Source organism: Lygodium microphyllum, chromosome 22 (assembly GCF_053477565.2).
Source record: "Lygodium microphyllum isolate KBCC chromosome 22, Lygodium_microphyllum_v1.1.10, whole genome shotgun sequence".
NCBI classification, from domain to species: Eukaryota; Viridiplantae; Streptophyta; class Polypodiopsida; order Schizaeales; family Lygodiaceae; genus Lygodium; species Lygodium microphyllum.
In genome coordinates, this window is record NC_141156.1 from 70,543,899 (window position 1) to 70,615,987 (window position 72,089).

Here is a 72,089-nt window from a genome sequence, read left to right on the forward strand (position 1 = left end):
GTCTACAGATGGGCCAGTTGTATACACTTGGCAAATAACATGAGTAGTATACACTTGGCAAATAACCCAGTCTATCATGCTAGAACAAAGCACATTGAGGTGCACTATCACTATGTGCGAGAGAGGGTTTTACTAGGTCTTATTGATCTAGTTTATGTCAGCACAGAGGATCAGGTAGCTGACATATTCATGAAGGCATTGGGCGCAGAGAAGCTGCGCAAGTTCAGAGACCTGCTTGGTGTGCAGGAATTGGGATTGAGCTCGAGGGGGAGTGTTGAGATATCGAGCTCCACTCGTGATACGCGAGGGTGACCGTTGTGTATTTATGTCATCGACTTGTCAGTTGCAGACGCGGTTGGTACACCGCCCATGAATAATAGCTACATGATAGCTATCCTTATCTACTCTAGTTCGTGGCTCAGTTAGTATGCCACCTTAGTTAGTTGAGTTTGGTTTGAGACCCATATCTAGGGTTCTTCTATTTCTTTGTACTTGAGTTCTTTTGGCTTACACAACTAAGAAGAGGAAAACAGTTTTCAGCCTCCACCCTTGTGTGTCTTCCCCCATTGTGCAAGCAAGAAAGCTTCAAGTGAGACTCCTTCCTTCTCTCCCACAATCTTGACAGTTATGAGGTTCCGATGATCTTCTCTAACCCTTTGTCAACCTTCTATAGAGCCTCGGTCTCTGCTTGGTACTTATTCTGTATCTACTCTAGTACTGTACTGTACTGTTCTGTAGATCTTTTGTAAGTGTTCTGTAGAAAGTATATGTGATTTTGGGAAATTTTTCTAACTTTTGGAAAGGATTAATCTAAGTTCAAAAGAGCTAAAATAAATGGAAGAAGCAGCTGCTGAAGATTGAAGAGAAGACTGAGTGACAGTGACAATAGTGAGCTATGAAGAGACACTGTAGTGGCTCTGGTACCTCTTCACATCAAACATACCTCTTGGGAGGTGCATCCACAACCTAAGAAGGATTATTTAGAGTTATTATGAGAGTATTGTAGTGAGGAGATGATGTACTATTGAGAGAGAGAGAAAGAGAGAGAGAGAGAGAGCAAAAGATAGTCAATTCTATCAAAACAGTGTAACTATATATGAGAGATTGAGAGAGAAAACTATGAAGACATTGAAGATGAATACTATGTGATTGATTTCCATTCAAAAATGGTGTATTCTTTTTTTTTTAATTGTTCTATTGATGGATTCTATGAAGATGTTGAAGATTATGGTTGATTCTATCAAATCCGTGGGAGATACCTACTATGATGTTGCATGAAGATTTGCTATTTTCTTTTTTTTTTATCATCAAAAGAATGAAATAAAAGCTTGTTGATGTTACAAGATAGATTTTCTCGAAGTAGAATCCCCTTTTCCTTGGTGTTCCTCTTGGGGCTCCATGTTTTTGGTGCGTAGCTGGGGAACTTGCCATCAACAAGCATCAGAAGAGGCTGAAAATGAAGGAAATGGCATTGTCAGGAAAAGGAGAATTCAATGGATGTTTGCAAAGTTTCTTCCTCCAATGAAGAGTTAGAGATTCTCATTATCAAAGCAACTTTCCACAAGAAGTTTATCCGAAAATGGCGAAAACATATCACCATTATGATGCATGCTCTATGTGGTGGGCTATTTCCTCTTCCTATTGAAGTAGCAGAAACTTGTATCTTGGTGGCAAATTTTTTGGAAACAAACTGAAGAGAAGAAATAGAGAAATGATAATCCATGGAATATTTGACATTCATTGAGAAGTTTCCAGACATCATCAAAGTGGGAGATCGTTAAGAAGCTTCAGGAGTCGTGGTCTGTGGAGGTTCATGAAAACAAGAAAAAAAAAAGTTGAAATTTGTTAGTGGATGCTCAATAGCAAGATATATGGGATGCTTGATGCACTGATAATCTTCTATTTTTCCAATTAGCAATCCACTAAAAGTTAGTAGACAGAGTGTTTTTCACAACATACACTGTTGAAACCCTCGGAAGCTGGCATTATTATAATGACACAACAACGATCCTAAGAAGAATGAGTTTTAATACTTTCAGAACGGAATATCTTCCCTCTGTAGTGGTTTCAAAGCTGAATTCAAAGATGTTGAAAAGAAGGAAGTAGAAGAGATGTTGGCCAGAGAATCCCCCAGAGATTGAAGCCCTCTCTACTACTATCCTGTTGAGGACAGACCATCTTGTTGGAGCCAACCCCCTGATGAATGACACAATCAAGAGGCAAGCGTTAGAACAAGTCCAGAGGTACGTGAGAAGGGAGAAGGCAAAAATCAAAGCTAAGAACGAGCTAGCAGAGCAGAAGCTTCTTTTGATGTCCTAAAAGCGCTCTTTACAGAAGTTCCCATGGTAACTCAAGGTCCCCTTCCAAGTCAAATTCGTCCTGGAAATATTGAATGTAGTCCCATTGCCAATTTTTAAGGGAGAGTACAATGAAGACCATAATCTTCATGTAGCAGAATTTATGGTAGCATGTGTGGCTAACAATGCCAAAACCCTTGAGCATTGGTTAGTAATATTCCCTGCCACTTTCAAGGGTGCGGCATTTCAGTGGTATGAGAGACAAGCAGCAGGAACATTTGGCACATAAGATGACTTGAAGTTGGTCTTCCTCACTAAATTCAGGTGTGAAGGTTTTGAAGAGCCGATGCGAGAGGAGTTCATGAACCTAAGTCAGTCCTCTAGAGAAAGAGTAGAAGCTTATGTTTCTCGAATGGAATCCATCCTGAAGAGATGGACTAACCATCATTTGGACGAAGGCATTCAGAAAGGAGTGTTTCTTAGTGGCCTACAACCAAAAGTTCGCAAGTTTGTGGAATTGAGAAGACCAGTCAATCTACAAGCTGTAGTGGAAGGTGCAAGATTGTATGACGAAGTTGAAGCAAGGCTGCCAATGACTCCAGGAAGAGGAGTCTTACCTCCTCGCATGCCAGGAATGGTATACCCACCAAATGCAGTCCTAAGGACAGTTCCCTACCCCTATCGCCAGATGCAAACAGTGCCACAGTATAATGCACCTAATCCACTGTGGTCACCATAGATGACAGTGCCTCAAATGATTGTTCAACCACAACAACAGTGGCCTCAAACAGTTCCTCCAATGGCGACTCAACAATAGTGGAATCCTACCAACAACTTGAATCAATAATCCCAAGTCTCAGTAGGAGATCTAAATCAAAACCAGAACAAAGGACCTTTTGGGTCAACCCAACCAATGTATGCAGTAATTATAGAAGCTTCCCAAAACCCAACTACAAGTACTTTAGGAGGTAAAAATCTGAAGGGCTACTTATCCAATTCAGTTGCAAGTATAAAGAAAGAGCTTATGGATGTGATTACAGAGCAGCTACAGATGCTGAAGGTGAATAGCACCAATATATCCACCCCTATAGGAGCTAGAAGAGATGTGATGTGCTCTAATACATGGTGTGGAAAGTGTCATCAAGTGGGACATTTAGCCACTGAATGTACCCAAAAACCAACCATTCCTAGAGCCTTTTGTTCCTACTGTTTACGAAAGAGCCATACAGAGGATATTTTCTCTCTGAAAGAGATGCATGAATGAAGATAGAAGGATGAAAATGCACGATTCAGCTAGAATCCAAAATGACAACACAGGATATTGGACCAAAGCCTAGGGAATTTGATCCTAATTTCAGTTCAAGGAGGGTTCTCTCTCAAAGTTACAGAGGTCGACAGTCTGGCGGTAGTCAGAGATCGGAGGTGGAATGTTATAGGTGTGGAGAAAAGGGTCATATCTCCCCAAATTGTCCAAACCCTAGACGATCTGTGGATTACAAGCCCTTATGCAGCCGACGCAAAGGAGAAGGCGACACTGCAAAGGACTGTCGAAGTCCAGCCCCTGTAAAGGCCAATGGCACTAATAGCCAACAGAAGGTACAAGAGCTTGCCTCCAATTTGGTAGAGTTGGAAGTTGCCGTTGTTACGCCCACCAAGAAGAAGGAACTAGTTGTTTAGAACAAAAATAAATCTCCTGCCAAGACTGTGAAGTTCAACCTACAACCAACAGAGGGACAGAGCAGTACAGAACAGAACAGTGCAGTACAAAGCACTGTAGTGCTACAGAAAGTCATAGAGACAGTCCCAAAAACAAGACCAGAGGTGTAGGAGATAGATAAGACAAAAGCACTTCTAGAAACAGAGGAAGTGCCGATACTACCATTACTAGAAGAAAAAGAAAAGATGAAGATGGGTGTAGCCCCATTCCCCAACCGGCTGTAGCCCCATTCCCCAACCGGTTGGAGAAGCCTGTGGATCCTATCAAAGATTATGACTTGGTCAAAGACCTAGACACTTTTAAACCAAATCTAACATTTTGACAGTTACTGATACTATCTCCCAGCTGTCGAAAGAAATTCAAAAGCATCTTCACAAGAAGACGTGGACTAAGGATCGCTCGTTCAACAACAACCAAGACCAATAAGGCCCGAGAGCCTGTAAAGGCAGTCAATGTGGCTAACGCCTTCCTAGATCCTCGAACCCCAAAGATTAGTGTGTGGATAGAAGAATGATTTATTCCAGATGCATTGATTGATGGAGGCTCATCAGTAAACATAATGATAGATGTGACAATGAAGGATTTAGGGTTGCAAGGAATTCAACCTACACAGTGGCTTATCAGATTGGTAGACCAAAGCAGAATCAAGCCATTGGGCATCCTCCCATACATCAAAACAACCCTTGCAGGAAGAAACTATTGGCTGGCATATTTGGTGGTCAAACCAAATTCTTATGGGACCTCATACCCTCTGCCGTTGGGAGAACCTTGGCTTTTTGAAGCAAGAGCCAGAACGGACTAGCTCAAAGGAATCCTAACCCTAGGCAGAGGACCCAACAAAGTGGTGTTAAAGTTGTATGGATTGCAAAAAGGCAATGGATCCACATCCATTGAGATCATAACTGACTCCTCCAATGAGGTAACAGATGGTACATCAGGAGATGAAGAGGCTATCAAACAGATCTTTCCTAAGAAAACTGAGGCACAGTCCGTACCAGTGGACACTGTAAGCCAACTACCAAGGGAAGTAAAATCCTTGTCCATGGGAGAATACCTCTTGCCTCAACTAGAATTAACTTCTGAAATCACCTCTGACAGTGAAATAGAAGCATGGATATACTATTCTCCCTGTTACATGACGATCGCAGAGACATAACAGAGATAGAAGAGATACAGAGTAGTAATAGATACTGAGACAAAGTATATGCAGAATAGAGATAGAGTAGATACAAAGACATTAACAAACACAAAGCTAGAGACAGAGGCAGAAGCAAAGTCAGAGGCAGTGACAGAAGCAGAAGCAAATGTAGGGGAAAAAGTTATGTTCTTCTCCTACAAAGCCTCTACAGAAGAAAAGGCAGAGCCTCCAAAGGAAGAGGATGGGAATGAGGAGGAAGAAAATGAAACAGGCTATGAAAGTACAGCTGAAGAATTTTCTATGATAGAGGATGATCTTACTGGTATCCCTACAGAGATCTCAGAGACTGAAGATCTCGGGGTGTTGGATGGAATGACCATGGTTGCATTTGGGTTGATCAATGGACCACAAAGTATGTAGAATCTGTATAAGCAATGGATTAAAGGCATAAAAATTAAGTTCACCAGTGGCTCTTGTCGCCCTAAATGTTCAGTCCTTCCAGAGAAAAGATGATGATGATGCTCCTTGTCAACAAAAGCCAAAGCCCTCAGAGCCACGGCCTCTAGAAGGTCCATGCTATATGACATTCTTGGACGCATCCTTTGAAGATGAATACCTAAGTCCAGAAGAAATCACCCCTCACACAGAAGCAAACAATGCTCTGATACCCTTCCAACAACCTCAATAGACAAATGAGTCATCTGTTCAGAAGGAGGACAGTGGTTCTAGTGGAACATTAGACACACTGAACGTCACCTGAAAGTGGGTCTCAATCTTCCAGAAGAAGAACTAGTGGTTCTACGAGATCTACTCAAAGAGAACTTAGATGTGTTTTCTTGGTCGTACAAAGACCTAAAGGGGATTGATCCCACAGTATGCTAGCATCACATTGACCTAGAGCCTGATGCCAAACTTGTAAGGCAAAGACAAAGGCATATGAATCCTAATTATTATGCTATGGTGAAGGCTGAATTATTGAAACTTTTTAAAGCAGAGTTCATTTATCACGTGGCTAACAGTGAATGGGTTTCGCCCATTGTGGTAGTACCCAAGAAGAATGGGAAATTTTGAATATGAGTGGACTTTCGAAAGCTCAATTCGAAGACGAAGAAGGATCATTTCCTTATCCCTTTTACAAACTAACTGTTGGACACAGTGGTGGCAGGCCATGAGCTCTATTCCCTCTTGGATGGATTCAGCGGATATAACCAAGATGCGTATAGAGTGATGCCATTTGGGCTCTGTAATGCTCCTGCCACCTTCCAATGAGTAATGATGGCTGCCTTCCAGAATCATCTACATGATTTCATTGAGGTATATCTTGATGACTTTTGTGTCTATAGTGTGATCCGTGAGCACTAGGGACACCTAGAGCAATGTTTTGACATATGCCGAGAGTATGGAATTTCTCTCAACCCTGACAAATGTGTCTTTGGCGTCTCATCAGGAGTTCTTTTGGGCCATATTGTCTCGGCACAAGGGATTGCAACAAACCCGGTGAAGATTGAAAAGATTGCCGCCTTAATAGCACCAACAAACCTCAAGCAATTGAGAGGATTTCTTGGTCATGTGGGCGACTACAGAAGATTTATTTCACATTTTGCAACCAAGGCAGCCCCTTTGTACAAGCTCCTAAGGAAAGATGCGGATTTTCTTTGGACTGATGCTGTGAAGAGGCCTTTATTACCCTAAAACAGTGCCTTATCCAAGCACCTATCTTGCAACCTCTTGACTAGATGAAGGAGTTCCATGTGCAAACAGATGCATCAGTTGAAGGGCTAGGTGATGTCCTATGTCAAAAGGGCCCTTCTAAATTAGATCAACCCATTTATTATGCAAGCCGGGAGGTCACTGATAGGGAACGAAACTACACAGTGACAGAGCTTGAATGCTTGGCAATGGTGTTTGCACTAGAAAAGTTTCGACACTATCTATTGTCAACGCATTTCAAGTTCTACGTAGATCATGAAGCCATGTCCTTCTTGATGAACAAAGTAGATGTTAAAGAACGACTGATGAGATGGTTGCTCCTATTCCAGGAGTTTGATTTTGAAGTGATCACTAAGCCTGGTCGTTCCCATGTTCTAGTTGATGATCTGCAAGAGATGTGATGCTTGTCAGTGAATGGGGAAACCGGCCAAAACAAGTGCCATGCCACTACAACCCATTCTTCTCCTAAAGCCGTTCGAGAAGTGGGAAATTGATTTTGTGGGTCCCATTGATCCACCCACCAGATGGAAGCAGAAAAGATACATCCTAGTATATACGAATTATGTCACAAAGTGGTGTGAAGCTAAAGCTATGAAGCGGGACGATGGTAACAGCGTAGCCTTGTTCATGTACAAGAATATTATCACCCATTTTGGTAGTCCCCTTGAGCTCGTAAGTGACAGAGGTACTCATTTCCTTAACAAAATCATGGAGGAGTTGACAGAGCTATATAAGATCCGCCATCGCAAATCCACTCCTTATTACCCCAAAGCCAACGGCCAAGTTGAAGTCACCAATCGCATCCTCTCCTCAATTCTGACAAGAATTGTGATTTTTCCATGCAAACCCACCCTACGTTTACTAAGAATCACATCCAACCTTACAACTATGTTCGTCCCTTCGAACTTCCCATTTTTCCTTTTTACCAACCCCTGTTCCGACAGACGGTTCTTGAGTTATTACTTTTTGAAGTAATTCCCGTAAATTGGACGGTTTTCCATGTGAACACGTCTTTATTGCTTCGGAACCCTGATCTGATGTGCCAACCCTACCCTACCCATTCCTTCTGACATTTTTTATTTTTACACCCTATCATTCTGGTGCACGATTGGTCCGATATTATTTTTTGCGGGTTTTCGGGCCCTTTTCGTGCCTATTTTTCACATTTTTCCATGAGAATATGCCCTATTTGCACCAGAATTCTAGTTTAATTTGAAAGCCGTGTCTTGCCAGCCTTTTCCCACTTTTTTCTTTTTCTTTCCCCCTCTTTCGACTGCTGGATTTTTAGTTATTAATTTTTTCATTTTTCGTGCTTTTTCCATGTGAACCCCTCCTAATTCCCCCCAAACTTAGTTTTGATGTACCTGCCCTATGAATCCCTTTCTTCCGGACATTTGTCATTTTTACTGTCCTCTATTTCGGTGTAGGGATCCTTTCCTATTAATTTTCGAGTCCATTTTCGGGTTTGTTTTTGGGGTTTTTTCCATGTGAACGCATCCTATTTTGTTCACAACTGTGTTTTGCCATGATATGGTTGTTGGACACATTATTCTGCACATTTTTCCTTCTTTCTAAACTTTGTTCCGGTTCCGCAGATTTTTCGTTATCAATACACGTAAGTGTTTTCAAGCTTGTTTCTTATGTTTTTCCCATGTGAATACCCTGAAATGCTTCCATAAATGGCTAAAGTATTATTTGAAGCCAAAATCCTAAATTTAATACTTTACCTAATGAAAATTCATTTTAAATTCCAAAAATTAGCTTAAAAATCATGGATAAATTCAAATACATTATTGAAACTTGTTAGATTACTGAAATTCCACCCTTACACTTCACAACATATTCATGTGTCCTATATCTTGTTTTAATCATTTTATAAAAAAAACGAAGAGAAAAAAGAAAAAAAACCAAACACGATACGCAATACAAACACACCTAAAATACAGCTTTAAAAGAAAAAAAACAAAATAACACAAAAACACTAAGGTGCTTTATTTTTTCTAGTCAGTGGTGTTTGTTTTTTTGACTGGATTCCTTGCATTTGGATACTACTCAATGCACATTGCCTTCAGTTTATTGCATACATATCCCTACCATGTATTTATTTTTTTGAGCTTTATTCATTTTCATTATCCCTTAACCACAATTAATTGCTAAAATGAACTATATTCATCCACTTTTTCACGCGCACTTGCACTAAACACACAGTTCCTAATAACTTAAAAATCAACCAGTTGTTCACTTTGCACGTGCTACGTGCGCTTAAGAGGCACCTTAATCTTTAATAAAAATGAACCAGTCATCACAAAAAAAAACACCCGCTGGCGAAAAAGCGCTCCACATCACTATTATATTTTAATTAATGAATTTGCATTTAGAGACCCCAATCTAGGAATCACAGTCTGGGTTTTGTTTAAGCACCACTTTACTCTAATAAATTTTAATTAAAATTTTAAAAAGGAATCGCCTTTTTCTTATTAAGCTTTATAACCTAATAAAATTTCACCCACTGTTAATAATTTTTTTAAAATGAACCCTTTATTAAAACCATTTTTCCTCACTGCATTTTTTTTCTCCATTTTAATAAACACCCTTTGTGGGATGGGCACATAAAGTCCTCTCAGCTGAAACTGTTGGTCAAAGTTATGGTTAGGTCCTGATTAGATTTTTATGGTATTATGGTTTGCTTATGTGCTATGATTACGGGTACGGTTTGAAGTTTTTCTTTCTTTTTTTGCATGATATTGGGTCATGGGTGCCTATTTGTTGCATCGCATGAAGTTTTCGATCGCATATGTGTACATGTCATGCTAAATTGTTTCTAGGATGTGGGTTGTTTGGGGTGGTAAATTGGTTAGCTATGTTTTTATGTGTGCTTCTTTTGATTGATTTCTTTTTTATAACTATTTTGGTTGTTTTGTAGACATTATTTGTGATTGTCTGTGTTGTGGTGTGTGTGTTTTCCATCTCAATGGCGCCTCACGCTCCTCCTCCTATCCAGTATGTCCCGCTGTGATCAATAGGGATTATTCTTCCCTAATAGCTTTTGAGCCTATAGCTAAAGCAGGACTTGCAACTTTCGTGGTTGCTTCACTCCCATTGATTCCAAATGATCTATCCCTGTGTGATGAGTTTCTTGCATCATACAGTAAGAAGTCAGGCTTGTTTCATGGTACTTCCATGGTATTGATACCCCAAGGGTTATGGAAGGCTTTGTCTCTTCCCTACAAAGGAGAACCCTTTGTCACAGCCAGAGAATTATTCTCCAATGATGAGACTATCAAGCTATTACAGAAGCAGACTAAAGAGATTCTGGATGTCAAGAAAGTGATAAACACTTTAGGAGTATCTTTTTCCATGATCACTGATCCTCTTTGGAAGTTAGTCTGCCAGTTTCTCCAAGACAGGTTTATGCCTGCCAAGACACCATCTCATTATTTGTCCAAAGAACTCTTCACATCTTCCAAGATGGTGTTAAAAGGGGTGGCCATTGATTGGAGTACTTACCTGCTTACGAGGATGGACCAACATTTTGTCAAAGCGACTAGAGGAAATGTCACAAATGTCACTTATGGTTCCTACCTATATGCTTTCTTGACATACTCAAGCCTTAAGAAGGGTATGCTTCCACCTCCTCCATCTGATCAGTACCTCTCCCTCCACCTTCAGAAGAGTCAAATCCTATTGACATAGAGGATCTTGATTTCCCTCCTCAATTGGTCATTCAGCGGAAGCGCTTGAGGCGTGTGGCAGATAAAACTCCCTCAGTACTTCCTTCAGTCAAAATTCCTACTACTTCTGGTAGTGACCTCCTTGCCTACCTTACATGTAACAATTTATTCAGGGCGCATAGAGAGGGTTCTTTGGAAATATCAGTCCCTTCACTTAACAGTTTAGTGTTAGGAGATGCTATTCCATTCCTTTTTAATGACATCTAGAGTTCAATTGAACTTTCAGTTTGACAGCTTGTGTTCAACAGCTGTATGCTTCTTTCTATGAAGAACTGATGCAGTCCAAAGACGAGTTGCATAAGGCAACCACAGAGTTAGCCTCTGCTAAAGACACTTGCAGATCTGTTTAAGCAGATGGAGTAGCAAACCCAAATGATTGAGACCCAGAGAAGAAATATTTTCTTTGAAGTTTCAGTTAACAGAAGCTTAGTGAGAGGTCATTAGAGTCTCAAAGGAGAAAGAGAGAATGCCCAAAGAAGCTCAAGAGTTTCAGAATCTTTTGGATGCAAAATTGTCAGCTTTACAGACTGCTTATAATACAGTGGAATCACAAGCTTCCCTGATTAAGCAGTTGCAAGACTAACTGTCACAGTCACGATCCGTTCCTCCAAGCCCCAATGTTCCTATGATTCCTTCTATCTCTAAGCAGGACCTGGCAGTTCTCCAGAGACAAGCCACATTGTGTTCGTTGTTTCAAGATGAAGTGGAAAGATTGCAGTCCAGGATGAATTTGTTATGGTCTACATTTGAGCACTTTCAGGAGTATGTTCATCCGGACCATTCTTTCTTTGTCCAATATCAGTTGCAGAAGTTAGCTTTCAATGATGGATCTTGTCTTCCAAAGGATGGTTGGAGTGGGGCTTGGTCTTCTGAGTTGCTGACAGAAGTAGTCCATATGGTGTTTGAAGATTCTGTGATGACGAATACCATGTTGTTGTCTTACATGTATCTACGAGGTGATCTATTGATTTCAGATGATGTAGATTTGGCCTGGTATGTGGGGGATGTGGTTTTGCAAGCTGTTTTGTATGTCAACTATTTGGAGTTGAGGATAGATGACATGTTTTAGTGTTATTTTTCAAAAGTGGCTACTTGACCTGACAATTCATGGCATTCAATGATTGATTTTGTGGTCCTCAATCAATGTCAAAATACAACTTATACTTATGTGCAGAGCACTAACCAACTGAGGGTGGATCTCCTAGCTCATCTTTCCATGAACCATCCATTTGATTCATCCTTTTTTTATGCCTATCAGAGACGATTTGTTTTAGGTCCCTCTATTCCTAGCCTATTATACTACCATCAAATGACCCATCGCTATGATACTTATTTTTCCCTTTATCAATCTAACTCAGCAGCTATCTTACCGCTCCTTTTCCAACCTCAGGGTTTTCCTCAAATTCCTATATTTACCTATTGTTCTTTCATCGAAGATAGAGTTTTTCCCCCTTGTCCACCATGCCCTTCTCCATCTATCCATATACTTTCTATTTTTCCTGTTTATCAATTGACACCTTTCCTAACTGATTCACTTAAATTTTCAGCCACTCCTTCTTTAGCCTATTCCTCCTTTTATGATTTTTCCTACCCATCTCTTCATCCTCTTTTACTTATTCCACTTCCATCTCCTGCCACTTCTATTTCTCAACCCCCTCAGTTGGTTAGTGAGTACAAAGGATTTGATCAACTGATTCCGAGAAGAAGAGGATGGAGCTCGACTCATTCTCTTATGGGACCACAGATTAACTGGCCATTAATTCCAAGGGATTGGACTACTGCTAGTTAAGGATACCAGAATTACCTTCATTTTGCTCACCAATATTCACAATCTCTAGATCCTTTAGTGAGATTGACAGCTCATTTTGCTTGGTATCTAGCATACATAAATAGGCATTCCCATAATGATCAAGAGGCCATTCCAAACTTTGTATGAATGTCAATGTGAACATTGATCCCCAACAGTTGGATGTCCTCTATTTTCATGCCCTATGTCTACCTAGCAGATACCTTGTTTTGCTAGAAAGGATGTGCTGCCTGCAGTTCTTTCAAAATCCTCCCAAGACATTTGTGGATAAGTCCTTCTCCATGGATCGGTTTCGAAACCACCAAGCCTTCAAAAGGGATCACCTTCATTGATGCCTTTGCAATGTATTTTAAATGATTCTTAATTATATATATCTCTCTTTTTGGATGTGTCGTTCAGATGGTTGTGTTAGTGTTTGTCTGTATTGTAATAATTTGTATGTGACGAGTTCATGCTGGTTGAATAATTTTTTCGAGAGCTCTTTTCAAACTATTGATGGTGGATGGCAAGCCTATGGTGAAAAGCTGAAGAAGAACCTCTTATATCCTTTACAAATTTGTTATGACTTTTAATTTATTATCAGATGAGTTAATGAATAATGAAGTTTTCCTTTAGTAGTATTTTTTCTAGAGATACAGGTGATAAGTTGGGGTCATGGTTTGGAGAGATTATTGAAGATCCTACAGAAGATCAAAATTGAGCTCTTTAGTGAACTTATATTTTTCTTTTCCTTAGGTCGCGAGGACTCTTCCTTTCTAAGTATGGGGATATGTTGAGAGTGGAAAAAGACTGAATTTTTGATAGATTTTTGTTGTTTTTGAGGTCTGAATGATTGATTTTTTATGGATTTAGAGTGATGTATGGTTGATAATGGAAATGTTTGAGATTTTTTTGGATGATATTGATTATGTTTTGGAATTTCATGATGATTTTTAGTAGAGATATGAAGCTCTGTGATGTTCTGATAGGTTCTGTTGAGGTTCTGATTGGTTATGTATACCTTCTGTATAGCTTCTATTTTGTTCTGATTTTCTTCTGTATGAAGCATGGATTGATGATTGATGAATATTAAAATATTTTGGAAGCTTATTGAATAGTTTTTGATAGTTTGGAATGGTTTTAGTATGAGTTATGAGGTTCTCATGACCTTCTATAACCCTCTGTAAACCTTCTGTAGAGCCTCTGTCTCTACTCTGTAACTATTCTATATCTGCTCTAATACTGTACTATACTGTTCTGTAGATCTTCTGTAAGTGTTCTGTAGAAAGTATGTGTGATTTTGGGAAAATTTTCTAACTTTTGGAAAGGATGAATCTAAGTTCAAAAGAGCTAAAATAAATGGAAGAAGCAGCCTGCTAAAGATTAAAGATAAGACTGAGTGACAGTGACAGTATTGAGCTATGAATAGACACTGTAGTGGCTCTGGTACCTCTTCACATCAAACATACCTCTTGGGAGGTGCATCCACGATCTAAGAAGGATTATTGAGAGTTATTATGAGAGTATTGTAGTGAGGAGATGATGTACTATTGAGAGAGAGAGAGAGAGAGAGAGAGAGCAAAAGATAATCAATTCTATCAAAATAGTGTAACTATATATGAGAGATTGAGAGAGAAAACTATGAAGACATTGAAGATGAATACTATGTGATTGATTTCCATTCAAAAATGGTGTATTCTTTTGTGTTCATTGTTCTATTGATGGATTCTATGAAGATGTTGAAGATTATGGTTGATTCTATCAAATCCATGGGAGATACCTACTATGATGTTGCATGAAGATTTGCTATTTTCTTTGTTTTGGTCATCAAAAGAATGAAATAAAAGCTTGTTGATATTACAAGATAGATTTTCTTGCAGTAGAATCCCCTTTTACTTGGTGTTCCTCTTGGGGCTCCAACTCAACAAGAGTTGTCTTTTAGAATCCAACATATCAATGTTGGGACTAAAGCACTCATACCTATGTCACCTCTCTATTAACTACACTTATAGACCCACACACCTATACACTACAAGTGGCAAACACCCATCATTGTCACTTCATTATTTATTCTTTTAGTGTGACTAATGAATAAGGGAAGTTCAGTCACACATTGTGAGTGTTGGAGTTCATTCCCACATATTGAGTCTCTCTCTTGCTCCTCTGGCTCCATCCTCCATATGTTGAACCTCTATTGATTTTGCTTTTTTGTGCTTCTATTTAGGCTTCTCCCTTCAACTATCAAAGCTAAGATCAAGAAGCTTCACCCCAACCTAGATTTGAAAGCTCTACCACTTCATTCATTGTAGCCATTGATTCAAAAGATATGAATCAGCTTTATGGAGCCTCCCTCTTTTTTACACTTGGTCTAGCTTGCCCAAGGCCACTTTTCAAAGGATTGATTCAGCACTAATAAGTCCTCTAGTGTGGCTAATAATAGCAATAAGCTAATCAACATGGACAATCCAATTTGTACTTGGCATTGACAAGACAACGTCTCAATCAATTACATCAATTCCATTGGTTTTTTGGTGACTCAAAGGGATTTCTTGTCTCCCTCCGTGACATTAGGAATCACCATTAAGCATTGGTTTTGAGCTCATATGATTTAGCCAGTCACTATATAAACATGGCAATATACTATAACAAAATAGGGATAGCCATTGAATCACTATGAGAGGTTTATTGTTTATCATATGCTTATGCTTTATTGCTAGGATCATTGGCGGTTGCTTGGCCCATGTCTTGAGATTCTCTTGGCTTGAGTGAGCTACCATAGCTCAGATTATGTAGCATATTTACTAACATAAATAGTTTTGGATAGCAAATTATTTGACTATAAAAGTCTAGGCCTATTGCCATTTGATGATATTCGAGTACTCTACATTTGGATATACTAATACTACTTGGCACTACTTTATATGCTTGGATATGCTCTTCAAAGCTTTTGAGCTTTGACTTTGAGCTTGATAACATTCATATTGGTAGTGGATACTTGACATAGTGCTCCTATGCTTATAGACTTGAGGAATTACTACATGTATTGCTCTTGAATGTATAGACTTGGTGTATCTTAGCTTCCAAATGTTTATTTATTTCATGTGTTGAGCTTGCACTTACTCAATTGGAATTTAGATTTGTTCTAATGGGAGCTACCTGTTACTTGAATAATTGCAAAGAGACTTGGATTTACCCCTTTGAGCTTGAGCTTCTTTCATGGAGACAGTGGGACTCATTGAGTTATGTATATGCTCTTGTGATGCTTCTTGGATGCAATTACTCTTCAGTGGGGGCTGATTTGATTGATGCTTTGGACCTAGCATCTATTTCTATTAGAGTGATGTCATGAGGATGTCATTGATGTAGACACATGGATGGCATGATTTAGAACTACTAGGAGGCATAGATATGACAAGTTTTTGTATTGAAATTATATATTAATCTATTAAGACACAAGGGTGTAAAGCTCAAAAGCTTTGATGCAGAGGATCAGGATGAATTGGATGAATTATCTAAATCTACAATTGTTTTTTCACTCTCAAAGTAGGTATTCTACAATGTTGTATCTAAAGGGCAGACTTCTCAAGGAAGTTACTATATTATATCCTCTACATCACATGCGTTCATCAAGGACTATTTATAAATATCCTTATTTGTGATTTTTTTGAAAAAAATATAACACTTTTCTATTTAATCTCTAAATAGCCCCTTGATATTATATTCTTTTATATGTAAAAAATACATAAAACATGTATTTTAAAAATACCTTATTTTGAACCCATGTGATGCACACATATATTCATGAGTAACATACCCGCCAAGGTAGACTACATGGCACTTATGGGAGAAAATTAGTGATGTCTCTAATAAGTAGAGCCTTGCCTCTCAAATGTATTAACCAAAGTAACTCATGGAACTTTTCATGAAAAAAGGGACTTCCATGTTTTCCCATCTAAATGAGTTTCATTCTATTTTTAGCCACTTGTCTTTACACAAGATTGACTTTAAGGAGCATCTTTCACCATTGTTCTTAGTGGTAACATTGTTTGCATCATGGGACACATTCCATACTAGTACATATGCAAATATGCCTATTGCACATGGGCTAAAATGACAAGATGTAGATGGTAATAAAGAATTTAACAGAAAAAATGTTGATGCTTCCCTAGCTCTCATGCTTTGATAGCTAGAGGCAATAATAATGCTAAGAGTGGTAATGATTGCATGGGAGAGACTTTTAGAAGTCTTGTTCTTAGTCACATGGATAGTCTCGTAGTAAGTCCCATAGTTGTAAGTCTACATTGAATTGTCATTATTATGGACAGCTAGGTCATATATTTGGCCAAAATGCCAATAAAATGCATAACGACAAAGAACAAGGAAAATGAAAAGGAAAAAGTGCAAAAAAATAATGATGATTGTAGCATTGTCCTCAATAACTCAAGCTTTAAGATTGAAGAGGTTAATGCAATGAACAAAGATTCAGATATGATGATTACATACTTGTAGCTTTTTCTCTTGATATTTCATAGTTAGCTTTTGCATTGTTTGCTTATGCTTACTATTGTTGATTGATTCAGGGGCTTCATTTCATGTTACCTCTCATGGAGAGTGGTTCCACGTCTATTGTAATGTGACAATATCTATCAAATTGGGTAATTTCTTGGCATTAGATATTATTGGTATTGGAAATATACAGCTATAGTTTACGTCAGCTATCTTTAATTCGCATGATGTATGCCATTTACACTTTCAACTATCTTTACTTTGCATGATGTATGCCATTTTTCGGCTTTGACCAAAATCCCTACTCTTTGTTGGACAGTTTGATTATGCAAATTACTTTGTATCTATTGGTGATTCCTTATGGAAGAATAGCCGTGGGAATCTTGTCCTTGCACAAGGTGCCAAGTTTGACAGTCTTTATTCTCTTACTTGTATTTCGGTCTATTGATCATGTTTTGGTAGTGGTTGTAGTACCACGAAATGAAAATGCTTACCTATTTGTAGTATCTTCCATGCCTTGACTATAAGTGACTTGATTCTTGTGAAGATTGTCTTTATAGTAGGTAGATACAAAGTTTACATAAAAAGTTTGGCTGTATGTGCATGCACGAGCCTCTAGCGCTTATTTATTTTGATGTTTTTGGACCTATGCCCTATTAGTTATTAGGTGGTGCAAAGTATTCATTAGTTTCATTGATGATTGCTCACATAGGGTTTTTGTATACCTCGGGTAATTTACTTGTGAATATATGTGTACATTACATAGGTTGAAAATAAGGTATTTTAAAATACTATTTTTTAATATTTTTTAACATACAAAAGGGTGTAATATAAAGAAGTTATTTATAGATAGAATAGAAAATAAATATATTTTATTCAAGAATAACTCAATGATAAGGATATTTATAAATAGGCCTTGAACATATGTGATGTAGAGGATATACATATACTAACTTCCTCAAGGTGTATATCCCATAGAGTGAAATTTGAAAGTATTGGATATGTTTTAGTGTTTGCTTGCTCTTATTGAGAACAAGTTTAGGTGTAGGCTGAAATGCTTATGATCTAACAATGGAGATGAATATGTATCTAAATCCCTTGAGTAATTTTATGATGAGTAGGCCATTAAGTATCAATTGAACATCCCATACATCCCACCCCAAAATGGTATGTCTATGCGCATAAACATGACCGTTGAGAAGAGAGTCTATAATATATTTAGCCAAGCAAGCTGATTATAATATTTTTGGACCGAGGAAATTACTACTATTGTACATTTGATTAGTAGATCCTTATGTCATGCTAGTGACAATCAAGTTGCTGAGGAGATATGGTCTAAGAAACCTCCATCATATCTCATTTTTGTATCTTTGGTTATTATTCCGGAAAATAAATTCCTAATGATGCTAACTAATGAGTCCAAATTCCTAGTGAAAAACTCCGCCCTCAGGTTCGTAGTGTCATAGACTTGGAGTGCTCTTTGTGAACATTTAGAATGGGATTATTGAAGTGCCAAGTGTTGGTTGAAGTTTGTTTTTTTTCAAGTTTGGAGCTAGAATTTGCTGGTAGTAGCTGTCGAATATTGTGGTACATGCACGATTATGAGTTAATAACGTCAAAGGTACATCTCTTCAATATTTGTGGCCTAAAAATGGTACGGAAATGGGTACGAGACAATTTGAAGCAAGGATACATGTCAAATATGCTATGCATGAAATTTTGGGGCAGAATATTCACCCTTCATAAGATGGTTTGTGGCACCTAGGAGACTTCAAATGCAATTTGTTTTCTTAGGCACCTTGTCATCCATTATTGAAAAGAAATAAATCATGTTTGGCATTGGATGGGACAATCTATTTATTTGATAATAGAGATGGTGTTCAAAGGCAGAAGATTTTACTCCTTTTTGTTCAAAAGTGATTGATAAGATATTTGGCATGGGAGACGGTCAAGATCAGTTACTGATGCTTAACAACTCTTATCGTTCAATTTTTTTTAAAAAAAGCAGAACCTTTTTCCAGAACAGCATGGAATGTCGGTTCATGCATGCGGATGCTTATGTGAATGATTATCCTCATCAACGTTATGGTCATCTTCTTCATGATCAGCACGTGCATATTGTTCTTGAGTTGCTGCTATGGAAGTAATCAAGCGAAAAGAAAGAATTCATTGAGACATCAGAAGATGGGAGGATTGTTGTTATGTGTGCCAGTTTTAGCATTAAGAAAGAAGGTTTGGAGACATCTGATCAAGATCGGGTGGACTACAAAGCAATTATTGAGTAAGGCAAAGCTTGATAATTCTGAATGTTCAGCGATTCCTCCTAAAGAATTCGCAATGTGCCACTTGACCTCACACACTAAAATGCAAGGAAACATGGCAGTGCAATTCGCCTTGCTATTGTCCCGACTGACGCAAACGACAAGCAGGATGGTGACGGCGTATTGGAGCATAGCAGTGCAATTCGCCTTGCTATTGTGCTGAGTGACGCAGACGACAAGCAGGATAATGACGGCGTATTGGAGCAGAGTTGACGCAGAGGATTCAGCGGCACTATTGATGGAGAGCCATGGTGGCAGCATAGGCATAAGTGTTGGCTTCCATTGATGTTGGGAAGACATCGATGATTGTGTTTGATCAAGTTGACAGGTTAGACAGTACACAATATGACTGGATAATGATGAGGCAAACGGCCATAGAAGACACGCAACGCGGTGCAGTCCGTTGACCCTGGGAAGGTGGCGTTCTAAACGCTATGTGGCAGCGCGGATGCTTGAAAGCCTTAAAGCGTAAAGGCTATTCATTTTAAAAGCCTTCGAGGCTTTAATTTGTGACAAGCGTTTTAGACTTTTAGTCTTGAACTAAAAGCAACGCTTTTTTAAAAAAACTTTAGGCTTGTGTTTTTTGGGAAAGTAAAAACTTGTGAGAGAAAAACTATAAAAGGAAGGGACTAGAAGAGCCTTGCCTTGTCCTCCTTAAAGATCTTCCTGTCAAGCTCTATAGGAGAGTGGCTTGAGGTTGAGCATTAAGCTCCTCGCCCTCCTTGAAGCTTTCGCATCAAGTTCTAGGAGAGAGGCTCTTAAGTTCGAGCTTTAAGCTCCTGTCCCTCTTCAAAGTACTCATTATCAAATTCTATGAGAGTGGCTTGAGTTCGAGCTTTGAGCTTCTCGCCTTCCTTGAAGATCATCATCAAGTTCCTCACCCTCCTTGAAGTTCTCTCCATGAATCACACAATCCACATTCTTCTCTTCTCTCTTAGATTGAGATTACGACCTTGACTTATGATTGGCTAGTGATCTTTGCTTGCTTAAAAGAGACATGGCAAATTTCTCTACAACGACGTCATTGTCTTTGCTACCCGACATCATATCAATAAACAATTTGTCATCACAAGATCCGTCTCAAATTCTTCATGTGACTTTTGATCATATTCTTTAACTCCCCTTGACCAAGAGTTTTCTTTAAACATGTATCTTGAATCAAAGAGTATGTTTTCTCATTCGTCTTGTATCTAAACTCCTTCTTCCAGATAATTATTTTGTGTTGAGTACTCTTCAACATTCTTTGCTCCCATCTCACAAAGTGTCCCTACGGCGAGTGACTTTCACAAACACCCGCGCGTATTTCATGTACAACACTATTAGATCTACTTTGGCACACTCAGATAATTTGGTTTCTTGTAGACGAGGTCGACGCTCCAGAGTAGGCCTGGATAGAGGGAGTGGTTTGGGGAGTGCTATGAAAATGTAGATGCTGTGAGCCCGCAGTCGGCTCTAGATAAGGGTGCTACTCCTCGATCTTGTATATGTTCTAGAGAGGGTGGCTCAAGTGGGTGTTATGGAGGCACCGATGTAGTGTCTCTGTCGCATTATTCTGGTAGAGGCATGTCACATGTAGGATTTGTCATACCTGTGGAGACATCTATTCTAGTGACTCCAGCTTTAGCTCATCCGTCCGTATAGGTGGCACCCCTAAGGATGCTACTCTGAGAGATACTACCCCCATGGGTACACCATATGTACACGGGTCTCTTGGTTATGCCCATGAGCGTGGTCGTAGGTGGAAGAGGACACATCTTAGACATATCCCAGAGGTGTATGGATACCTTGTAGATGATAGGATAGGAGCTATGATCATAAATGATGAGGGGAGGAAGTGATGTCTCGCATGAGAGAGTTGTGCCAACAAGTTTTTCAACACGTCTTGGACAATTTGAAAAGCATACCCGAGGGGAGATGGGACTATATAGTGACATCCTTGCATGAGGAGTTTTTCGGTACCTACTATGGTAGAGAGCTTTTCCACTGGGTGGATGATGGAGTGTATGCATGCACACATGTCACATAGACGATCGGATGCATGCAAGGCACTCAAACGTGGCGCCTCAAGGACCAAGTGGCTAGGGATAGATGATTGGTAGAGACTTAGGGAGGAGGCTATAGATTGTCTAGGACATGGCGTGACAGCAATGGAAGGTAGCGAGGGCACCATTGAAGGCATGAGTCATGCATCATTTGGTGAGTGGCGGTCACAGGACTTATCTGGAGGACTTTGTATGTTTTTCTTTTGTTCTTCTTGCTCTCTTATTCGTAATATCACTTGTATTGATAATCGTGTTTCTAACAGTTGTATTGCAGCACTCAATTACAAACCGCAATCTCACCAGCCTGGAGACTCGATATGCAGAGAGACACGATCTCACTACACTGATCGATAGACTATATGCACAACGCGATGGCCTAGTAAGTCAATCGTATTTCTTGTCGGTAGTTACAATTTTTAAAAAAATGCATTATATATGGTGGAATGATGTGTAATTGTTCATTTTGCAAAGTCCGTTCGATGCTCCTTGTCGGGACAAGCTTTTGGATGGCGAGGATCTATAGCTCATGCTTGGATTTGTGGAGCATACACTCTCTTCTTTTTTGGTCCTATGATCTCTGCATGCATCTTTCATGTACTATGTACTCATCATCCTTTGCATCTTGCCATAATTCTATGAGTTTTCATCAGTGATCTTGTACTTATTCTATGTATCACTCTTGTGGGTTTAAGTACATTTCATGCTCATCTTGACATCCATTGCGTATGTAACATGTAATTCATTTGTAAAATATTACAATGCACATGACTGCCCCGCCACTTTTTTTTCTCTATAACCATCGATATTAGTGTCGCAAATTTATTGCACGCATCATTGCTACATGCGTCGCAAAACCGACAAAAATAGCAATGCATATAGCAATAATTTTGTAGAGACACTAATACCGACGTATTTAGCGATGACAGGGGTAAATTTTTTAATGAACATTTGCGTCGCTTTGAATGTCACTATGAGGCATGTAGCTTGTAGTGACTAGAACATTTTGTTTTTATTAGATAGATGATCAGCATGGGATGAGATTATGTCTTTCCTCATCCTATTATACTTTATGTACATTTGTACATTGTCATTATTTTCTTTTTCTCTCCTAAGTAGAGTCACATTTGCCTTTAGTGGGAGATTATTGGGAGTAAAGACACTTATGCCTATACCATCTGTGTCTTCCCTACACTTGCAATATGCACACACCTATACACTACAATTGCCAAGTGCTCATCGCTTTTATTTCATTCTTTATTCTTTCAGTGACTAATGAATAAGTCTCACACATTGTGATTGTTGGAGTTTCCACATCTTATGTCTCTCTCTCTCTTGCTCTCTTTCTCCATCCTCCATAGCTTACACCTCTCTTGCTTCCACTTGCTTGTGCTTCTACTAAAGCTTTTTTCTTTAATCAATAGCACTTGGTTCTCAAAGAAAACTCATATGCTTATATTTCTTTGCCAAGGAGGGGGATTTTTAAGAGAAAATGTAATATATTTAAGTAAACCTCTATAATAAGAAAACTTAAAAGAGCTCTCTTTATTTTGTAGAAATACATACATAGACTCACAATCCATAATGTTTGTTTGTAACTACTCCCACCAGCTAGGAAGCTTATTGTGTTTAATAAGGATGGAGTGCTTCTACATTGGAATCTAAGGTAAAAGGGGTTATTATTAGTCAAGCCCTTGGAAGTAGGAAAATTTTTGAAAAAATACATGCATGTTTGATATTTCCATATGGAGTTTAATGAAGGAGAAGAATTTGAGCAAGCTACTCCAAGTCATAAGAAGTGATTATATAAAGCAAACAATGTGAGTATCATAGTTTGTATTTTGATATAGTTAAGGACATGCAAGACAATTCCTATAACTCAATCTTCAGGAAGGAGTGATTAAAGGAACACTTTCTAAGTGGTTTTAATGATATTCAATGTGGCTATAGTTTAGCCCTACAATGACACTATTTATGAATCAAGCATAGAGAAGATATAAAGCAACCCACCTAGCTCGATTATGTGTCCATCTAAAGTTGAGAAAAAACCCATGGATACTATCCTCTTGGAACATATGCTTCTCCATTTGAGTGAGTTAGTAAGTTTTCTTGGGTGAATCCAAGAGTTTGTTAAAGAACATCCATTTAATCCTCCAACAATGAAGTTAGATTGATATTTGATGCTTTCAATAAATATGTTCATTACTTTATGCAAGAAGAGTTCTCTAACTTGCAAAGCATAGTGGATTTGACATATTCTTATGTAATAATGTAGTATAATGTGAAAAATATTAGTACATTAAAGTATACACAAAAATTTTGATTACTGAAGTTTGGAGCATAAAATAATACATTCTTTAAAGGAATATTTGATGTATATAATGAAGCAATAAGGAGCTAGATTTTACAAAGATTTTAAAGAAATTGCAAGGTTCTATCATAAACCAATGCATAACTTCAATCCATAAAAAGTCTAATAAGATGAGAAAGAGCGAGAGAGAAAAGTGTATGTGCATGTGCATGTGATTTCTCTCATACCTATACAATTAAAGTACTAGTACATCAGTATGTTATGGAATATGAGCAAAAAAGTAAACTTATTAGTAAATAGAGCAAAGAACTACTCATGTGCTACTGGAGGGAGAGATAAAATGAGATTTCGAATCCTCAACATGAGAGAGAGAAAGTGTGTGTGTGTGGGATTTTAAACCCTTGATATGGAGGGGATATGTGTGTGTGTGTGTGTGTGTGAAACACGCAAACCTTATTACTAGATTAAAGTAGCAAATACTAATGCATTATTGGAGAGAGAGAGAGAGAGAGAGAGAGAGAGAGAGAGGTGTTTGTTATTTTTTAACTATCACTACAAGAGAATGGGAAAATATTTACACCCTTCTCCAATGTAAAATAGCCATATCACTATTTGCATTTATAATAGTAGATTAACGATGCTATCTGTGTCACAAACAGCAACTGCATTTTGAGATAAAAACCATAAAAAATCCAAGTGCAGCATTTTTACAAACTATTTGCGAAAGAGAGAGAAAGAGGGCTCAAAGCTCAGAGAGAGAGAGAGAGTATGTGCACTCATCACCACCTTTGCCACTACTAATGCCATGTATGAAGAAGAAGGAGAGGGGTGCAAAGGAGAAGGAAGGAAAGCCATGAAGGTGAGGATGGAGAGAGGTATGAAGGGTTTCATCTTCAAGAATTTGAGCTCAGTACATTGCCTCTCCTTTCTTTTTTTCTGTGTTTTTTTGTTTTCTTTTATTTTTGTGTGGAGAGATGCATTGAGAGAGAGAGATAGAGGAAGGGAACGAGAGAAATAGAGAGAAGAAGGGAGGGAGAGGAGGGGCGTCATGAAAAATAGAGAGAGGGAATGAGAGAAAGAGAAAGAGGAGAAGGGAAACAAAAAGGGAGAGAGAGGGGAGGGAGAGAGATACTAAACTTTAAGATAGAGATTTGTTGCAAAATAGTCCATTGATGATAATAATATAGTCCATTGTAAAAAATAACAATGAACTAAAAATATTTTCTTATGAATGTATGACAATTTACAAGGGATTGCTATACAAGTGAGCATGTTTGGTATTTAAGAGCAAAGGTCATGAAGTACATAATGGTCAATCATATGCAATCAACAAGAATGGACAATAGTGGGGGCTTGGATATTGAAGGACAAGAGATAGATGTAATTGTAGCATGTGAAGCTATGCCTTCAACACCCAAGGCAACCAAAGCATCAAAGAAAGGCAAAATGACTACTAGAAAGGATGTCCTTTCTCCTAAGAAAAGTTCTCATTAAAAGAAGTAGCTTTGCCTCATTGTTTGTAAGCCCTTGTGTGTATAAGTTGTGGAGATGAGTGTCAAAAATTTACCACAAAATTTATACATGTATTTTACATTGATAATAAAGAGATATTTTCTTCAATATCCTTGTATTTTATATTTTTCTCTCTACTCAACACTATATTAGAGAATTCGGGAATCTCCCAAGTTCCACTCTCAAATTAGAAACAAATATTTGATGTAAGAAGCTAGGAAGAATGTTTCGTGTAGAAATAATAATATTACCATGTCACACTGACATAGGTATAAAAGGGAGAGACATTTAATTTTTCACGTATTTTGAAACATTAATACATTTCTCTCTTTCCTCGTCACCTTGCTCACTATTTCTATGGCTTCTTCTCTCTTTCTATCTTGCGCTCTCATTTTCTAGTCTTTTTCTCTCCTTGTCACTCTCTTGTACACTCCTCTCTCTTCTGTAATCTTCTCTCTCCTCTTTCTCTTTCTCCACTCCTCTCCTTGATAAGTGGTATCAGAGCATTGGTATTTGATCCATTTTTCTCCTCCTTTTCTTCATAATCAGTCCAATTTTTTATCATAAAAACCCTTTCGTACAACTACTACAACTACAAGACATGGACAGTGACTAGCAGTGATTTGCAAGATATCTATACTTGAAAGAATACTAAATCTGGAGATCTTTGAAGATGGAAGGGATAATTATGGCAATGGATGGAAAAAATAGCAAATCATCATCAAATTTTCATGCAAATTTTGGAGGTATTCAGTAAAATAGGGTAATTGGACTTGGAGAAGACTAAAATCTCAGTTACTTTTAGGAGAAAGAGTCTTCTTCTTCCTACAAGCCTTCTTTAGCTTCCATGGTGGATTTTCTTCAAGATCTCTCTTCTTAGGTGCACAACGACCATCAACCATTTTCTCTCTCTTGATTCTTATCACCCTATGGATCTCATAGATAACCATTGTTGTTGAGGATCTAGTCCACATGGGCAGTAGCCATTCTGCACAATTTGTACTGATTCTCTAGCATTTGACCTCACCATTTCAAGCCACGTGCCTTACTCCAGATGGTTGCACCTTCTTCAACAAGGAATTTTAGTAACTTCTTGACTATAATGCCCCTCATTCAAGCTCATTTTTTCATTATTTGCTTTCCACAAACCCTAATGGTGTAGGTTATGAACAACCATGAAAGGTTCAACTCAAGCTTCAATTTTTCATCAATTTCTTGAATATTCTTCATCATTCCAACCCTCTTGACTTATTTCACTAAAGATTCCTTAAGACATTGCAAGTCTTGGGCAAGATTGGCCAAGGATTGAAGTTCAAGAGCTTCTATGGAGTCAAAATTTGGGGGAAACAAATTTAATGCTTCAATCTTAAGCTTCTGAAGCTTCAAGATTTCTTTCAAGCATTAAATACACAAGGATTGAAGATTATTTTAGCAACATTGGGTAACCAGAGGCTTTTGAAGCTTCAAGATTTCTTTCAAGCATTAAATACACAAGGATTGAAGATTATTTTAGCAACATTGGGCAACCAGAGGCTTTTGAAGCTTCAAGATTTCTTTCAAGCATTAAATACACAAGGATTGAAGATTATTTTAGCAACATTGGGCAACCAGAGGCTTCATCACGCACTTAGGGATCATTCAAGTCTTCATTAAACAAACAAAACGTATTTCTCTTCAATTCTTTATCTCTCTCATTCATCCAATTGTTGAGCTTCATCCAATTGATTGAGAGATTAAAGAATTGTAAAATTCCCATCAAACTTCAATCACTTATTGCTTAAATCAATCCAATCATGGAATGCATTTTTTACTTAATGCATATTAAATCCAATTAGTGAATTAGAAACTTTTGACTGAATTTTTAGCATTACATTCAATCCAATTGATTAAATCCCCATTGATTGATGGGATGGCTTACTCTAATCCATTGATTTGCTTGTGATTGTTCATTCATGGAAAAGTATGTCATAATCCATTGTAAAAGGGCAAGTCAGTAGTAAGTCGTTGCATGGTAAGACCCTCTTTCCATTCATTTTACCAAATTTCAATTCTCTTACATTTCATGTAAAGAGATGAATGAAAAATTTAAGTAATGCATATCATGTTGATTGATTAAAGTAGCATTACAGTACCATGTTGATATTTCTATCAAGGAAAAAGGTGGATGTTAGGGGAGATAGCGAGATAATAGAGATTTGACCCTCCCCTTACTATTAAAGATCTCGAAGGGGTGCAACCAACAAACCCCGGGGGGAACTTTGCCCACCTCTCGCTGATTCAGAACCTATGTAGAGAGTCTGTCCTGCCATTTTATCCTCACACAAATACGAGTGGAGAATTGAAGATTGAAATATCTTTACTACCTAGCTCTTCTTCATGGTTGTAAGTTCTTTTCTAAGTGTTGAAATCCCTATTACAACAGTTGTACATGTAGTAATAGTAGCTACATACTCATTCCTTGCTATCATAAAGTCATTTTCAACACTTATCACATCGTCCTCTTCATCTTCCATTAGCTCCTCTTCATCTTCAAATATTGCTCGTGAAAGCATGTCAGACACCACAGGGTTTTCTCTACCTCTCAGGGAAGCTACTATATGTATATTATCTACATCACATACGTTCAAGGCCTATTTATAAATATCGTTACCTGTGAATTTTTCTTGAATAAAATATAATCATTTTCTATTTAATCTGTAAATAATACCTTTATATTATATCCATTTGTATGTAAAAATTATATAAAAACAATATTTTAAAAACACCTTATTTTGAGCCCACGTGATGCACACATATATTCATGAGTAATTTACCTGAGCTCTACCTACAATATGCGAAAAATCAGGGTTAAGTGACTTTATATATGCAATCCACCATACTATCATGCCCAATAGAGGTAGGCAATCAATCTCTACCACTACATGAGCTCCCATAAAATACTATTTGTTACACTTAAGGGCTGTCACTACACCCCAAAGCTCTCTTTTGACTTGAGAATACCGTCATTGTCATTCATTGAGGACCTTTGCTCCAAATTGAATGGCATACCTATTCCCATCAACATCATCCTCACCCACTCCCCAACCAATGCCAATTGGGCTTGTATCCATGGTGAGAATAATAGACTACCCATTCTCATAAATTTCTCTCTTTAGTGTTGGGGCTAAAATTAATAAGCCCTTTAACTTCTGAATTGCCTTCGTATGTTGTTCACCCCACCAAAACTTTTTCCCTTTTCTCAAGAGCTGATATAAACTTTCAACCACATGAGAAAAATGCAGAATCCATATCAAGTAAAAGACACATGTACCCAAAAATCTTCTCACCTTGGATACATTCGAAAATGTCTCTTGCATCCTACTTATGGCATCAATCTTTACTGGTGAGGGATTTCTCCCATATGGTCCACACATGTGCCCAAAAACTAATACTTCCTCCACGTTTGTAGTACTCTAAATATTTTGATCTTTTTTTGTAATTACTCTAGATTTTATTATCTTTTTGGTACAAAGCTATAAAAAGATTGATTTAAGTGCTAGAGAAAAAGTCTCTCATCCCTTTTGATTTACTTGCAACAACGCAATATAGACAACTTGTGATAAGGTCTTGATTTGAATGGTTTGAACATAATAAGAAAATTTATTCTATAAATTACCATAAACAAGTTTCATAGTTTTACTTTATATTGTTGATTATAGTGTTCTCATCAGGATGATAGTCACTCTTTGTTTGAGAAGGGATTTCTTCTCTTGTATCTCAACAAAATTAACGTATGTAAAGTCTCCAACCCCCACCTACGAACGCACCTACGATGGGCCTACAGTATGTAAAGTTAAATATGCTATGCATGGGGATGAGGGAGTAGCTATCCTATGTCAAAGTGTTTCATGTCCCGTGGTATTGTACCGGACCTCGCCACCTTTTTTTCTTTGTGTGCATCTTTAACAAAACCTCTCTCTCTCTCTTTCTCTACTACTACTACCACTACTGCTACTCCTACTCCTACTCCTACTCCTACTCCTACTCCTACTCCTACTCCTACTCCTCCTACTCCTCCTCCTACTACTACTGCTACTGCTACTGCTACTGCTACTGCTACTGCTACTGCTACTGCTACTGCTACTGCTACTGCTACTGCTACTGCTACTGCTACTGCTCCTGCTCCTGCTACTGCTACTGCTCCTGCTACTGCTCCTGCTACTGCTACTGCTACTGCTACTGCTACTGCTACTGCCACTGCTACTGCCACTACCACTACCACTACTACTACCACTACTACTACTACTACTCTTTCTCCTACTTCTACTCCTACTCCTACTCCTACTCTTACTACTACTACTACTACTACTAATAGTACTATGCTACTGCTACTGCTACTGCTACTGCTACTGCTATTGCTACTGCTACTGCTACTGCTACTGCTACTGCTACTGCTACTGCTACTGCTACTGCTACTGCTACTGCTACTGCTACTGCTACTGCTACTGCTACTGCTACTACCGGACCTCTTTCTCCTACTCCTACTCTTTCTCCTACATCTTTAACAAAACCTCTATCTCTCTCTTTCTCTACTACTACTACCACTACTATTACTAGTACTCGCCTTCCCAAAGTGTCAAATAAACCCAAGATACACCCTAAACAAAACCTCTCTCTCTCTCTCTCTACTACTACTACTCTCTACCACTACTACCACTACTACTAATAGTACTCGGCTACTCAGCTACTGCTACTCCTACTCCTACTCCTACTCCTACTCCTACTCCTACTCCTCCTCCTACTACTACTACTACTACTACTACTACTGCTACTCCTACTGCTACTGCTACTGCTACTGCTACTGCTACTGCTACTGCTACTGCTACTGCTACTGCTACTGCTACTGCTACTGCTACTGCTACTGCTACTGCTACTGCTACTGCTACTGCTACTGCTACTGCTACTGCTCCTGCTCCTGCTACTGCTCCTGCTCCTGCTCCTGCTACTGCTACTGCTACTGCTACTGCTACTGCTACTGCTACTGCTACTGCTACTGCCACTGCTACTGCCACTACCACTACTACTACCACTACTACTACTACTACTCTTTCTCCTACTTCTACTCCTACTCCTACTCCTACTCCTACTACTACTACTACTAATAGTACTATACTACTGCTACTGCTACTGCTACTGCTACTGCTACTGCTACTGCTACTGCTATTGCTACTGCTACTGCTACTGCTACTGCTACTGCTACTGCTACTGCTACTGCTACTGCTACTGCTACTGCTATTGCTACTGCTACTGCTACTGCTACTGCTACTGCTACTGCTACTGCTACTGCTACTGCTACTGCTACTGCTACTGCTACTGCTACTGCTACTGCTACTGCTACTACTACTACTACTACTACTAATAGTACTCGGCTTCTCAAATACACCAAAGGTGCATCTTTAACAAAACCTCTCTCTCTCTCTCTCTCTCTCTCTCTCTCTCTCTCTCTCTCTCTCTGTGTACTACTACCACCACCACCACTGCTATTACCACCACCACTACTACTACCACCACTATTACTACTACTAATATTACTACTACTACAAATAAGAAAACAAGAAGTTAAAGAGCAATATCTTACCCTCTCTTTGTTTTTTATCCATTCATTCTCCTCCCTCCCTCCCTCCCTCCCTCTCTCTTTCTCTCTTTCTTTATTATGTTTCATGTTTATTCCCTTTGTCTCTCGTTCCTTCTTTCTTTTTCTCTCTTCCTCTCCCTCTCTCATTTCCTTTGACAAAATCTCTCTCTCTCTCTCTCTCTCTCTCTACTACTACTACTACTACTACTACTACTACTACTACTACTACTACTACTACTACTACTACTACTACTACTACTACTACTACTGCTGCTGTTGCTGCTGCTGCTGCTGTTGCTGCTGCTGCTGCTACTGCTACTACTATTGCTGCTCCTGCTGTTGCTGCTCCTGCTCCTGCTCCTGCTCCTGCTACTATTGCTGCTGCTGCTGCTGCTGCTCTTGCTACTGCTACTGCTACTACTACTACCACTACCACTACTACCAAGAAAACTACTACCACTACCACTACCACTACCACTACCACTACTGCTGCAGTTGCTGCTGCTACTGCTACTCCTACTCCTACTGCTACTGCTACTGCTACTGTACCACTACCACTACCACTACTAGTACTACTACTACAACAAACAAGAAACAAAGAAATTAAAGAACTACTACTACTACAAATAAGAAAAGAAAAAATTAAAAAACAATATTTTACTCTCTCTTTGTTTTTTATCCATTCATTCTCCTCTCTTTCTCCCTCCCTCCCTCTTTCTTTATTAGGTTTCATATTTTTTCCCTCTCTCTCTCGTTTCTTCTTTCTTTTTCTCTCTTCCTCTCCCTCTCTCATTTTCTCTCTTTCTCTCTCAGTACACATCATTTTTAACAAAAACAAAAAAAGAAGAAGGAGAAAACAAAAACAAACCAGGAGGGAACAATGCACTCACCACAAAGACTCGAGGATGGATTTGGCGGCTCCTCTTCATGACGGCGGCTCCTCTTCACCCTCCGTTGTCGAAGGGTTTGTGAAAACAAAGTCGCGTCTTCAGAAGACCTTGATAAATTTCAGGAATAGGTAGAAGAACATTTGGTTCGATTTGAAAGAATGGAAGTTAGCTCTTCTATTCAGTTTGAAAGTATAGACTTTTCTTTTACTTCCTTACGCTCCCTTTAGCTTTGTCATCATGCTGGACTTGTCATAATATTTCTTCGTTCTTCTACTGAAACATTTTGTTCTTGAACTACATCCGCTATCTTCATCAGCACAACTGCAGAAAACAGAAGTATTGTACCCTTCGTTACTTCTCTTCTTCAACGCCTCCAAGTCTTTGACTTGAGCGTAGATTCTTTTGATGATTTTTTTATGGTAAAGGATTGTCCTTCGCTTATGGCATTAGATCACATCAGCTAGGCGTAGTAACTGGAGCATAGTTCGATGTACTAGAGCGAGGCACTGTGTTTCAGAATGTCGTGATAGTACGATGATGCTACTCGGAGAGATGATGAGACGTGTGGCTGTCAAAGAGTAGGCTATCGCCCTCTCGCAGAAGCCAGAAATGAGTCTTAAGCTGGAGGAGAGCAACCTCTTCAGTACCGACGGCTTGTCTTCTCCTTGTTCGTTGACGTTTCTTCTCATGGCCTCCTTCGTCGAAGCACAAAATCAGTCAACCACTTCATCTTCCTCATGTTAGGGGGGAGCTTTATCTTCGTTCCCTTCTCTGTCGTGGAATTCGCTTGCAAAATGTCATCTTCTTCATAGTTGTGACATCGCCTCCGGCTTTTGGTTTCCTTGGCGCATGATTCGCTGCAGGTCCGTCGGGTCCGATGTCTAAGAAGCTTTAAAATCTTCCCCTCTTTCACGCCTTATGACTCCTTTCATGTGAAACTTCATCGATTGTCATGGGCTTCTAGGGCATGTCAACCTTCGACGCGTACAGGGCGGCCTCTAAAGCAGCGATGGACTCGTGTAGTGTCCCCTCTTTGATTAACACAGGCACTTGCCACCCTCTCCAGGCTTACTAGTCTTGAAGCAATCTCTTACAATTACCCTTCTGAGTCATACCTTGAATTTGATATGCTGCTGCTCCTCATCATGAATTCGATATGCTACCGCTGTCCAGCAGCATGGATCCTCCAGACATTCTCTGATTCTTCCCTTTTCTTCGTTTTTTTTGTCTCTTCCCGTCAGTCGGCTACGTCGTCTTCAGTCTCCTGAGCATCTTTGTCTGATTCAGCATCGTTGTCTTAGAATCGTCTTCCGCCCCCTTCACATGTGACAACCCATCAACAAACAAATGACTAGTATGTCATAACACTGGCCATTTGAAATAGGGCTGCTTTCCCTGACTTTTCAATCAAATCAAGTGAAGCAGTTAGGGGCTGCAAGAGCACCTCCTGTGTCGACAACGGACCTTTCTCATTCTGCCGTCCAGCTCTACTCAACTATTTCTCTAACTCTTCTGTTGTACTCTCGGCGATTCTCACTGTACATTTTAGCAGCTTCAGAGTTTGCTGGTGAGTTGGGATTTGGATCACATAACAAAGACTGAATAGACGTCAGAATTGCAGCCACATCATAGATAGGACTCCACTCCATCCCAAGGAGTATCATCAGGCCCCCAAAAATGACTGCGTTCCACAGCATCTATTTTCTTTCCTCCTTCATCTATTTTCCCTCTCTCTCCAATTCATCCCGCACTCTCCTCCCCTGTTTCTGCCTGTTCGTCCCGCCCAAAATGCCTCCTTTTAAAAATAGCTCAAAAGCTTTTTCTTTCCAGCCTGATCCACATCTTCTTTATCCCCTTGTTCTAAAGACTCTATCCTTGGCAATTCTTTTGCAGTTCCGTTACAACTAGTAGAGACAGTGTTACCAACTATATGTTTACCATCCTCTGCAACCTTTTGATTCTTTCCACACGCATTCTTCTTTTCTTTCTTTTCAGCTAGACCATTACCTAAAGCAGGATAACTCACACGTGCATCAGCTTGCTTGCCTTCAGTATTTGCCACTAATTCTCCTGAGGTAAACCTCAAATAACACTAGGTTCAGCATCAGTTACTTTGGTTCCTGATTGACCATAAAAAATCTGAATTTCCCCTTCCTTTGGGCTAAGATCTGCAGGTAATCTTTCCACACCTTTATTTGCATGTTTCTTCTTCCTTTTGGGTAGTTGCATCTCGGGTTACCAGTCTACCAAAATTACTTATTCTTCTTCGTCTTCGGCATAGAATGAAAGATCAAACATAACAACTAAGTATGTACAAAGTATTAAATCACACACATGACTTTTGGGTGGTTTGCACACCTCGAATGCGCAGCAATACGACATCCACCCCCTCTAATCCTGCGCATCCTCCGGATGGGCCAACTACCCATGATCATTATCATCAAGATCCACAAACAAATCAATCTCTTCGTTATGCATTTCCGGTAGATCAACAAGATATCCAGCCATATCATCTGTCTCTTCCATTGGAGTTTCTTGTCGTTGCTCTTCTCTCGAAAATTCTTCCAATGCATAATCCTCATCATCTCTTTTCTTGAAAATCTTGATTCTTTTTCCAGCAATAGGCACTCTAAGCACTGTTCCATCCAATTCTGTCAACTCATATGTTGCATTATCAAAGACATGTCTGATTGTGTATGGCCCAAACCATCTTTTCACCATCTTTCGAAGTGCAGTATGCTGATTTTCAAGGCTGCTATCAAAGACCAATACCTAATCTCCCTCTTCTATTGCTCTAGGCCGCAAGCGATGCCTGCTATCAAACCTGTCCTTGTTCCTTAGTCTAGCAACTTTCAACCTGTCAATAGCTAGCTGAATATCCTCAGGTCTCCTCTCCAACTGTCGAATCCGAAGAGCTAAGAGCTCCTCTCTCGTCAAATCCTCCTGCCAAGGTAAAACTGACCAAGTCAAAGCACAAGTCTCAATCGGCATAACAGGTTTCTGACCATACATCAACTCTGCAGGCATATATCCTGTGGTAACACTATGGGTCGTACGATCAGCCCACAAAGCAAATGGTAGAAGTCTCGGCCATTCTCCAATCCGTCCTCTGCATGCTTTGGCTAATGCTTTCACTATTGGCGGATGCCCTCTTTCACTCTTTCCATTTCCCTCTGGATTGTATGCTGTGGTTAGAGCCAATTTGATTCCTAGCTGAGAGAAAAACTCCCTAGCTTCATCTGCATCCAATTCACCACGATCCGCAGTGATTTTACCCACACAACCATACCTGCAAAAAATTTCCTCCAATAAGAACTTACACACTGCACTAGTGGTCTTCGTTCTCAAAGATCTGCCCTCAACATGATTAGTAAGATCCTCTCTAGCCAAAACAATGTATCTCATCTGCCATAGACCCATAGGCATGGTAACCAAATCAACTACCCACTTATAATGAATGCATACCGGATAGGTCGGATGAAGCTCATCTCTATGACGCACTACTGAATACATCTGGCAGTCTCTGCAAGTCTCAATAAAGTGAGAAACATCTCTGTACATGCCTTTCCACCAATATTTCTCCCTGATTTTCTCATAAGTAGCCCATACTCCTCTATGACCAGCCCAAGGACTCTCATGAAACTTCCTCATCACCTGTAACTGTGTCTCTTGATCGCAGACAACCCGCAAAGGTAATCCGCCTCTTTTCTTCAGATGCTTCCAAAGAAATCCGTCCTTGAGAAAATAACCATAGGCTTTCCTTCTGATCTTCTTGAACTCTTCATCTGTCCATTCATCTCTTTTGCTTAGTGTACTAAGGTACCTGCCAATCTGCAACCAATCTCCAACATAGAGCTCTTCTGTGAAAGCCACAATATCATAAACATGACAAACATGATCAACCATAGTGGCTGAAATTTCTGCATCATCCTCTTCTGCAAGTAGAATCTCCTCATCATCATACCTGGCTCTAGACAACATATCTGCCACTGGATTATCCTTCCCTGCTATGTGTTTAAATTCCGGATTTAATGACTTGATGTATGCAATCCATCTCAACATAGCTATATCCGGAGTAGAGCAACTCGTAATCATACCAATCAATGGCAAGCAATCTGTCTCTACCACAATTGAAGCTCCAATAAAGTACTCCTTGTCACATTTGAGAGCCGTGACAATCCCCAATAACTCCCTTTTGATTTGCGGATATCTCCTCTGTCTCTCGTTTAGGACTTTCGCCCCAAACCGAATAGCATACCTATTTCCATCTGCATCATCTTGACCCACAGCCCAACCTATGCCAATTGGACTAGTGTCAACTGTCAATACAATAGGCCTATCACAATTATAATCTGCTTTCTTGAGAGTAGGAGCATTCTGCAATAATTTCTTCAATTTCCGCATGGCTCTAGTGTGGCTCTCATCCCAATAAAATTTCTGCCCCTTTCGAAGCAGCTGATACAAACAATCTGCTATGTGTGCAAAATGAGGTATCCAAATTATATAAAACACACAAGCACCAATGAATCTCCGTACCTCAGAAGTGGTAGAACAATACTCTGCAATCTTGCCTATAGCATTCACCTTATCAGGTGAGGGTTTCCTGCCATAATATCCACACATATGCCCAACAATGACAACCTCATTCACTCCAAAAATAGATTTTTGCCCTGAAAGTGTCAAGTTCACTTCTTCTAACCTGGCCAAAATCTTCTCACATGCTGAAATATGATCAGCCACAAAGTGTCTACATCCCTGCTCATTTAGGCTCTCATTCTTCTCTTCTTCTGCACACCCCTTAATGGGCACATCATCCAAGAAAGGCATAGTAAGCTGAGGTATGTAATCACGAAGGACCTTATGCATGGCATTCATCATATGCGCAACAGAATTAGTGGCACCTTGAGGTAAGGTGCACATCCTGACAAGCCCAATAGGAGTTCTCATGGTGGTTATGTCCCTGCTTTCCAAAGCCAGCTGAAACTGATCATAACCTGAATATAAATCACCCAAAGAATAGATGACACGTCCAGCAAATGCCTCTGCAAACTCATCCACAACTGGACCAATACCAACATTCCTGATAGTAACCCTGTTCACTGGCTGCATGTCCTGAATAAATCGAAGAGTACCATTCTTCTTTGGAACTATAAACCACCTGTTTGAGTATGGTGCAGATGAAGGCTCAAGGATTCCCATCCTGATTTTCTCATTCAATAAATCAATCAGCTTTGGCAAGTGTGCTTTAGGCACTGGAACAGGTCGGAGATTCCATGGAATATGAGGAATAGTAAAAATAACCATAGGAGCAACAATATCAGGATTCACACATCCAATCTCATGTGGGACAAAAGCAAATCCCCTTCCATGATGCTCAAGCATCTCCTGAAAGCATTGCTTCTCCATGGGTAACAAGAAATCACAATTTCCAATTTTCAATTCAGCAAGTGTCTCTGCTGAAAATTTATGACCAATATGCTCTGGATTCCTCAAAATTTGCTGTTTAGCAGCCCTCTCTATTTGCTGATCACTGTCAGGTGGAAGCGGTACAGCAACCGGCTTCACCTTCTTATCCACAGTTTTGTATTTCGTGTCAACCCTGGCTTCATTATGCTCTTCTTCATTACATAAACCTTGCTGTAAATCAGCAATTCTGCACTCCAATGGCTGAATATTCTCAGCCCTCTGCTCTATGGACTGCATAGAAACAGCCCCAAACTCTGAATGCTGAAATATTTCAGCAGTAAACTCTGTTGGCTGAAAATTTTCAGCCCTCTGTCTCTCTGAAAGCTGATCATAACCAGCTGGAAACTCTTTTTGCTGATTTTCTTCAGCACTCAACACTCTTTGCTGAGTTACCTCAGCCTCTGACTCAATCTGTGACATAAAATCTGCAATTTCATGAAACATGTCCAGGGACTGCACTAATACATTACCATGACAATTCAGCATATCAGTTTTCAGCATATCTCCCATCTCTGACATCGTATCTGTACAAATCACACTGTCATACATACCATCTATGTGCTCATCATCCTCCAAAATTCCTGCATTTTTCAATTTTTTCTCCTTCCTGCATATATACTGCCTGGCAGCTCTAGACAATCTAGAAGTCTTCTGATAGCTCATTGAACTGTTTGCTGAAATCCCAACATAACCGGATGAGAAAACACTGTTGCTGCCAGGAGGCGAGAACTCCAATCTCCTCTCCTCTGTACCACCATCGTCTCGCGAAACGGCGGTACCTAATGAAAACCCGAATCCCTCACAGTGGGCAAGGGTGCATCTCTGAGAGTATCCCTGTTTCTAACATGGTTCACACATACAGTCATAAACTGAACTACTCTCATACCATCTTTACTGCGAATCCGTGCATAAGCAGATCCATCATCCATGACCTTTGTCTCCATGCGCATCTCTGTAATGAATGGCTGACCAAGAATTATGGGATAAGAGCATGAATCCTGCACAAAGAAATGAAAATCCTCCTCTACATCACCAATAGAAACCCTGACACTAGGGCAAGCAGCATATAAATCACCTGCAGTGTTATTGGCGGCTCTCATACGCCACCCATGCTCTACATCCATAGGCCATCTGTTACTCTCATAAACTCCACGAACAATGAGATTAATCTCTGAACCATGATCAACCAATGCAACATAAGGCACCTGTTTTTCTCCAACCTTTACCATCGTCTCTGTAGTTGCCCTAGCCCAATGGCTCCGCGAAAAGTGACTACGCGGTATCAAAACAGGCTCATCAATTTCAGCATAATGCATAGGCTGAACCCTCTTCTCTACCTGTGGCAAAACAGAAGCATTATCAACCATAACCTCATCATCATCCTCATCCAACTCTCCAATCAAAACTCCCTGTGTATCAGTGGTAGCCAATGCACGTCTTTTCCTCTTCAGGACCTCCTAAAACTGATCCTGAAACTCTCTTTTTGAGATGCCCAAAATCTCAGAAATAGTGAAAGTCACCTCACTGCCAAGTATCTTATCATTAAAGATTTTCTTCATATCTGTAGATGTCTCAATATCGGACATCAATCTGAATCCTGGCTGCTTTCTCTCTCTAGGCTCTTGCCTCTTTTCTCTCTTTTGAGCATCCTCCATCTGTCGATCTGGCCCTGGTCGTGAAGACGGTCCTGCAGTAGGTGGAGTAACAAACTCACCCCCTCTAGTCTTCTTAGCTGCACTTGGATTGTCTTCATCCCTCTTACGCTTCTCCTCAACAAATACATCTGCACCATGAGATTTAGCCAAATAAGCATAAATAGAATACCTGTCAACAGGCGAGTCCCAACCTGTCTCTGATCTGATGCTAGAGCCTGCACTAGTCAAAACAATTTGCTGAATTTTCCCCTTGTTTGCAGACTCCATAGCATAAGTCCATAGTGCGGACTGAGTCTCTGATCCCTTCTCAATCTGTACTCCATATGCAGAAGCATCACCTCTAGCCGTCACATAAGAAGTACGCGCAGCCATGTCCTCCACTAACTTCTTCATTCCACCTTTACCAAAGTTGGTAGCAAGTGGAGCTCCTGTCTCAGTCAACCAAATCTTACCATCTTGCCCCCAATATACCAAATTCTGCCTCCTTGCATCCTGGAAAGAGTCACAATCCCTGCAATGCTGATGCTCCGTACTATCACACCAAATACATCTCCGATCTCTCCTAGGTGCACTAGGAGCACTCCTAGGTGCAATAGGAGCACTAGAAGAAGTAGCAGGCGCAGTCGAAGCAAACTGCTCCTTCAACTTACCCACCAACTCCGCTTTGACTGACTCAAGTGTCAAATCTGTGATACCTTTGATTATGTCATCAAGAGAAGTAGGCACCGATGGAGCAGATGGTTTAGGAGCAGAAGGTGTAGGCATCGGTCGTGGAACAGGAGGAATAGGTGGAGTAGAAACAGTAGGCACTGGCATAGGCCAAGAAACTGGCTGAGGAGGAGAAGAAATAACAAGGGTAGAAGTAGGCATAGGAGCAGATGATGATGTAGGTGTCATGGAACCATTCTGTAGGCGAGTCTTCCATATCCTCCTCTTGGTCAATGTCGAGACTGCATCCTGAGCATCCTGCCAATCAGTTTTAAGACCCATAGGCTTCGTGCGATCTTCAAGAAGCTCACCCAATTCTTCTTGAAGAGCAGGATCTGCAGCTTGCAAGAAAAGCTCAACTTTTTCAACATCCAATGCTCTTTGTTCAATGGCATCAAGCTGACTATACCTCTCTTCGAATTCTTGAATCAACTCCGAAGCAGCAAGACCTTTGTTTGGCATGTAGACCCACTCTCGGAATGACCGCCGAGTAGCCATACCAAAGTCCTCAAGGAAGTATTCTTCTTTTAGAGCCTTCTTAAAATCTTGCCAATGTGTATTTTGAATAAATAAATCAGTCACCTTTGTCCTCAAAGCAGGTGTGACAAGACGAAGGAAGTACTTACTCATAAGTCGAGCAGGAACTCCAAAAAACCCCATCTTGATCTCATATGTCTTCAAATATGCTGAAACATTACGCCCGTCAAATAGCTTCTTCTCACTCTCAACTGCTTCAATAGCCTTAGTCGCGCTGTTTGCATTCTCTTGCTCCGAATAGAGTTGCCTTTGCTGAGACAACTGTTGTTGATGCAATTGTTGTTGCTGCTGCATATACATTTGTGTTTGCTGATTTTGGAGCTACATATACATGGACATATTCTGCAAAATTTGTTTTAGATCCTCTGTTGAAGTACTTGACGCAGCAGTCATAGATGGAGCTGAAGTAGAGGTAGCTGGAATTGTAGAAGAAGCTGAAATAGAGGCTGAAGTGTCTCCCATCCTGAAATTTCTGCGACGCTTTCACGTCGGGTTCACCAAAGATGTCGAAGGGTTTGTGAAAACAAAGTCGCGTCTTCAGAAGACCTTGATAAATTTCAGGAATAGGTAGAAGAACATTTGGTTCGATTTGAAAGAATGGAAGTTAGCTCTTCTATTCAGTTTGAAAGTATAGACTTCTCTTTTACTTCCTTACGCTCCCTTTAGCTTTGTCATCATGCTGGACTTGTCATAATATTTCTTCGTTCTTCTACTGAAACATTCTGTTCGTGAACTACATCCGCTATCTTCATTAGCACAACTGCAGAAAACAGAAGTATTGTACCCTTCGTTACTTCTCTTCTTCAACGCCTCCAAGTCTTTGACTTGAGCGTAGATTCTTTTGATGATTTTTTAATGGTAAAGGATTGTCCTTCGCTTATGGCATTAGATCACATCAGCTAGGCGTAGTAACTGGAGCATAGTTCGATGTACTGGAGCGAGGCACTGTGTTTCAGAATGTCGTGATAGTACGATGATGCTACTCGGAGAGATGATGAGACGTGTGGCTGTCAAAGAGTAGGCTATCGCCCTCTCGCAGAAGCCAGAAATGAGTCTTAAGCTGGAGGAGAGCAACCTCTTCAGTACCGACGGCTTGTCTTCTCCTTGTTCGTTGACGTTTCTTCTCATGGCCTCCTTCGTCGAAGCACAAAATCAGTCAACCACTTCATCTTCCTCATGTTAGGGGGGAGCTTTATCTTCGTTCCCTTCTCTGTCGTGGAATTCGCTTGCAAAATGTCATCTTCTTCATAGTTGTGACATCGCCTCCGGCTTTTGGTTTCCTTGGCGCATGATTCGCTGCAGGTCCGTCGGGTCCGATGTCTAAGAAGCTTTAAAATCTTCCCCTCTTTCACGCCTTATGACTCCTTTCATGTGAAACTTCATCGATTGTCATGGGCTTCTAGGGCATGTCAACCTTCGACGCGTACAGGGCGGCCTCTAAAGCAGCGATGGACTCGTGTAGTGTCCCCTCTTTGATTAACACAGGCACTTGCCACCCTCTCCAGGCTTACTAGTCTTGAAGCAATCTCTTACAATTACCCTTCTGAGTCATACCTTGAATTTGATATGCTGCTGCTCCTCATCATGAATTCGATATGCTACCGCTGTCCAGCAGCATGGCTCCTCCAGACATTCTCTGATTCTTCCCTTTTCTTCGTTTTTTTTGTCTCTTCCCGTCAGTCGGCTACGTCGTCTTCAGTCTCCTGAGCATCTTTGTCTGATTCAGCATCGTTGTCTTAGAATCGTCTTCCGCCCCCTTCACATGTGACAACCCATCAACAAACAAATGACTAGTATGTCATAACACTGGCCATTTGAAACAGGGCTGCTTTCCCTTACTTTTCAATCAAATCAAGTGAAGCAGTTAGGGGCTGCAAGAGCACCTCCTGTGTCGACAACGGACCTTTCTCATTCTGCCGTCCAGCTCTGCTCAACTATTTCTCTAACTCTTCTGTTGTACTCTCGGCGATTCTCACTGTACATTTTAGCAGCTTCAGAGTTTGCTGGTGAGTTGGGATTTGGATCACATAACAAAGACTGAATAGACGTCAGAATTGCAGCCACATCATAGATAGGACTCCACTCCATCCCAAGGAGTATCATCAGGCCCCCAAAAATGACTGCGTTCCACAGCATCTATTTTCTTTCCTCCTTCATCTATTTTCCCTCTCTCTCCAATTCGTCCCGCACTCTCCTCACCTGTTTCTGCCTGTTCGTCCCGCCCAAAATGCCTCCTTTTAAAAATAGCTCAAAATCTTTTTCTTTCCAGCCTGATCCACATCTTCTTTATCCCCTTGTTCTAAAGACTCTATCCTTGGCAATTCTTTTGCAGTTCCGTTACAACTAGTAGAGACAGTGTTACCAACTATATGTTTACCATCCTCTGCAACCTTTTGATTCTTTCCACACGCATTCTTCTTTTCTTTCTTTTCAGCTAGACCATTACCTAAAGCAGGATAACTCACACGTGCATCAGCTTGCTTGCCTTCAGTATTTGCCACTAATTCTCCTGAGGTAAACCTCAAATAACACTAGGTTCAGCATCAGTTACTTTGGTTCCTGATTGACCAGAAAAAATCTGAATTTCCCCTTCCTTTGGGCTAAGATCTGCAGGTAAGCTTTCCACACCTTTATTTGCATGTTTCTTCTTCCTTTTGGGCAGTTGCATCTCGCGTTACCAGTCTACCAAAATTACTTATTCTTCTTCGTCTTCGGCATAGAATGAAAGATCAAACATAACAACTAAGTATGTACAAAGTATTAAATCACACACATGACTTTTGGGTGGTTTGCACACCTCGAATGCGCAGCAATACGACACCGTGCACTTTCTCCTCTTCTTTGTAAATGGCAGTGGTGGGAGTGAGAAGCTCTCCTTCTCTCTCTTTCTCTCCCTCTCCCTCTCAAATGCAAGATAAAATTCACTCGCTCTTTTGCGTAAAATGTGACGCTCGGGTTTCGGCCCGCTTTTTTTCCCCTAAGTACCATCACTATTTTCGTCAATAGCGATGCAAATAGCAACGCCGCTTATTTGCATTGGAAATGGCCATCACTATACTCCTATATCCTTGTAGTATCCTTGCCTTGGGGATTTAATAGAGGATGTCTTGATCCCCTTTTGTGAGATCCATTACACTAAAGTCGACAACTTATAAATCGTCGAGCGTACCTCTTGAATGAGACACCCCAATATCGCAATCAATAGTATGAACTATCAAAAATTTAAAGCATTTACAAACATTGAATCAACACAAAATAGTGAAATATTAAATCTCTCTATTTCTCTCTCCTCTCCCTCCCTCTCTTTATCTCTCTCTAATTTCCCTCTCTCTACTTTTTCCTCATTCTCTTTATCTCATTCTCTCTTTGTTTCTCTATTTCTCTCTCCATCCCTCTCTCTCTCTCTCTCTTTATTTTTCTCTTTCTCTCCATATCTATATTTGTCTCTCCCTCCCTCCCTCTTCTTTTTGATCTCCTCCCTCTCTTTCCTTGACTCTTCTTTTCTCTCTCCTCCCTCTCTCACCATTCATTCTCTCTCATTATCTCTATTTTTCTCTCTCCTCTCTCTCTATTTCTCTCTCTCTCTGTCTCTCTTATTTTCTCTCTTTCCCCCCTCTCTCTCTCATTATTTCTCTCACTTGCCCTCCTTCTCTCTCCCTCTCTAGTACACACCGCAACAGATAGGTTTTCCACAAGCTGGATGATGGAGTGCATGTGTGCGTACATGTCACACAGACGATCGAACACGCCCAAGGCACTTAAGAGTGGAGCCTCAAAGCCTGAGTGGCTAGACAGGAATGACTGGTGCCGACTCAAGGAGTAGGCTACAGATTCTCCAGGACGTTGGAGATAGCAGCGTGAGGTGGTGAGGGCACGACTAGGAGTGGTCCATCATCTTGGGAGTGGCAGCCACAGGAATTATCTAGAGGACTTTGTAAGTTTTTCTTTTGTTCGATATGTAGAGAGACATAGTCTCACTACATTGATCGACCGATTGTATGGATGCGACGGCCCTGTAAGTCACTCATCTTTCTTGTCCGTAGCTACTAAATTTAATTAAAATGCATTATTGTATGGTGGATTGATGTGTAGTTGTTTCTTTTTTTATAGAGTCCTTTCAATACTTTGTGACGGGAAAAGCTTTTGGATGGCATGGATCTATAGCTCGCCCTTGGATCTGTGCAACGCACATGATCTTCTTTTTTGGTCTTGTGATTTATGTAGGCATTTTTTATGCACTATGTTATTATCATCCTTTGTTTCTTGCCATGATTGTACCGTCACTTTCATTATGCGATATTGTATTTATTTTATGTATTAGTCTTATGGATTCAAGTACACTTTGCCTTCATTTAGACGAGCATTGTACACATTATTGAAACTCATATATATGGCCCAAATAAAGCACATAGTGCTATTTGTGGTGCCCTGCCACAAAAATTTTTTCCCTGTTTACTGTTGCTATTAGCATCGCAAATTTACTGCACGCATCGCTATTAGCATCACTATAAGTGTCGCTCTAAGCGTCATTATGAGTGCTGCATATACGACATTGATAGCGATGCAAATAGTGATATTGATAGCAACTGTTCTATAGTGTCGCTAATACTGATGTTATTTGCAACGACAAGGAATTATTTTTTAATGAACATTTTCGTCGCTTTGAACATCGGTATAAGGCTTGTATCCTGTAGTGGGAGCAGTGGAGACAGTTTGTTTCTCTGAGAAATGCCTACCCATGAGCTTGCTTAGGATATAAACTCATCTTCTAGTACATCTCGTGGATGAACTGAAGATTGCAAGACCCATCCATATCCGATGGATGTTCCTCTTAGAGCGTTTCATGAAAACCTTGAAGGGCTTTGTGCGACAACGAGCTCGTCCAGAGGATAACGTGGGTAAATATTGGCTAGACTTGTTGAAGGTGTTGGTGCATATTTCAAAGTGATTACCAATAATGGATTCATATAATAGTATGCTATGGATGCTAAAAGACAATGTGTTGAGGGTTGAAATGACTTGATTTTTTTGTTTTTTTTGTCATTTTTGAGGACTAAATGGTTGAATTTTGATGGATTTTTTATGATGATTAGTTAGTTTGGAAATTTTTGAGAGTGTTTTAGATGAGGTTTATTGGGTTTAAGAATTCATGATTTATTATAGTGGAGATATGATGTTTTGACATGTTGTATTGTTGTTCTGATAGTGTCTAATTGAGTCTCTAGAGCTTCTATTTTGCTCATTTTTCCTTATGTATGAGAAGTTGAAATTTTGATTGATGAAGTTTGAGAGTGTTTGGAAGCTTATTTCTGTACAGTCCCTATGGACAGCCATTACAGTAGCTCAGCTCAAGCTTTTGATCCAACCCACAACCTCTTGAGCTCAGCCCTCAAGAGACCCCTTACCCTTTTTGCCTCTTTCTTACCTAGATTGAAGATATGGAGATCAACATGCATGGGGTTCTTGTGGGCAATCATGAAAACTCCCTTTGAAGCTTTCCATATTTGAAGTTCAAGCTCAAGAACAAGCACGGGATCCCTTATCATTAGTGGAAGCATTCGAATGTTGAAGTTTTCTTCCAAGGAAATGGCCCAACCAAACAAGCTTTCTTGATGGATAAAATGGGCATCATGATGGGCTATGCTTCAACCATCTTCCCCAAGCATTGAAGAGGTATGTCAATCTAATTTTAATCTCTCATATTTATCCACTTGTTGAGATAAATCCCTTTGTTGGAGAGATTAAAGATTGCATAGCCTTTATTAGTCCAATCCCTCTTTGTATGCATGTATCTACTAAAGTCAATGTCCCCCTTTGTTTCCTAATGCATCATAACTAATAGTATGACCCTCTCTTTTTACAACTTAAGACCCTCAAGGGGTGCACAACCTAGCCCTAGGGGGAACATTTCCCACCTCTCAGTGATCCAAAGCCTGATACTTGTATGCACGTGTAGGTACTCCCCCATGATCACCACCTCTCTTGATGCAATGATCCCCCTTGGACACCCTTTTAGTGTTAATGGCACCCAAGTATGACACTTGCAGTGCATGTAGTCAAAAGAGATGTATAGCAGTAAACTTCATTTATGCATTGATGGCAGAGCAGATTGATATGAAATTATGCTTGGGATAGTGATTAATATACTCAAGATGCTATTCATGTTTTTGATCAGGCCTCTTAGCATATGACTCATCCATATAATGCTTTTGCACTAAGGGACAGACAATGTTTGTAAAGATCCTACTATAGAACATTTTGTATTGCATTTGGGAGTAAACCCTATAGCTCATCTTGAAAAGGGTTTTGTCCCCCGATGAGCCCTTGTTGAGCTCCCCTATCAACCATGTATCCAACACCCCACTAAGGCCCTCTCCCACCCCTGGTAGAAGCTCCCCCACTCTCCCCAGGAGCCCCCATGAAACCTATATCAATCAGCCCCATCATGGGCAACATGGTACTAATGGCCAACATGGCAATCATATCTTGGATGTAGGCATGGAGAGTATCTTGTATTTCAAAGTTGCATAGTGATTGGATTGAAGAGCTTCAAGAAGCTTATTTGCTAGATGGTCACTTCACCCACATCTTCCAGAAATTACAGCATGGTATCATGGCTAAAAACTCCCAACATCAACTCAAGCATGGCTTTATTTGGTCCCATGGCAAGATCCTCATCCCACATACTTCTCCCTTCACACAGAAGATCATGGAAGAGATGCATTCTTGCCCCACTTCTCATCACTTGGGTGTTTTCAAAATATATGAGAGGATTGCCAAGAGCTTTCATTAGAAAGGCTTATGGAGGGACATCAAGGACTTTGTGGCCAAATGTGTTCTATGCCTACAAAACAAGGGCAATACACTTAGACACTCTTGAAGGGAAATGGACTCATATCCTAATGGACTTTATCATTGACCTCCCCATGACCAGGAAAGTGTTACATGCCTACCTAACAATTCCATGGTAACATGTTTTAGTGGTCCATCGAAGAACTATCCTGAATGGCTTCACCTGGCACTCGCGAGAATGCACAAGATCTATTGTCTAGGTTTCCTAGAGTCCACCTCATAATGGAACATACTTAGCCCTCCCCACGAGGATCAACCTACAAGCTCAAGGTCCTAATTTGACACAACTGAGGTTTGGATGCATCAACTAGCTCCATCATAGGTATCCCACAAGGGCTTCTCATCCAATTAGAGCGATGGTAGTTACCCTTGGTTCATGGAGTGAAATGCTTTTTTCCAACAACTGGTTAGGAGATTTAGGAAACCTTAACGGAGTTCTAGCACAGTCGCCACAGCTTTTCCCTAAGATAATTTCTGATTAAGGTTTTAAGACCTGACCCTAGGTATGTCAATGCTCGGCTCTACCTAATTTTTTTAAATTAACATTTTGTTCAATCTCTTGAAAGAAGCTCCCAGCTTATTGGGACCACCCATCCATAGGACGGATCCATTAGGGATCTCACCCATCCGCTTCCCACAAATGGTTTTCTTTAGTTTTTCTAATTACCTATCACATTAAGTTATGACATATGAAAGTAGCTTCATTAATTAACCTGTTATCATAAGTCCCTTTGCATAATTTTACGACACAATACAAGGACAGAGAGAAATAGTCTTTTGGCAAAACATATTTATTTATTATTTTGCAAAGTTATTTACAATGATGTTTCCCTTTTGCCTACGCAGAAGATAAACCTCCGTTCACTAGAAAATCCATTATGTCTATGGTGCAGAAGAAAACAAACCCTCCAAGATTTCCCTCCCTTCACTAATACTGGAGACTCTAGGATCCCATCTTGATTCGCGTGAGAGTCATGCAGTTCCTAGGAGCCATTGAGAGTTTTACAACTAGAGCCCCCTAGCACTCCCACCTCCTCCTACCTAACGGATTCCTCACCGATTGACCTCTTGTTGTTGCAGCTGTCCAAAGCTCCTCGCGACAATACAAAACAATCCCCCTTGGAGCAGGGTCATGCGTCTAGTCGTGGGAGATCTTTTCTCTTATTATCATGATTATATATTTACAATAAGATCTAACTACTGCAAGCAGAATCAATATTTCTTGTGCAACCATCAATGCATGCACAAATAAAAAAAAGAAACAGCAACAAGTGTTTTTAGCATATGAAGCAGTTCCACCCAATTCTAGGGTTTCTCTTTTAAGGTCCCACCTTATTCTTAGGGTTTCCCTTCCTACTTGCAACTCTTTTTCCAAATCTGTAAGTTATTTTGTGAATCTGAAGTCTATTTTATCCTTATGAAAACTTGGTATTTTTTTGCTAAAAGATAATATGGACATTTATACCTATGGTAAGTAATTCATGCACTATCCTACCCTATCTCGAACTTACAAAATTTTCAAATGCTTTTCCAAGTCTGTTTAGACTTTAAAATTTGTATTGGCAAATTCTTATCAATGTCTAACAATTCTTACAGACTTCTAATATTTATTTAATTTATTGATACTAATAGTTTTAGGGTTGTCAAGTATTTCATAGTTGTTTTTGCTTCAACATTCTTGATATTTTAGGCAAGGTTTTCTCACTGACTCATACGTGGATCAACTCATGATATTAAACTCTCACTAATAAAATCATTAATATTAACATTGCATGTGTTTTTAGTAAGAAAATAATTTTAATTTTATTCTACTCATATTCCATGGTTTAATCGACGATGTCCAACCATTTGTCAAACTTTTAACGTTATCTAGAAAGATCAATTTTCATTTAGCTATGTCCTAAGTGCAATGTTGATTGTTTTTCTAAAAAAATTATTCTAAACAATGCAAAAAACGTAAGTGAAATCTTTCTTTCACCTTTCATACATCGAATTATATTTTTATGTACCTAATTTAAGTGCATCTAGTATATATTTTCCTATGCAAATTTTTACTAATTTAATACATTGATTATTTCATGATATTATCTAAATGGTTTTCTATAAATTATTATAAAACTCATATGCATCTTTTTATCATTAGCAAAATGAAATAGAGATAATCACTTTCAAGGAACATTGTCTACCTTTTTTCTATTATTATGATCACGTACGGTATTAATGAAATAACAATAAATATTACAAAAATAAACCATAATTACAATATTTTCCTAAGTAGCAGTTCATATGTATTTTCTTTTAAATGTTTTTATAATAATTTAAAGCCAAATATAGCAATAAGCTTATAAAACATTATTTTTTTCAAATCGATGAGATGTTGCCTCTATTTAGTTTGTAGTAACAAGGGTTTTGCCAACTTCTATGACATCATTTTCTCCATCAGTTGTTGCATTTTTTACTTCCCTTGCTTCAAATAGGATTTTTGAATTTCTACGACCTCATGGAGCCATGGATGTCAAGCAAAATTGACGTGGTAGTTCAAGGAGAGTTGGTAGTCGTCCAAAAAAATTTCACCAGTGTTTTGCTTAGCCATATGGTCGTATGGGAGGAAGGCGTAACAAGGAGTAGAGAAAATGGAAATGAGGTAGAAGAGGGGCATTTTCCTCCTTCAAGCTCAAAGCTACAATGGAAAAGAGAAGTAGAGACGTTTTGTCATCATCAAGAGGTCTTCCTTCTTGCTTTCTTTGTGAAGGAGAGGGGGTGTATTTATAACCATGAGGCCGGGGAGCATGTAGTCGACTCATTCTTTTGGGTACTTTGTCAAGAGAGCTACGTAAGCTTTAGAAAAAATGCTTTTTGATTGTCCACCTGTTAGATGGTTGCATGAGGATGATTTTAGACTTCCTTCTCTCCCTCCACGCATCAAAAACGTCATAATTTTTTGCCTATTTTTTCAAAAACGTCTTTTTTTCTTCAAAATGACTTCATCTGGTGGTTTTTGGCTAAGCTACCTTATGACTTATCTAGTTTATAAAGTCATGCCGTACTCTTTGATACTTAACTTACTCAATATCATGCTTGTTATTGTGCATTCTTTATCTACCAATTAAGGCTTTTGAAATATGTCTTGCGGTTACAAAATCAATGCAATCTTTGATGCATTAAATAGAATCAGGAATGCTAAATCAAATATAATGTGAAAAAATTTATGATCAAGCCATCATAATACTAATTATGAGGGGTCTTTGCTTGTTGGCTGGGAACATTGAGGCGTCTTATCATGTCGGATTGCGAAATTAAATTAATGTAAGACTCGATATTTAAAAATTTACGTGTGATCACTTATGTGATAACTCGACGAGTAATTTTTAAAACATTTCAAGCCTAAATTTGTTTCTTGATATGAAGTGTTTCTTGATATGAAGTGTGATCACTTATGTGATAACTCGACGAGTAATTTTTAAAACATTTCAAGCCTGAATTTGTTTCTTGATATGAAGTGTTATGACAGGAATATTACATCCTCTCCTCAGAGGAATCAAGATGTCCTCATATCGAAAAGAGCTGGGGGAAATTGTTTTTCTAGAGTTATCTCTTCTATCCAGGTGGCATCCTCCTCAGGATAGTCTTTTCACTGGATAAGATACTCTCTAATGGTTCTCTTTCTCAGAGGTTTCTCTTTTACATCTAGGATCTTATTAGGCTGAAGTTCAAGGGCTCCTTGACTAGGCATTTCTAGAATAGAATGATATGTAAAAGAAAAGAAAGCGGCTTTCAGCTATTTTTAGAAACTTTTATGCAAAAAGAAGGATTGAAGAAATCGCGCAACAGGTGCCGTCACAGTTTACAAGTAACAAAGAGCACTCTAAACTAGGAGAAGAAGGAGTGATCTAGGTGAATTCTAACCACATGTACTAGTATTTTGCCCCCCTTTTAGAGCCAAAGGAAGCATTAGATTGGCGGTCTGAGCAGAAGAGAGAAAGCTATTATTTTATGCACGTTTTTTTATCTACAAGAGATTTATATTCTCAAGATGTAGAAATAAATTAGCAGGCTTAACCTCTATGATTATTCTTCTGCATCTTCTATTTCTTTAAACCCCTTCTCTTTTGTATAATCCTCTCCTTGAATCTCCCTTTACTCTATTGTCTCTTACCCCCATGCGTAGACTTTCGAGCCCGAATGCTTCGATAGTGGGTGAATCTGACACGTGAAAGTCAAAAGTAGGTCTGTCAACATGGGAGATTCTATAGGTTCAGGTGGTGGTGATGCTTTACAAGAGATGATTGCTTTGTTGCAACAACAACAACAGTTGTTATTACAACAGTAGATGCAAACTCAACAAGAAGCACAAAGAATTGATTCCTTAGCTGTGAATGCATTGCAGGCAGTGGGACAGGAATTAAAGTAGTTTAAAGGTCAAAATGTTTCAATCTTCATCTGATTGTATAAAGAAAAGATGTTATTTCATGGGATACTGCAATATGCATGGAGTCGGTATTTCTCTTATTTGGCCATATATGCATTACATGATTGGATTTATGAGTTACATAGAAGAGATGTTGATTGGGTAGCTTTTAAGAAAGCTTTGAGAGAAGAGTTTTTCTTGGAAGATACAGGATTGGTAACTAAAAAGATAGTTATAAATTGGATGGAAAAGCCCAATAAAGGTAAAATACTAGATTTTTGGAAAAGTTTGATATTTTGGATATTATTTTTGGTAAATATCCAAAAGTTGTAGTACTTGCGGTACTTTTTGTATGATATGTACAACACAATTGGGATACTGGCTCTACTTACCTGAGTTTTCCTATAATAACACCACCCACTCTAGCATTGGGGTTTTCCCCTTTGAGGCATTATATAGGTATAAGGTCCCCCTCCCTATAGTCTTATTCAATGATAAAATCAATCCTCAAAGAAAAGCTAAGTTGGATTGCATGCAAGCCATGTTTCAATAATGAAAAGCGAATCTTCAAAAGGCAAAAACTCGCATAAATCTCTATGCTGATGAGAAAAGCAATGGTTTTTTTCTTGGAGAAGTTCTGACATTACTTACTATCAACACACTTTAAATTTTACGTGGACCATGAGGCCTTGTTCTTCTTGATGAACAAAGCAGATATCAAGGGAAGAATATTCCACCCCTCACAGCCATCTCCCACCCCTTCTTTGCTTACTTTCCATCACATCCATCAAAGGTGGCGAGGATGGTTTTGATACATGGTTCTCTTATCATTTTCCTTATTGAAAAAAAAACAAACAAAAGAGAATATATATATATATATATCGATCATGGGAGAAAAGGATTTCGGTCTGTTATGCCGACCTATTCTTCGAGAAAAAGTGGAAATAGCGTCAGGGGTAGGGAGAAAGAAAAAGAAAAAAAAATCAAAAATGTTATGGAAGCAAAGGAAGAAATTTCATATCATAATAGGCCTCATTCTTCCAAGAAAAGGTGGCACAACCCTTGGACAGGAAGCTGGTAATCGAAATGGTGGTAACACCCTGTAGTTCAAGAGGATTTTGATGTATGTAATCACTTTTTAGCCTCTTACAATAAGAGGTCTGGTCATGTGCGTTGAACATTTATCCTTATGATGTCTAAAAGCCTAGGCAAAGCTTTGCCCTTACCATATCGTGGGGAACCTTTTCCTACTTCTTATCAACTATTCTCTAATGAGAATATTCTAAATTTGTTGCAGAAGCAAACCTAGGATGTCTTGGATCCTAAGAAGTTTATCACTACTTCAAGCATTAGTTTATCCATGATCTCCAATCCTGTTGGAAGAAATTGCATAAGTTTCTTCAGGAGGACACGTTTATGCTTGTCAAAACCCCACGGGGGACTCACTAGTAGCAATAAGGAGACGTCACCTACGTGCAAGAAATATATGAAAATATCCCTTTTTTACCCCCTATTTATGGGACCTTACCTTATAAAATGTACATTCCTTCCCTTAAATAACCCCCTCCTTTACACTCACGTGGTACCATAAGATAAGCCCTAGTGGACCACCCGGGCAAAACCCCCTCTAACTGCCTCTTGAAGGAGTTATTCACAACTTCCCAAATGGTGCTGAAAGGAATTACCATTGATTGGGGTTCCTATCTCTTGGCAAAGATGGATTAACATTTTATTAGATCCCTGAGGGGTAATGTGACTAATGTCACATTTGTTCATATCTTTCTATTTTTTTAGTGTATGCTACCCTTGCAAAGGAAGTTTCTACATTACTAGTTGATCCTATAGAGGTTCCTCCTCCTCATACTAAAGATAATGATGTTATCATTGAGGATGTTGATCCCCTCCCCTCTGGTCATTCAGAGAAAGTGACTTAATAAATAAGTGGCTAAATCAGCCCCAGTTCCTCCTCTAGTCTCGATTCATGTTCAATCTAGCAATCAAGTGCTTGCTTTCCACACAATGCTAAAACGTTTTAGAGCACATCGAGATAGTACTCTAGAGATTTCCATTCCCTTTGTGCAATGCCTGGTGGTAAGAGATGCAATTTCTTTTTTGTGCAAAGATATCTAGAGTTCTATTGAACTTTTGGTTACTACATGTATCCAACAGCTTTATTCTTCTTGTTATGAAGAAGTTTAGTAGTCTAAGTCTTAATCGTCAGACAAACAAGGTGGAAAATCCAAAAAATCTAAAGCAAAAGACAACGACGCACCAAGAAAAATATGGAAACATACGAAGTGCAAAAGAGTTCTAAATCAAGGAGAAAGGTACACAAGAAAAAGTGCAAGTCAATACTTTTGTAAAAGAGCGCAAGGCATATCATGATTTATTTTAAGAGCACCGGACTCTCACCCATGCAAATTGTAAAGGTAGATGGGCGGTAGGAAGAAAGGTAGGAAGATAAGAGAACAATGGAAAAAAAGGACCTAGGCCATGGCCCAACATGTAAAAAGGCAATGAGCACCCAAGGAAAGAGGGTTTTATATATAAAGTTCAAAAAGTGAATGAAATCTCATTCTTTGGTGTGTGGCAAAGTGGACTCTTCTTCTTCTCTCCTTTTGTTCTCTTCTCTTGCTTGCTTGTAAGTGCTTGAGGGAGGGAGTGTGAGTGAGTGAGGGAGAGTGTGTGAGGGTGAGGGATCTTGGAGGTGAAGCCCTCCACCATCTCCTCTCTTCTTCTTCTTCTTCTCTTCTCTTCTCTCGTCTCGTGCGTGGCTATGGAGGATGGAGCTTGGAAGAAGAGGCTTGAGGATGTTTGAGCGTGCATCACGAATCATGGAGCTATCGGAGTGCTTGAGAGAAGAACTAACTCAATCGGGCATCAAGGTAAGCTCACTACACTCATAGAGAGGGATAGCACATCGGCTATGTGAGAGGTGGCCATTCCTGCTCGCTTGAAATGCTTGAACAATAAGCGATCAGTGGGTCTTGGTGATTGAGAGTGAGCTCCCTACATTTTGGTTCCATTGTCGAGACAACATATTCAAGCTTGAGTAGTTGCACGCTTCAAATTGAGCCTCAAAGTAAGGGTTTCATTCTTAAACCCCGGAGCTTGAGATAGATAGGAGATTTTGGGTCTTTAATCCGTGCTATAAGTAAGTATTTTTGGTTTTTGATGGTTAGTTGGGTAGGAGAAATCAGTTTAGTACATTTCTTTTGATTCTTATTGCATTTAGAGTAGGTTAAGGTTAAGAGATTAGTTGGAAAACTGTTGGGTTTGCTATTGTAAAACAGGCCAAACAGGGCAAAGATATGGGAAAAATGGAAAGAATGAGTGCTGAAGTAGGGTTGAGATAGACACGCAAGGGGGTAGGAGTGGCAACAAGAACATTGCAAAGGAGGGGTTTAATAGTCAAGAGACCAAGGGGGAGCTCATTTGAAACCGTGGTTGTGTGTGAGAGAGAGAGAGTGAGTGAGTGAGTGAGTGAGCTTCATTGCATGGATCTCCTTCAATCACATCACCGACAAGTTTCTTGCCCACTAGAGGTATACCCATACCTTCTTCTTCATGTATAAGTAGGTTTGGAAGTGCTCAGCTAGTGTGAAGACAACAATCACTCCGCACGATGAATTTTTTGTTGCTTCGAAAAAACACGCACCATGCTTGGCCCACTGTTCGAGTTATGTTGATTTTGGTCCAAGTCCCATAATTGGCCCTCGACCCTTTCTTGTATTCAGCCACTTGGCCCACTTAACATAGACTCGTGGAAATTCGGCCCTTAGCCCTTAGCCCTCTCCTCTATTCAAATAGTCGGCCCATTCAACTCTGACACCCATCACTCGGCCTGCTCGAATCAAACACTTGGACTCGACACATTTGGGCACTCCTTGACCCATGTCTGAGTCACCCACTTAGCCAGACTAGGTACTCAACCTTCGGTCTCTCAGCCCACCATCCGAATTAGTCAGTTAGCCCCTAAAATTCAGACCTATTGGGTTGAGTCTAATTTTTCCTAAAATCCTTGAAATTTGGAGGAGATCACCTAGACACCGCCGACTGTACGAACATCTGAAGACTATACAAATGCTTGAGACACCTTTTTGACACAAGGAGCAAAGGAAATCACCAAGACGCATGCATAGCGATGATGCTAGTTGACCACTTAGTGATCCAGTCCGTCAGCAATATCAAGTGGAGTCATGGAGTGTAAATGAATCATGACTAAGCGTAGGTCATTGTGGAGAACCCTCTGAACACCAGTGAGGATGGAAATTGAGCATACAAGCCTATCAAGCAAAACCCACAATGAGAGTGCTAGAGTCGTCCCGACACTTTGTTTTCTCACTCACTCTAATTTCCAACCCTCAAAATACACTTGAGAAGAGCTAAAAGCCTAATTTTGCATAGGGCATAGAAAAGAACACATACATACACACACACACACAATGAGGGTAAGTTGAGGACCAGTTGTAATTAACAAGGAACTCACCTAAAATTAAGAACTTGAAGGAACCCACCAATAAGAGAAGACCCAAATACATAAGAAGGGTAATCAAATCCTTAAAGGTAGAACCAAGAGAAGAACATAGCTAAAAAGACAGATGCAACAAGAACATATGCTATCATGGAAGTGGATCTAATTAGCCTTATCAACTTGATTGACAACTTGGCAAAACAGGAAGCCTTGGACATGGAAGAGGGTAGCTCAGGTCATAGAAGTAAGGAAGAATTGAACCTAAGCTATTTTCTCAAGGCCCTATCCAAGAGTTACTGAACAAATATGATCCTCAAACCCGGCTAAAATGCTCCAATAGACATGTAGAGGACATCATAGCAGATCTCAAGGAGGAGAGGAAGCTGTCACGTAGGGCTCTGCAAGGCCTTGCCGTCTACAACCAAAATTAGCTAACTAGGAGCTTGTGCCAGAGCATGGAAATGCAAGAGATCTAGAGAGAGTGCTAGCCCTAGTACGTAGAAACCGGTCAAAGAGTGAGAGAGCACTAGAAGGAGACCTTACATTGAGCAAGCTTTTGACGAAGTGGCTACTAGATAACACAACAGTAGAGAAAATCTTTGCTGCATTAGCAACATTGCTACTAGTAGGGTTGGAAGTCAACCAAGGCTCTAAGAGCCAATCGATAATTCTTGTGGTGGTGAAGCAGTTGGACAAATACCAAGAAAACGACAACTCATACAGCTTTGTGGAGTAGTCCAAGCAATTTTGAAAGGCCAACGACCTCACTGATCCTACTCAATGCTCCCAAGCTTTTAGACTATGCTTAGGTGACAAGGGCTGGATCTGGTACACAAGTTTGGATGCTACAAAGTGTGCCAATTTCAATGGCATGAAAAATCTCTTCATTAAGAGATTTTTGGAACCTCGGTACTCCAATAACCAGCTAGTGTGACTCATGAACGTCAAGCAAAGAGAGGAGGATATTTGAGATTATGTAACCCATGTGAGAAGCCTCTACAAGAGAATCCCAATGGGCGAGAGACCAACCAAAAGAGCGGTATCCATGGTATTCATTAGCAAAATACAAAGTGAAGAGCTCTACAAAGCCTTGGCCAGCAACTCAAGTTTGTAGCGAGACGCACTGACAAGGTTCTTTGAAGAAGCTATTAGAGTGGATGACCAACACAAGGAAGGAAGCTCCAAAGGCTCCAATTGAGAACTATCCAGTACCAAGAGTTTTGAGAGGGCCTCAACACTAAGTGAGAGAGCAAGCCCAAGCATGTAGGACAAAGGGAAGGGCACTGATTCGGGACAAGAGTACACATAGCCAAACTGGAGGGGATGATGAGATGACCAACGCACCCACATGTCCGTGCATTGTGGTGGAAACCACTTTTCAGTTGAGTGTGAGGACCCTAGGTCATGACCTTGCGCTAATTGTGGTAGGTTTGGCCATGACACCATGCATTGTAGACTACATGGGAGAATCCCATACCCGTAGCCTTATGGTTAACCCTACCTTGTGAACAAGCAACCAAAATTCTTTGGAAGGGGAGTCCCATTGGCTCTCCTAACATCTAATGACACTAAGACACCTATCCCTAGGATGGAAATAACTACTATAGGTATCCTAGACCACTTGGACCCTACATGATCTACCCACCGAGTGATACTCCAATCCATTATGTGGATGAGTCTAGCGGTGACAAGCCTTATGTAAATCCATATGTGTCATACGATGAGGAAGGAAATGCAATCCTTATGGAATACTGACCAGTACTGGTGACGTCATTAGGTTGAGGGAGAGGCAGAGGCCTAGGAGCACAAACCCAAGAGCCAATCGTGTGTTAGACTTGTGGTCACCCAGGACACATTTTTTCGTGCTGCCTCGAGAGGGAGCAAGTAAATAGAGATAAGGCTGACCTGAGATGTGCTGAGTGTGGAATCACTCATCTCTTTGTCAATTTTCCTAGGTGGAGGGCATCCTCTAGTTTGGAAAACAAGTTGTTAGTTCCATTGGGGTTGTTTGGTATCGAGACACTCCATGGAAAGTCCACACCTATCCCATTGCATGTCATGACCTACGCGTAGAGACAAAGCTTGCTGGCATATCATTGCCAGGGCCTAACAACATTGATGCAACTTTAGTTGGAAAGAAGAGTTGGAGATAAAGGGGAAAAAGACCAGATGCTAAGGTCACCCTCAAAACCAAAAGTGCCACAATACTTCCTGTTTGAAGGAAAGTCATTGACACAAAGAAAGAAACATTGGCTCCATGGATGGCTGAAAAGGAAAGTGCTAAGGTCGGGGTGTACCCCAATCCGAAACACCAAATCGAATCCATCAAGATGGTGAAAGAGTGGATGAAGGAGGCCCAAGAGCACCTAAAAGATGCTGAGCGCAAACTAGAAGACGAGATTGATGATCTCTCAAACATAAGCATGCCGCTCTCTCTTCTATAACCAAAATCAAGGGAGCCAATGGCACCACAGATAGGGCCACCTAGACAAAGTCTAAATGCTCCAGGTGGCTTCGAGCCAACAAACTAGTCAAGGCCATTGGCCAAGAACCACTGAACTAGGAGAAAGGCAAGTGGCTAGCAACCTCCTTAATACACCAGTCTGACTCTAAGCTTAGGCGGTCTGCTTAGGCAACATCCAATGCTATGGCAAGAGCTAAAACAGGGGGTTGAGGAATCACATGAGATAGTCACCACAAACTTGCCTTAGCACGACGTAGAAACATAAATATCAAGTCTCATGCTACACTCCATGCCTAAATCCTTGCACGTCAATGCTTTTTGGGAAGGTACAAAAATACATATAGTCTTGCTAGTCCTAGCTCTGGGGGATGTTACAAGAAAGAGAATCGTGGACACGAGCGCAAGAATGAATGTGCTAATCCATGCAGTACTCCAAACTTGGGGTAACCCCCAGGTAGAGACTGCTAGGTTCAATGTCACACTGGCTAAAGAAATGAAGCTGAGACCATTTGAAGTGTTGAAAAATTGGCCAGTGAAGATCACAAGAATCCAATTCTCTGTTGACTTGATAGTCATGAAGGGAGTGGACTATGACATCTTGCTTGGCCGACCCTAGATGTGTAATGTGAGAGTTGTAGAAGATTGAGGCAATGGTCTCATCTTCTTAGGCAATAAAATGAAGGCTATATGAGTAGAGATGGACACTTGGAATGCAAAGAACAGCGGACAAGACCTTTAGTGACATCTCCCTAGAGGAGTTAAAAGTATTCATTGATGACCTGGGGGCAACCACCATAAGGCATAGACAGTTGATCATTTCGCGGAAGTGCTTTGAGCATTGTAGAAAATTTTGCATAGCTCTTAACCCACAGAAGTGCGTCTTTCGAGTGCCTTATGGGCTATTGTTAGGCCACGTGGTTAGTTCAATAGGGATTGCAACTGACCCTGAAAAGATCAATGTCATAGTCGCCATGAGTTTGCCACGTACTCCAAAGGAAGTGCATAGCTTTCTGTCATCGGTAGGGTATTATCAAAGGTTTATAAATGCCTTGGCAGAAAGAAGGTTGCCATTGATGAACATGTTATCTTTTAACTATCAGTTTGCATTGAGTGATGCTTGCAAAGTATCTTTTGATGATGTGAAGCAGGAGCTTGCCAAAGCACCTGTTTTAAAAGCACCTAAAAGGGATTAAATGTTTTATATATTTTTAGCAGCAACAACGTATAGTATCAGCCATTTGGCCCAAATTTGGGAGGTAAAGTGGTATCATCTGATACCTTTTGCTAGTTGAAAGTTAGGCATATCGAAAGTTAACTACACCTATATGGAGAAGTTGTGCCTTCTTGCGATGGTATTTGCGACCAAAAAGTTCAAGCACTATATTCTTTATGAGAATGTGGTTTTTTATACGAAGGTGGAAGGGCTTTGATTGTTGCTGAACAATTAGTTATAGTCGCCTCATCATTTAGCAAAGTGCTTAATAACTTTGAAGGAGTTTGATTATGAGATCAAGAGTAAGCCACCAAAGCTACAGGGCATTGTAGAATGTCTTGTGGATTTAGGAGAGCCAAAAGAGGTCTTGGCTAAAGGGAGTGACAGGGAAACATTATTTAAGATTGATACAGTGTCTATTCCCTCTTGGTATGGTGTTATAACACACTAATTATCTACAGGAGAGACTGGAGCTACTCTATCAAAATCCGAGAAGAGGAAAATTAAACAGTAGACATTGAAATTTTCTTTAATCTCAAGATAACTATATCGGCAGGGTATTGATGATATCTATCGCCGATGTGTAATTCTTGATGAGGTTCCATTTATCTTGGAGGAGTGCCATGACTTTGCTTGTGGGGGAACACTTTACTGGGTGGTTGACGAACCAGAAGGCCTTAAGAGCTGGATATTAGTGGCCATCCATCTTCCAGGATTCATTTGAATATGTTAAGATATGTGATACATGTCAAAGGCATGATAGTAGAGAGAATAGGTGGAGCTCCAAAAAGAACACCAAGGAAAAGGAAATTCTACTGCAAGAAAATCTATATTGTAACATCAACAAGATTTTATTTCATTCTTTTGATGACCAAAAAAAAGAAAACAATAATTCTTCATGCAGCATCATAGTAGATATCTCCCGCGGATTTGATAGAATCAACCATAATATTCAATATCTTCATAGAATCCTTCAATAGAACAATGAACCTAAAATAATACACCATCTCTGAATGGAAATAAATCACATATTATTCATCTTCAATGTCTTCATAGTTTTCTCTCTCAATCTCTCATATACAGTTACATTGTTTTGATAGAATTGGCTATCTCTCTCTCTCTCTCTCTCTCTCTCTCTCTCTCTCTCTCTCTCTCTCTCTCTCTCTCTCTCTCTCTCTCTCTCACTAGTACATCATCTCCTCACTACAATACTCTCATAATGACTCTCAACAATCCTTCTTAGGTCATGGATGCACCTCCCAAGAGGTAATTCTGATGTGAAGAGGCACCAGAGCCACTACAGTGTCTCTTCATAGCTCACTATTATCATTGTCACTTAGTCTTCAACAGCTGCTTCTTCCATTTTTTTTAGCTCTTTTGAACTTAGATTCATCCTTTCCAAAATTTAGAAAATTTTTCCAAAGTCATACATACATTCTATAGAACACTTACAGAAGATCTACAAAACAGTACAGAACAGGAACAGAGCAGATACAAAACAGTTACAGAGTAGAGATAGAGGCTCTACAGAAGGTTTACAGAGGGTTACAGAAGGTCATCAGAACCTCATAATTCATACTAAAACCATTCCAAACTATTAAAAACTATTCAATAGGCTTTTAGAAGATTTCAATCTTCATCAATCATCAATCCATGCTTCATACAGAAGAAAATCAGAACAAAATAGAAGCTATACAGAAGGTATACAGAACCAATCAGAACCTCAACAAAACCTATCAGAACATCATAGAGCTTAATATCTCCACTAAGAATCATCATGAACTTCCAAAACATAATCAATATCATCCAAAACACTCTCAAACACTTCCTTTAACAACCATACATCACTCTAAATCCATAAAAAATCAATCATTCAGACCTCAAAAACAACAAAAATCTGTCAAATTTTCAATCTTTTTCCACTCTCAACATATCCCCACACTTAGAAAGGAAGCGTCCTCGCGACCTAAGGAAAAGAAGAATATAATCTCACTAAAGAGCTCAAATTTATCTTCCGTAGGATCTTCAATAATCTCACCAAACCACGACTCCAACTTATCACCTGTATCTCTAGAAAAAACTACTAAAGGAAAACTTTGTTATTCATTAACTCATCTGATAATCATTTAAAATTCATAACAAATTTGTAAAGGATATAAGAGGTTCTTCTTCAGCTTTCCATCATAGGCTTTCCATCCATCATCACCATCAATAGTTTGAAAAGAGCTCTCCAACAAATTATTCAACCAGCACAAACTCATCACATAAGATTATTACGACACACACACAAACACAACCATCTGAATGACACCTCCAAAAATAGAGATATATATTATTAAGAATCATCCAAAATACATTGCAAAGGGATCAATGAAGGTGATCCCTTTTGAAGGCTTAGTGGTTTCGAAAATAATCCATGGAGAAGGACTCATCCACAAATGTCTTTGGAGGATTTTGAAGGAACTGTAGGCAGCACATCCTTTCTAGCAAAACAAGGTATCTGCTAGGTAGACATAGGGCATGAAAATATAGGACATCCAACTGTTGGGAATCAATGTTCACATTGACATTCATACAAAGCTTTGGAATGGCCTTTTGATCGTTATGGGAATGCCTATGCATATATGCTAGATACCAAGCACAATGAGCTATCAATCTCACTGAATGATCTAGAGATTGGGAATATTGGTGAGCAAAATGGAGGTAATTCTGGTATGCTTGACTAGCACTTGTCTAGTCCCCTGGAATTAATGGCTAGTTAATCTATGGTCTTGTGAGAGAATCAGTTGAGCTCCATCCTCTTCATCTTGGAATCTGCTAATCAAATCCTTCGTACCCACTAGCCAACTGAGGGGGTTGAGAAATAGAAGTGGCAGGAGATGGAAGTGGAATAATTAAAAGAGGATGAAGAGATGGGTAGGCAAAATCATAAAAGGAGGAATAGACTAAAGAAAGAGTGGCTAAAAATTTAAGTGAATCAATTAGGAAAGGTGTCAATTGATAAGCAGGAAAAGTAGAAGGTATATGGACAGATGGAGAAGGGCATGGTAGAGAAGGGGAAAAAACTCGATCTTCAATGAAAGAACAATAGGTAAATATAGGAATTTGAGGAAAACCCTGAGGTTGGAAAAGAAGAGGTAAGATAGCTGCTGAGTTGGTTTGATAAAGGGAAAGATAAGTATCATAGCAATGGGCCATTTGTTGGGAGTACAATAGGCTAGGAACAGAGGGACCTAAAACAGATATTCTCTGATAGACATAAAAAAAGGATGAATCAAATGGATGGTTCTTGGAAAGATGAGCTAGGAGATCCACCCTTAGTTGGTTAGTGCTCTGCACATAAGTAGAAGCTGTATTTTGACGTTGATTCAGGACCACAAAATCAATCATTGAATGCCATGAATTGTCAGGGCAAGTAGCCACTTTAGAAGAATAACACTGGAATATGTCATCTATCCTCAACTCCAAATAGTTGGCATACAAAACATCTTGTAAAACCACATCCCCCACATACCAGGCCAAATCTACATCATTTGAAATCAACAGATCACCTCGTATATACATGTAAGATAGCAACATGGTATTCGTCATCACAGAATCTTCAAAATCCATATGGACAACTTCTGTCAGCAAATCAGGAGACCAAGCCCCACTCCAACCATCCTCTAGAAGAGGGAGATCCATCGTTGTAAGCTTCATATAGAATGCCAACTTCTGCAACTAATAGTGGACAAAGAAAGAATGGTCCAGAGGAACATACTCCTGAAAGTGCTCAAATATAGACCATAACAAATCCATCCTGGACTGCAATCTTTCCACTTTATCTTGAAAAAAGGGACACAATGTGGCCTATCTCTGGAGAATTGCCAAGTCTTGCTGAGAGATAGAAGTAACAATAGGAACATTGGGGCTTGGAGGAATGGACAGTGAGACTGTGCCAGTTGGTCCTGCAACTGTTTAATCTGGGAAGCTTGGGATTCCACTGTATTATGAGCAGTCTGCAAAGCTAATAGTTTTGCATCTAAAAGAGTCTGAAACTCTTGAGCTTCTTTGGACATCCTCTCTTTCTCCTCCGAGACTCTAGTGACCTCTGAAACTGAGCTTCTCATAACTAAAACTTCAAAGAAGATATTTCTTTTCTCTAGGTCTCAATCATTTGTGTTTGTTGCTCCATCTGCTTAAACAGATCTGCAAGAGTTTCTTTAGCAGATGCTAACTCTGAGGTTTCGTTATGCAACTGGTCTTTGGACTGCATCAATTCTTCATAGAAAGAAGCATATGGCTGTTGAACACAAGCTGTCTCACTAAAAGTTCAATCAAACTCTGGATGTCATTACAAAGGAATGGAATGCCATCTCCTGACACTAAACTGTTCAGTCAAGGAACTGATATTTCCAAAGAACCCTCTCTATGTGCCCTGAATAAATTTTTGCATGTAAGGTAGGCAGGGAGGTCACTGCCAGATGTAGCAGGAACTATGACTGAAGGAAGGACTGAGGAAGTTTTATCTGCCACATGCTTTAAGCGCTTCCACTAAATGACCAAGGTAGTAGGGGAATCAAGATCCTCTATGTCAATAGGCTTTGACTCCTCTGAAGGTTGAGGGGGAGGAATTGGATCAGATGGAGGAGGTGGTAGGACACCCTTCTTAAGGCCTAAGTATGTCAAGAAAGCATATAAGTAGGAACCATAAGTGACATTTGTGACATTCCCTCTAGTCACTTTGACAAAATGTTGGTCCATCTTCATAAGCAAGTAAGTACTCCAATCAATAGCCATCCCTTTTAACACCATCCTGGAAGCTGTGAAGAGTTCTTTGGACAAATAATGAGATGGTGTTTTGGCAGGCATAAACATGTATTGGAGGAATTGACAGACTAACTTTCAAAGAGGATCAGTAATCATTAAAAAAGACACTTCGGAAGTGTTAATCACTTTCTTGACATCCAGAATCTCTTTGGTCTGCTTCTGTAACAACTTGAAAATCTCATAATTGGAGAATAATTGTCTAGCTGTAACAAAGGGTTCTCCTTTGTAGGGAAGAGAGAAAGCCTTCCCTAACCCTCTAGGTGTCAACAGCATGGAAGCACCATGAACCAGGCGACTTCATACTGTATGATGCAAGAAATTCATCACACAGGGATGGATCATCTAGAATCAATGGGAGTGAAGTAGCCATAAAAGTTGCAAGTCCTGCTTTCGCTATAGGCTCAAAAGCCAATAGGGGAGAATAATCCCTACTGATCAACGGGACATACTGGATAGGAGAAGGAGCGTAAGGCCCCATTCAGATGGAAAACACACACACCACAAATACAGGCAACCACAAAGAATGCCTGTAAAACAACCAAAATAGCTATAAAAAAGAAATCAAGCAAAAGAAGGACATGCATAAACGTAACTAACCAATTTACCACCCCAAACAACCCACATCCTAGAAAAAATTTGGCATGATCTCTACACATATGCAACCGAAGACTTCATGCGATGCAACAAACAATCACTCAAGACCCCGTATCACGCAAAAAAGAAAAAAAACTACAAACCGCATCCATAATTGTAGCACATAAGCAAACCATAATACCATAAAAATCTAATCAGGACCTAACCATAAATTTGACGAACAATTTCAATCAAAGAGGACTTTACGTGTCCATCCCATGAAGCGTGTTTATTAAAAAGAGAGAAAAAATGCAGTGAGGAAAAATGGTTTTAATGAAGGGTTCATTTTAAGAAATTATTAACAATGGATGAAATTTTATTAGGCTATAAACCTTAATAAGAAAATAGTGGTTCCTTCTGAAAATTTTAATTACAATTTATTAGGGTGGAGTGGTGCTTTAACGAAACCCGGACTGCGATACCTAGACTAGGGTCTCTGAATGCAAATTTATTAATTAAAAATTCATGGTGATGTGGAGTGATTTTTTTGCTAGCGCGTGTTTTTTTATGACGATTGGTTCATTCTTATTAAAAATTAAGGTGCCTTTGAAGCACACGTAGCGCGTGCAAAGTGAATTGCTAGTTTGTTTTTTAATTATTAGAAACATTGTGTGTTTAGTGCGAGCGCGTGTGAAAAACTGAGTGAATAAATTTCCTTTTAACAATTAACTGTGGTTAAGGGATAATCAAAATGAATAAGGCTCAAAAAATAAATACGGGTAGGGGTGTGTATGCAATAGACCGAAGGCGCACTGAGTAGTCCCAAATGCAAGGAATCCAATCAAAAAAGTAAAAACCACTAACTGGAAAAAATAAAACACCTTAGTGTGTTTGTTTTATTTTGAATTTTTGAATTTGTTTATTTTTCTTTTTTGTTTCTTTTTTTTTTGTTGTATATTAGGTGTGTTTGTATTTTGTATATTTTTTTGGTTTTTTCTTTTCATTTTGTTTTATTTATCTCTAATAATTAAAACGGGATATAGGACACATAAATATGTTGTGAAGCATAAGGGTGGAATTTCAGCAATCCAACAAGTGTCAATAATGTATTTGAATTTATCCATGATTTTCGAGCTGATTTTTGGAATTTAAAATGAATTTTCATGAGATGAAGTATTAAATCAGGGTTTTGGCTTCAAATAATAATTTGACCATTTATGAAAGCATTTCCAATTGAGAAATTATTGGCAAAAGGACAAGGGGATTTTTGAACTTTTTTGAAATTTTTATGGAAATATTTTTGAATTTTTTCTAATTTTTAATGAATTTTACTCATTTTGTATGTATTTTTGAAAGAATTTTAAATTTTTGAATTTTTTTATAATTTATTTTTCTTGAATTTCCACTTTAGAAGATAGTGCAAATGATTTTAGCAATGTTGAAAAATTTTCACAATTTTTTTGTAATTTTTTGGATTTTAAATAAATTTTAATGAATTTTTAATTTTTGTGTGTTTTATGTGTATTTTTATGTGTTTTTATATATTTTTCGAGGTTGGAAATTTAAATGCGGTACTGGAGCTGTGTGTGAGTAGTAGAGGATGACTGCGTGTGAATAGCTGACTGCAACACACCATCACACGGACAAGTCAGAAGCGCGTCCTCGTGCGTGAACGCCCGCGAGCAACTCACGAACACGTGCGCACGCGACGGGGGAACAAAGGAGGAAGAGGGGCAAAGGGGCAGAAACTGGGGCTAACACGGGAAAACGATGGTTAGAAGAAGTAAATTAGGTTAGGGTAGGAACCTAAGGTAATTAGGTTAGTGGAGTAACCTAAATGAATTAGGGTAAGTTAGTAAGTTAAGTCAATTAGATTAAGTTAGTAAGGTAAGTAAATTAGGTTAAGTTATTAAGGTAAGTAAATTAGGTTAAGTTAGTAAGATAAGTAAAGTAGTTAGTGGAGACTAACCAGGGGAGGAGGAAATGGAGAAAATGCGTGGGGGCGGCGTTGGAAGAGGAGAGGAGAAGAGGAGGTTGAGGATGGTGGTGGAGGGGAAGGAGGAGGGAACGACAGGTGGTGGAGGAGGGTGAAGAAGGTGGAGAGGAGGAAGGAGGAGGGGGGCTAGGCAAAGGTGGGGGAGAGAAGGAGGAGAGGAGGTTGAGGATGGTGGTGGAGGGGAAGGAGGAGGGAACAACGCAGGCAGGGGAGGGGAAAGAGGAGGAGACGATGGAGACGGGGGAGGGGAAAGAGGAGGAGATGACGGAGAGGATGAAGGCCGGGTGGTGAAGAGGATGAAGGTCGGGCGGAGGTAGGGGGGAGAAGGAGGAGAACAGGTGACGAAGAGGATGCGCGGGGGGGGTCACCGAGGAGAATGCGGGGAGAGGTCGCATAGAAGAACGCAAGGAGGGGTCAACCGCAGAGCGACCAGGAGCGCAAGAAAAAGGTAAGACAGTTTTTTTTTGTGGATTTTTTTGTTGATTTTATTTTTGTTTTTGGTTTTGGTGTTTTATTTATTTATTTATTTATTTTTGTTTTGGGTGTTTGTTTTGTTTGTTGTTTTTTTTGTTTTTTTGTTTAAATTAATTTGTTTTTTTATTATGTTGGCTTTGCTTTTGTTTTGGTATACTTTCATTTTTGTTTTGCTATTTCTATGGGTGTTTTTGGTTTTTGGTTTTTTTGTTTTTGTTTTTTAAATAATTATTATTATGATTATTTGGATATGGGTGTGTGTGTTTGTTTTTTTTTTAAAATGTGGTGTGTGTTTTTTTTTGTGTTTAAAGATAAATTGGGAAGGTCTGTGAAAAAGGACCACACCCCCCATCCCGCGCGCATGCGCGGGGCGTGAGTAAAAAAATTTGCATTGATGGGATCAGACGGGGTAGGGACAGCGACGCGCGAGGCACCGAGGTCAGGAGGACGTCCCGAGGTGTGTAAAACCAAAAACAGACGCGTTCACTCGTGATACAAGAAACACGGCCACACAGCAAAAAGGAAGAAAAACTAATAAAACCCAAACCGCACGTCAGCTCGAAATACTGTTAAAAGGAAAAATGTGTCGGAAGATGAGAGGAAGATGATTGAAAAATGTGACACGGGTTCCGGGGTCAAATTAGGGTGGTCACATGGAAAAAACCCAGGAAACAAACCCTAAAAGACATACAGGTATTAATATCAAAAAATCCATGCATTGGAACAAAGTGCGGAAAGAAGGAAAAAGGTGCAGAACAATGTCATGGCAAAACACAGTTCCGATTGAGATAGGATGCGTTCGCATGGAAAAAACCCCAAAAACGGACCCGAAAATGAACTTGAAAATTAATACGGGAAAAATCGTGCACCAGAAGAGAGGACAGTAAAAAGGAAAAATGTTGAGAAGAAAGGGATTCACAGGGCAGGTGCATCAAAACTCAATTTGGGGGTAATTAGGGGGGGTTCACATGGGAAAAACCCCAACAACAGACCCGAAAACACTCGAAAAAATTAATAACTAAAAATCCGATAGTCGAAAGAGGGAGGAGAAAAAAAGGAAAAAGTTGGGGAACTGCCGGTGAGACATGGATGGAAACTTAAACAAGAATTTCGGTGAAAAGAGGGCAGGTTCACATGAAAAAATGTGAAAAATAAGCACGAAAAAGGCCTGAAAACCCGCAAAAATTAATAACGGACCAACCGTGCATCGAAATGACACGGACTAAAAGAAAAAATGTCAAGGGGATTGGGTAGGACAGGGCTAGCACTTTAGATTAGTGTTCCGAAGCAACAAAGACGCGTTCACATGAAAAACCGTCCAATTTACATGAATTGCTTCAAAAATTAATAACTTTAGAACCATCTGTCGAAACAGGGTTGGTGAAAAGGAAAAATGGGCAGTTCAAAGGGACAAACACGGTTGTAAGGTTGGATGTGATTCTTAGTGAACGTAGAGTGTGTTCACATGGAAAAATCAGAAAACAAAGAATAAAGGCAAATGGACAAGGAACACCCCCAAGGATAGGGTGAAATAGAATGGAAGAGTGGGGAAGGGATCCCATCAAGGTAAAATGAAGTCATGGTGTAGATGCATGATCATAATAGGGTATATACATGGAGGTATGCAACATAGACGCGCAGGGACACGTCCCCACACTTAAAACCTTAGCAGGAAGGGTAAACCGAACATCAAGGACCTAGTACCACACATCAAACCAACCATGAACATCCCCACAATTAAGACATGACCGTCACTCACTGAGAAACAAAAGGTGTAGAGTGAGAAAAACTTGGCCCATATTGCCGAGAAGGAATGTCGACTATCGAGGTTGCGTCTTGTATCGTTGTCGGTTGCAAGAGGTACAAGGTGCCGTCACAGCACACGTTCTTCATCCTTCGTGGCAGCGACCACGCAGCAGCACCCAGGGAGATAGCTGGTTGAAGGAATCGCGCAGAAAATTCGTCGATGATGAGGGATATTGCACACAACTCACGATCACTCAAATGGAATGAAAGAACAATCACTTGCCCCATTACTAACATCACTCAAGGTAATAATGATGACACCTAGAGCTCACACACCCGATTTAGGAATCGACAAGGGGGTGGTGTAGAAAGAGTATGCCAGGGTGCACAATGAATGGTGCATCAGTGTGTCCAACCCATCTGGCATGGGTACAAAGAGAAAGGCCAGGGAGCCTTGTAGTGCAGTGTACAAAACAGAGTGGCGTATCCCATGCTGATGGCAAAGACTCATCTGGTGGGTGCGTAGGGAAACAGAAATGTACCTGACTCCAATTGTGGTAACGTCTCTCAATTCTCACCTCTCAAGAATTGATTGAAGACACACCAGTCACACTCAGCCCACCCTCTGTCTCACGCTCTGTTGAAAGATACAGAGGGCAGCCCATTCCTGAAACCCATTGATGTAATCCTCAGTGTCACTTGTGCAGAGGTTGTATGCCTTGTGCACAATTGATGGTGCAATTGTACATCCCGCCTTGTATCGGCATACAGTGCTATAAGGAAGTCCAGGGAGCCTTATGGTGCAGTGCACATGAACAAATCGTGTATTGTGCATTGAGAGGCCTATCCCGTGGGTGCAACAGTCCGTTCACACATCTCACCTCTCATTTGATTTGAAGGGAAAGACTAGTCACTCACCCCACCCTCTGTCTCACACTCTGATAGAAATAGAGGACAGCCCATATGCACATCCCCATCCTATTAGGATGAAAACTCGCATCACTTAAGGGGTTGGTGATGAAGATCATGTCGGCTGTTGTTGTCATCAGGATCTTGAAGACGAGGCGTACTCAGGGAGGCAGCCAACAAATCTCATACTTCAATGATTTGTAAGAAAAGTCGTCTGCTAAGAAGGGCAGATGGAGTGATATTGCAAAGACAGCGCACCCAGGGAGGTGGCTTCAAATTACTTGCTGAAAAGGTTCTGTTGGTGAGTCAGATATCCTGAACTGTGGGGTGTTATCATGTTTTCCCCTGTCAGCTTCCCGCCCAAGGGTGTTTCCACCTTTTCATGGAACGAGGCCTGTTATGATAGGGAATATCTTCATTTTCTCTCATAATAGTTTTGTTTATTATTTTTTTCCTTTGTTGTTTTTTTTCATTAAGAAAGAGAATGGTAGAAATACCATGTGTCAGGACCAACCTCGCCACCGTTGTTAGATCAGACGAGAAGAGAGAGGTATCTATGAGGGACTAACAGAATGAGACCGCCTCATGAGGAGAATCATAAGGGCTATCAGAAGCACGAAGAGAAGGACAGTGTGACGCCCAAAAGGGGAAGGGTAGGTCGACTGTGATTGTCAAGATTTCCACGGAGGGAAGTACATCTTCAGATGATAGCCATTGACAGGAAAGGATCATCAGAGACATCAACGGTCTGCACCTGAATAGAGCCATTAGGATTGACAACAAGTACCTTGTACGGGCCCATCCACCGTTATTGAAGCTTGCCAAAAAACTTGCCAAACCTTGAATCATAGGCCAGGACAAGTTCACCTTCTTTGAACTCCTTGTGCTTGATGAAATTGTCACGATAGGCTTTGCGTTGCGCTCAAGTGGTTTCCATGCCACTATAGGGCCATCCGCTATATCTCATCCAAGCATTCCAAGTGCAGGAGGCAGTGTTGCAATGACTCAACATCTCCCAAGCGTTCTTTAACTACCACTCGCAAAGAGGGCAATTCCAGCTCAACAGGAAAGACGGTTTATGTACCATAAACTAGCTGGAAAGGGGTCTATCCTGTAGTTGCCTTATGGGAGGTTCTGTATGCTTAGAGGGCCTCTGTAAGTCGATAGTCCTTGGCTATGTCAGCATACCAGGGAGTAATTGTTTCAACTATAAACAAAGAAGCATCAAGAAGGTGTGGATCATCCTGTTCCTCTACTTCTGTTTGAGGGATCCGTGATAGATGATCGGCTAGGACATGGGAACGGCCAGGCTTAGTGACCACTTCAAAATCAAACTCCTGGAATATGATTAACTATCTCATCAGTCGTCCTTTAACATCTGCTTTGTTCATTAGGAAGGACAAGGCTCATGATCCACGTAGAACTTGAAATGCGTTGACAGTAGATAGTGTCTAAACTTCTCTAGTGCAAACACCATTGCCAAGCACTCAAGCTCTATCATTGTGTAGTTCCCATTCCCTATCAGTGACCTTTCAGCTTGCATAATATATTTGTTGATCTAATTTAGAGGGACCCTTTTGACATAGGATAGCATCTAGCCCCACATGGCCAAGAAATCCTCTCAATTCTTGAGGTTTGTTGGTGCTGTTAAGGCGGCAATCTTCTTAATCTTCACTGAGTCTGTTGCAATCCCTTGTTAGAGAAAATATGGCTTAGAAAAACTCCTAATGAGATGCCAAAGACACATTTTTCGGGGTTGAGAGAAATCCCATACTCTCGACATCTGTCAAAACATTGCTCTAGGTGTCCCCAATGCTTGCGGATTAAGCTATAGACACAAAAGTCATCAAGATACACCTCAATGAAATCATGCAAATGATTCTAGAAAAGGTAGCCATCATTACTCATTGGAAGGTGGCAGGAGCATTACAGAGCCCAAATGGCATCACTCTATAGGCATAGGTCCCCCATTCTGTGGTGAAGGTTGTTTTGGATTGGTCCTCTTCTGCGATTTGGACTTGGTTATATCCGTTGAATCCATCCAAGAGGGAATAGAGCTCATGGCCTGCCCCCACTGTGTCCAACAGTTGGTCGGTAAAAGGGATAGGGAAATGATCCTTCTTTGTCTTCGAATTGAGCTTCCAAAAGTCCACACATATTCAAAGTTTCCCACCCATTCACTATTAGCCACAGGATAAATGAACTCTGCTTCAAGAAGTTTCAATAATTCAAC